The sequence below is a fragment of the Anopheles arabiensis genome, chromosome 3 (assembly GCF_016920715.1).
Source record: "Anopheles arabiensis isolate DONGOLA chromosome 3, AaraD3, whole genome shotgun sequence".
NCBI classification, from domain to species: Eukaryota; Metazoa; Arthropoda; class Insecta; order Diptera; family Culicidae; genus Anopheles; species Anopheles arabiensis.
In genome coordinates, this window is record NC_053518.1 from 83,632,397 (window position 1) to 83,704,485 (window position 72,089).

Consider the following 72,089-nt stretch of genomic DNA (forward strand, 5'->3'; position numbering starts at 1 on the left):
AGGAGGGAGTGAAAGCGTTAAATTAGCAGCCGAACAAATTAATAACCAAACGAGATTAATTGGTTTAATTTTCACCGCAATGCGATAGCGGCAGAATCATCACCGTTGCTCGTGCAGCCTAATGCCAACCGAAGGAAGGAAGCATCTCCAAAAAGGAGAGAGAGAGAGAGAGAGAGAGAGAGAAAAAAACGAGGCCAAGTGCTTATGGGAGACCCCATCCGACGCCACTTATTCCTCCAGTCGGAAGTGGTGCCCTCTATTCGAAACGAGATACGGACAGCGACGAAAAACTATTAGCCACCCAACGATACGCCCCAAAACCATCTTCACTCTTCGTAAATGTTGCTCGCTTCGCGGGGAAATAAGCACCCTCAAACCGCGGAAGTTACCAATTCGGTGCAATATTTGAGAATGACTGAAAATTGATAATTTGCCATTTCACCGTACGACCGTAAGCGCAAACAAACCCACCGAAGTCCGAGCAGAGCAGCGCTTATACGGGTTTCTCTCCCAAGAGCTCAAACATTCATCAAACGCTCCAAACAACGCTTCCCAATTTATTTTTACACGTTTGCTTAGCTTCGGAATCGATTTTTGGGGCGAACAGCGTCTCAAGAAATCTAGCGCGCATCATCGTGTGTTGTTTTATTGGAAAATTGGCACTGCCGGGTGTTTGAAGTCAGGTGCATCATCGCCACCATCATGATTCGACGAATCGTCCCGAAAGAGGATCGTCCCAAGGAAAGGTGGACCGTTTGCGTGCCCGGTCGGTGGTTCGCTAGGATTTCCTAGATTCGCCTTCCGCCACGCTACCTTCGAAAGGACCGCTACCGAAAACGTGACTGAACCGCATAATTTTGGAAGCAAATATTTGAGCACGTTCCTGCCTCTTCGAAGCGGTTCGATCTCCCACTGGGAGTGGGGTGTGTTCGGTGCTTCGGAAGTAAAGGCAGTAAAGCAGGGCAGTACGAGAAGGGTACGACGATGTGACGATTTCGGAAGCGGAAGAAACACTTCGAAGCACATCAAAGTTTACGGGATTTTTGGTGGAAAAGTGAATGCAAAAGTGGGTTAGTTAAATTTTACACCAACTCTATTAGATGTGCAGCGGAATGTGCGATGCCTTATTATTGGGTGTACCCATCCGTACGTATTCGATCGATCCCTTTCGTTTGAAGTTGAAGCCACACTGGACGGGTGGAATGGGCGACTCCTCACCGACGGGATTCCGTTAAGTGCCGCACAATGGGAAGAGCGCTGGATGAGTCCGCTGTTCGTGACTGGTGGATGAAATCTTGCGCCCCTGAGGGCAGCATATGTGAGCATGAAGCCATCCACTCGGCACCTAACTAACGGGTACCGCCCGTGCCCATTCGTACTTGTGTGTGTGTGTGTGTGTGTGTCGAAATTATCCGAAAAGAAGAGCCCTCAGTAACGGCGCTTCTTGGCACGCTGCGATCGGAATCGTCGAAATGGCAGTTAAATAAAATTGTGCACAGTGCAACACGCAGCAGGATGGTGTGATGTGATGAATGCAACTAAGGGAAAGGGGAGGGTAGGGTGGATACTTTCCCTTCCACCATGAGTGGTGCATTGAGCGAGTGCGGTGCCCATCGCGATGCTGTTCCATTCAATGCCGATAAACCGTTACGCAGCAGGGTATTCGAGCGCCTGTTGGGTGTTGTTGTCGGATGGCATGAAAGGTGGCCCTCGTTGCTTTATTATTATTTTTATTGCACCGATGAGTGATTTACAAATTATGCGTTCCGGTGTGGGGAGACACACATTGAGGGTTAGAAATTAGAAATTATAGAGAGGTTTAGATTTATGTGATCAAGTATAATTCATGTACCATTAGCTTATTGATTATTGAGAAGATCCTCTTTCATGCCAACAAGTGGATAAATTAATCTTTAGAGCGAAACTAAGGAACTCAGAGGATTAAATTGGAGTTGAATCCCTCGAAGCTTTCAATTAAATATTAACAATTATCACACAAATTTGAATACGACTACAATTAACGTAAATCAATACAATTAGTTGTATGACAAAAATCTTTCAAATAAGAAACATATTGGCAAAGGGACCATATTGACAGGTAATGGAAAAATTATAAAATAGATAAAAAGGACAGTAATAAAGCTAGGTGAAACACAACTATATGATTCATCAAAACTGTAAACGTTAATATGACTTATTCTAAAATATTAACGTTAATCAAGAGAAAATAACAAATCACCATAAATAATAGAAAAGAGATGATTAAACAAACAAGTTAAATTTGGTAAACTGTAGAATGAAGAAAGAAAATAAAAGAAAAGAAACAAAGAATAAAGAGACCATGATAAGGTCTAAATGAAAAAGAAATGTAAACTAAAGTATGACCACTCAAAGTACACAAAAATAGTATTGCGATGCATCCAAATATTTCTCTTATTCTCTTAATTTACTTACTTATCCGGCGCTACAACCGCTTTGCGATCTTGGATTAAGAATGAATTATCAGAAAGTTTGAAGAATATTTCCCAATATACATTGATCTATATGAACTCATACGAAATATAACACTATTCAATAGAAATAAGCAAAATGAAAACCAAAAACATTATAAGAATCTTACTGGTATAAGCGAAATGTCACTAGTAAACCGAAAACTCATGAAATGTGACATCGGTTAATGTTTCCTTGTTGGCGTGTCTGTACTTGTCACGTCAATTTATCTTCCATGAGCGAAAACAATCTACAACACCCAAAAAATTTCGTTTCTTATTTTACACCTTTCAAAACACAGAGCATCAACAGAAAACGGCAGCAATTGCATTGAAAGCTAAATAAGAAACTAGAGCCAATGTCTTCCGACAGTCGTACGCTGGTAAAAGGTGTGCATAATTCATCGCACTGAAAACAAGCACACAACTACAGATGCAAGAATGCACACACCAAATAAAAAAAACAACGCTGTCACATGATTGACTGCACCAAGTTGCACCCAGCGCACTTCCTACCATACATTTGACAGCGTTTGCGCTGTGCAAGGAACAAAGAAAGGTGGGCTTCATTTCTAACACCTTTTGCCAGGTACCAGCACGAGCGTACCCGAGCATCGACACATAAATTATGCATGCAATGATGATGATATTGTGCACGGTTACACCACCAAACTGCAAAAGGAAGGAGCTTACGGAACTACAACGTTACCTTTCGGTGCTTCCACTGTGTGCCGTACTGTAACTCTGTTAGCGGCGCGGTTATGATGTGCTCGCAGAAACTTCAAACGTTTATCTCGCGCTCGGGGCTTGAGAGTGAAGAAATCTTTAAGGGCTTGAACTTTATTTTCCACCAAGAAGTTCCTGCGAACTTCCCGCAGAAGCTTTGCTCAATCCTTTCCCGCTACAAATCTTCGCGCAAAACGGTGTTTGAAGAGCGTTTGTGTGTGTCTGCGTGGTGAGTATGTGCCGGTAATGCCCGAAGAAAGGAAGAAAATTCATTAGGAAGTTGAAAATTGCCACACCGAAAGGCGGGAACTGCTCTTTGCCAAAGCTTAATGTCTAACGTTGTTGCTAAAATTATGACTCTCAGCCCAAATCCACACTCTGCGCGAACGCACACAAGATGAATGCTCCGATGCCCATCCGGTTCCTGCGGACCTTCGAAAGTGGGACGAGTTGATGACCCTGTGCAGGCCACAGTACTGCTACGGGACGCCGGTAAAAGGCTGGCTGTCCGTGAGGCAGGTCGTCAACACACGATGCCCTTTTTTCCCATCGTCCAATATGCTTCAACATGGGCTTACAAAGGGTCTCCGGACGAGTCGCTCCGGACGAGGGCGGAAATCGGGCAAGCATCGGACGGGGAAATTCATTCGCACATTGTGTTCGGCCCGAAATGGGCACACGGAACGAACTTCGAGAGAGAGAGAGGAAAAGGCTATGGCTATCGATGGTTAGGCATCATCGGGTGCGGTGTCTAACGTTCCGCATTCCCCCCAGTCCGCTTACGAGGTCGGCGTCCTAACGAAATATGGTCAACCGGGCGAAGATAGGGGTACATATGTTCAATCATAAACCTTCACCATACGGTGGGAGCCTCACGGATGACCCGCACCGAGCCGCCCGAAGATGGTGTGCGCACAATTTTCCGCCCCATCGAGAAGCGGCCAGGCGTTCCCCCGATGGCACCAGCAAGGGTAGAAATAATTGAAAATGAAATAAAATACAATAACGAAAGTTATCGCCGTAACTACGAACCCATTGGGGCTGCCGAGATGATGCGTCCAATAAGTCGAAGGCTTAGGAGTTTGGGAGACAGGCAGAGCGACACAGATTTAGATATGCCAAATGGTTTAGGCGGTCGAAGGGTGGTGGTGAGCATTATGCTGTTTGTTGGCCATTTCTTTCTCCAGCACGCTGCGTGCAACCGAGGCCAAGGGCTGAAGCGTATGGTTTATGGTCGATTATTTCCGCATGCTGACCTCCTTTTCTTCGGCGTTGGAAGCATTTGCAAGATGCGAGTGATGAGAGTGAACACGCGGAAAAGGCTTTCACAAAGGCGAAGCCACCTTCACTTCCCATAAGGCGCGTAGCGTCGTCGTTGTCGTTGCCATCGTGCGGGCAACGTTTGGGTCACGTCGGTGATAATGTTTGTCTGTTTCGGGGGCAGGCGGTAGAGGAACGAGCACTAGTGTAGGGGTGGTGTAAGGGCTAGATTGCATCCACACACATGTGCGTGGTGGGGTACTGTAGCCGTTTTGCCCGGTGACCTCCATTAGCAGCGGAGAAGAATCCATACAAAAGAACGGTGGCTCTGACCTCGGTGCACAGTGGGAAATGAAGTAACTAGTATTCTTGAGCAAAGATCCAAAATTGAAAATAAAACATCTATATGTTAGCTGATGCATGACATAAAAAAGAAAAAAAAACAGTTACTAGCCTTTCTAATCAATTCTTTGGTTCTATCTTCGGTTTTTCAACCCGTAGCTGGTAAACGAAAAATCAAGCTAAACATTTTTACACCATATGTTGTTCAAGTTGAATATATGATTCAAACCGTTTCTTCAATAATGCTTTTTGACATGTGCATCTTATATCTATATGTTGTGCATTTAGATTGGAATTTTCTATAAAGATATTGAGAGCTAACTGAAAAACAGATTATCATTTAAAAAATGATCCAAAATATATTAAAACACTGTGAACAACACAAGTAGAGCCTCAATTCTTCAGAATTGAGGGATGCACGATACTAGCTAGTTTTTTCTCCAATACTAGATATCTAGCTATATATTCCATATGAGTGGAGTTTTCATGCACGCTTGTCGACTGAAATCATATCACAAATCAACTCCATACAAAACTACACACCAAACTCAGATCTTCCAATGTACTAAATGCTTCAACATCTATATTAAATACACCTTGCAGTAATTCATGAACTTTGATCTTGTGACTTTCTTGCGGCTCCCAGTCATTTGTAAAAAGCATACGAATGGAATGGTTAGACTTATTGATTTGCCTAAATCAAATTTTCTGTGAATCATTATTTAAATCAAAACTCAATTCACTTATTTGTCCACATCGAACCCATGGTACCCATAGCACTGGGACACGAGCAAAAGGCTACAATTTCTCCCGTATTACCCTATCGCACCCGTTTCCGCACACTACCACCCGTAAAGTCCCCGATCCGTTAAAGGGGTAAAAACAAACGTAAAGTTTCAGGTAAATTGGACAATTTCACACCGACAGTTCCTAGTCGAGGAAGCGGGGGGAAGGTGACTTCAAAAAATCCTCCCTGAACCCTGAAACCACTTACTGCTAACGAACGTTAGTTTTGAAGCCTTCCGAGTCCTGCCAGCCGGCACCCTTTGCTTTGGGGGGAAACGCTAGCTACCATGCGATGAAGCCATTAGGCTTAATTAGTAGTTCCCGGGTGCCAGGTCTGCCTGTTTGGGGTGGGTAGGTGGTTGTTGGTGGTGACGTGTTTCAGAACCTTCTTCTTCAGCTAACCTGACCTCATTTTGCACACATAGACATGTAGACACACACATACATGCACCAAGACCCAGTGAAGGAATCAGTGAGGCACGTCAGATTTTTATCGGTGACTAATTTTTGAACAATATTGATGATATGTGCACAGGCATGTGAGTAATGATCGTTGCATGTTCGGTGCATATTTCTGACGGCATTCCAAGCCATTCATGTCGCCCTGTTCACCGCCCACCAGCGGCCTGTAGTTTCCATTGTGGCAAAGGTGATTTGTTCTGCCATTTGCAATGCCTAAAAGTCGATGAAATTGAACCGGAATGATGCACTGACACGAAGAAATGTGTTTTGTGGTGCAAGGACATAGTTCGAACCGATGTAATAAAGTCATATGCGAGGGGCAGGTAAGGAGGAGTATTATTGTGCAACGAATGTAGCCCATAGTATCAAAAGAGGGTTGGAATGTTAATCTTGATTTTCCAGCTTCTACCCGTAGCACAGGCACATTGACATCGGCACGTTCGGTTTCGCAACATTTTAGTCCTGACACACAAAGAAGCCTCATTTCTACGTACTTTGCACAATTCTTTAGCCAAATTTCGAACCAAAGTTCAAGTTCAAAACCGTTGTACGTTATGGCGCAATGAATGCCTCAATAATTCACCAAGTACGTGCGTTCTTTATAGAGAATATTTTGCTTCTTCGCCTAATGCCGTTCTTCCCATGGTAAGTTATTCCAATCTCAAGTCTGCTCAAGCGCATGGCACGGCACACACTGCTGGCACTGGTTGAAGACCTCTAAAAACAGACCTCTGAAGTGCTCGTAAATCTTTCACTGGACGTATATTTCCATCATCGACAAGTATGTGGGAAAATTGGAAACAATTTTACGGCCATATTAGTACGGCTAATGTATTTTGTAGCAGCCAGACGTCGACAAATTTGTTGAAACCACACACACACACGCGTACACACGATCGCTTCAAAAGCATCTCGCGTGGAAAAACTCACGCCCAATATTTATCATCACAAGCACCCGGGAGTAGATGTCGCGGTCGCTGCGAGTCGGTCGCAAACATCTTCACCCGCTAGTGGAGTTTTATTTTTAATTCAATCCAATGCTCGAACACCACTGGAAGCTGGTCCGGGGAGTAGTGTGTGCTGGCTGGTTTTGTGGTCTACATATCCCACCAGACCACAGACGAAGCACGCCTGTTGCACTCACGCACACACACACACACACACATAGTGATCGCACGTTTGCGTTTCTTCAACGCCGGGGCCTCGGTTCGGCGGCTTGACCCGCGAACACCCGTCCACAGACGGCGGGGCGGACAAATGAGCTCGCGAGATAAAATTAATGAACATAATCCGTTTAACATAACTGTTTTCCATCAGGGGCAGTTTGTGCGGTTTTGCCAGGGGAGTTGCGAGCGATTACCGAATCGGCTCGGTGGACCAGCTCGTCGCGAATGGGCGGTAGATGAATTGGATTTTTATGCTGCATCCTTTTCTAGCTGCGAAGTTTCGAGTGGGTCTGGATTGAAGCTCAAGCCAGCCGCTTGGGATGCGTGGTGGAGTAGTTCCAGATCGCACTGTGACCAGTGGAGCATCTCAATTGGGTGAGTGCAAAAGTTTTGTAGATGAAAAGGAAAGGTGTAGTTCGAAGCAGTAGAAAGGGGAATTATATGCTATGTTTCAAAGAAAAAATAGCAATTCACAGACATGTCTGAAGCTATATTGAATTTGAATAAGTGCAAAAAAAAAAAAAATTCTTCAAAATTTAGGTATTACGTTTTATTAAAAATTATCTAGATTTTTGGTTTTAAAAGGTTTTTACATGCCTCTGATATTAATTTAGGCACATATAACATTCCGTAAGTTTGATTGTCTTATTCTTCTAATTAAATTTCTCATTTAGAGCTTCATTATAAAGCTATGTTTGGATTAACTTGTCATACTTTAAATTTTTTACATAATTATTTGCAACTATTTCTATATATCATAGCTATCTTTCCTCTATTTCCGTAAAATGTTTGTAGGAATGTAAAATTGAAAAAAATGAGCAACAGGTGAAACTTTGTGTAGCATTTATTTAATGAAGAAATTGTGGTTTTAGTTGTAGAGTTGCCTGTATCTATCATAAACTGAGAATTTGATTCTGTTTTACTGGATTTACAGTATTTGTGTTACTTTTGTTAGAGTTATTTCTCTGATATTTAAACGCCTATCATCTTTTCTCAGCTCAGATAGCTTCACATAATTATGTTTTTCATCTCCATTATTTCAAATAGTTTGAGGTATTACTGATCCTTTTGCTCGGTCAAAAGTGATGCTATATGTAGCATTATCCACTGCTCTACAACAAAGAACTTTTCTTCACACCTTATCCATGCACATCTCTCCAACGCACAGTGCGGGACGCGCAACGCGCCGAGGTAATATGCGTTCATAAATAATAATAATAGCGATAAAGTAGCCCCCATCATAATCATAATCATCATCAAGCGGATCGAGTGCCCGCTCGCACACAGTTAAGGAGGTTTGTGCGGTTGTTCGGATTGTTGCGCTAACCTTCGTCAAAAACCGCCCGGTAATAGTACGCAGCGGGTAACGTTTGTCTACGATCCGTAACGATCGTGGGCCAACAGCGCCGAAGATTATAGACGCACTAAATTGAAGAGAGGTAAGGTGTGTGTGTGTGTGTGTGTGTGTGTGTGTGTGTGTGTGTGTGTGTGTGTGTGTGTGTGTGTGTGTGTGTGTGTGTGTGTGTGTGTGTGTGTGTGTGTGTGTGTGTGTGTGTGTGTGTGTGTGTGTGTGTGTGTGTGTGATGTTGTGAGTAGAAAAGGCAATTTGTACGAAAAAAAAAAAACAAATCGAGCCCAAAGAACACGTGCGCCGTCTCGTTACGGGAAGTAAGTAAGCTGAAGTGTCAAATTAGGGTATGTAAACCTAGCGCGGAAAAAAACTATGATTAGCCGCCACTTAAGCGGAGCTTTCACTTAACGCAAACTGATGCGCTGCTCACTTCAATTTCAATTTCTTATTCATCTCAGTTCACTGCTCTCTGGCTTGTAGTTTCGCTTGTTCATCAATTTTGAGTTAATTTCACAGCACCAATTGCCAAAGGACGATGCCAATTGCCAAAGGTCTTCCAATTTTTATTGGAATAGTTCGGCAAAGCCCTTCCCCATGAAACTGTCAACTCATTTGCTGACACGCTGTTTGTTTCCTGTTCGCTCAAGACACCACAATCCTCCGGCACGCTGTGTCCCCAAGGCAAACAGTGAGAAGCTTCTTCTGCTGCGGAAATGTTTATCTGATCAAGTGTCTTCCTCTCGAAAAGGAACGGCCACCAGGAGCCAGCCACGAACACACGAACGGTCCTTACGAAATGGATCACTTCCGACTCTGCTTGCTGAGTAACCGCGCCGTAAGTGCAGGTGATAAGAAGCGCCCGGACCGTTGTGCCGGAAGTGCAACTGTCCTTGCTCGGGCTAAATCCTCGCCGTGCGCCCTCCAGCAACTTCTTGGAAGGCGAAGGCGAAAATAAATAATCACACCAGAAAGACGCCAGAAACGAAATGTCGAGTCACTCTGTCCGGCCTGTCGAAAAATGGAAAACTGTACCAGTGATAAACGCTCCCACCTCCCACAACCCAAAGTGCCAGTGGAAGCTCGTGGTGGTGGGGTTTTGATGGACATAAATTCGGTTGATAATTTTGCCCTTCCCAGGGAGCGGCCAGAGCTGGGTTCCGTTTTTCGACGTCGTAAAGATAAAGAAAGCGCCTCCAAGAAGAGTCGTCAGCAGTGTGCAAAAGTGCCAAGACAGCAAAAAAATGAAAAAAGAAAAATTGAAAGCAAAAATAAGACATTTTAATTTATTTATTCATTACACTCTCTAGCTGGTATAAGTGTCTTTGCTCGCTGGCTTGTATTTACGACGGTAGGGATGGGGCTGAGGAGTGCACAGGGGATGAAAAGCTGATAAGCGACCTAGCTTACAGCGACAGAACACTCCAAGCTTCGAGCTGAACCTTAAAAGTAGATCTTGAAGCGCACAAGATGAATTACATCGTCCCTGCCAGGTCTGTTGGGCTGGTAATTTGGCATTAAAACTCACAGCTACTAGCGGATGTAACGTGTTTCTTTTTTCGGCTCGTCCTTCGAACACGAAAAGTCACTTTGGGTCACGAAACGAATGGACACAAAAAATTCAACTAAGGACGATCAGCTAATTGAAGAAAGTAAATCTCATCAACTATGCAACGACTCAGAAATGAGGAAGAGAACAACTTTAAAGTCCTACTTCGGATATCGAAGCGTGTGTGCGTGCTTTATTGGGCAAATCTCACATCTCACACAACCCTCGTACAAGATTGTATCGGGGCGTCCTAAACAAACATGCTTGGCTCTGATCGATCGGGAAGGATTAGGCGTTTGCGTGAGCTTTTTCCTGTCCTCTGCCGTGCGTTAAGGGTGGGCTTGTTTGCACTGTCCCGAAGGCTCAACTGTGTTAATGGAATTGATTTGTTGTGCGACAAACGCACACAATGTCCTTTCTTTAAACCGACGGACCTAGAACGGCATCGTCCCGAATGCCTCTTCTGGCGGGAGTAGTTTTTCCTATCCATTAGCGATTACATTTCCATCCCCTTCCGGCCGGTGTGTGTGTGTGTGTGTGTGTGTGTGTGCCTTAAAACTTGTTGAGTAGAGGCCCTGATACAAAAAAAGGAACTCCACCCAGGGCCCAACGGTGAAAGTTTGTTCTGCTTGCTTTGAGGCAGCCAGTTTTTTTGCATCACACAACCGGACGCATACTAAAAAGTTGTTAACAAACGGTTGATAGGAGGAAGGATGAAATTGAATAAATTTCAATTATAGTGGATTAATTTGCCGTGATTCGCTGCTTCGCGGCTAGACTGGCTAGCGGAGCAAAAACTATTCCCTTTTCGCCGCTCCGCATCCAGCAACGAACCCCTGGCTGGCGCCTTTGGAGTAGATGGAAATTAAACGTTACCATCAACCGGACGATCGACGCTTACCCGGACGCCGGGCACGATAATGTTAAAGTTTATGTGACTATACATTAAACAACACGCTCTTCTTACCATGCCGCTGCCCGGTTTTGCCACCGGGCTCTATCGGTATCGGTCCAATCTTTGGAATGCACTCGATGACTCTAACTCCCTCCGATCAAGCGAACGCGAGAAACTCTTATCCTCCCGCCGAGAATACAATGTCCCCTGGATTGCAACTCGCCGCATCCGCATCATAGCTTGCGTGCCCTACAAAGGTACAGAAAGACGGAAAAGTTTGCCGAAAGGATATAAAAATAAATTAAAAAGAGATTTTCCCGTTTTACCAGTGTGTTCCGAAAAACTTCCAACCCTGGACGGATCCCAGCCAGTTCAGCACACCGAATGATTGGAGCGGGTCGCTAGAGACGTACTCTGTCACCGTGTACTTCTGGGTGGGTTGAGTAGAATGTGGCGGGGATCGAAGTTTCGGACTCTGTTCAATTTAATTTTATCGCTTAACTAAACCAACCTTTCCCTATCCCGGAGGCATCCCAACGTATATCCTTTGTTGCGACGGGCTTTTAATGGTTCCCGGTGATGGTGTATTGAGTAGCTTTCTATGGTCCAAAGGAGGGAAAAAGTCGAGATAATTCTTTGCACCGTTTTTTTAATGGTTTTAATGTACATATCACACCCAAAACTGGGATTTTGTTGCCCTTCCGTTTTAGAAGTGAAGAAGAAGGACCACAAAAAAAAAAACTTTGAAAATGAAGTCCACCGAAAAATAGACAATGGAAACCATTTTCCCCAAACGCTAAGTGAAAGTGTCATTTTCGCGAGCTAATGAAAATGGAACCATTGCCGGATATGTATCCCGGATCTGATAAGCAATATCCGAGTTTCGCGCTAATGGATCGGAGAAGGTTTTGCGGGGCGAGAAAATTAATCCATTTGAAGAAGAAGAAGATGAGAAAAAAACGTTCCAATCCAACCAACAGTTGTCAGCGCGCTTTCGATTTGGCTGTTCGTTGTTTTAAATGGTATGCAATGGTCTTTTTGTCTCGCGTAGCTGCCACTTGCGACTCTGATTGATGGTCACCGGGAGAAGATACGGAGTAAAACGGACAGATTTTGGCTATAAATCAGTGCACCGTTCTTTTAGTGCACAGGAACGTCCGCTAGATGGTGGAAAGGTTTATTAGCTCCAAAAAGGCGTTATAATTCTACCCTCGATAGCCTCTTGGCACGATTACAACGCTGTAATTGAGCTTCTATTCTTCGGTTTCTTTACCATCGAGGGAATGAATTATTGAGCAGCCTGTGTGTAGTAATGAGTACCGCTTTATCGGATGATTTCTGCTCGATTTGCAACTTACAGGCCCGTGCGGAGGTTCTAATCGATATGCGTTTAATTTTGTGTTTAACAGGCAAACAGAAAACCCATCTCGGGGAAGAGAATGTCATCAGAGTGATCTGAAGAATGCAAGTCAGGGAGATTAGTTTATCTTTTCAGCAGTAGCCGTTTGGAGAAGGCGGCAAATTTATCATCCCAGCTAACTCTGGACAAGATTTGACTTATAGCACGCAAACCCCACCGGAGTAAGTTTTGCTGTTTACCGAACGCAAACATTTGTCTATGCTGCAAGGCCATTGTGCAGCAATCGGACGATCTTCGGGCGAAGAATGCATCTCACAAAACTGGGCGCACCATTTCGAAGCGGATGTGCAAAACAGCCCGCCCCTGTTTGCGACGCCTACGCCTACATCGGCCGGATGTACCACTGTGTTCCGTTCAACCAAGATACCGGGCAAGCGTCCCGGATGAGAAAAGATGCACTGGTGCATTGTACGCCTACACTCGTACCCTCGAATCAAGGCTGGACCTTGAGCCATGCACCAGGATTCCGGTTGTATCCGGTGAAAGGGTGATACCAACAGCAACCAGAGTCCCGGGCTGCCGAAGTTTGTTACGGAAATAATTTGAATGTTTGATGTAAGTTTAACCTCCCCCCCTCCCCTGCCTTGGTTGGTTGTCTTTACTCTCAACAGTCGCACGGACAGGAAACTGCTCTGCCTGGTTGCATCGTAGACACACAAAGGGAGACTAAAACCAAAGCCACGATAGAGACGGCTCCGGCTTCCGGACGAGCAACAAGGGGAAACATTTTATCGATGCACCAAACATTCCTGCAGTCAATTCGCCACCCATCCTCTCCTGACATTGTATGTATGTGTGTGTAATCTGTTACGGATTAGTTTCGGGATGTTTTAAACTTACTTGGTGCTGGGCGATTTGGAAAGGATGCGGTCAACGGCTGGTTCTTTCAATTGGTTACAACAGATAATGGGTACAACGTATTCTTGTTTTAAGTTTTTAACTGAATTTCACTTTTTGAATAGTTTATTTTCAATTTATTACAATAAGTCCTATTTATTATGTACATATTTACCGTACTAAACGCTTCTCTCTTGCTCTCCTGCTCTCTTTCTCTTGGTACAGATGCACTAGCTGCAATACATATAGGAGAAGAATCGAGTTCCGTTCCGTTCTCGCAAAACGGACTGTCACTCCATTCTTCCCACAAAACTGGCTCACTTCTTGGTTTTCCTTCCTTTCTTTTTTTTTCTTTCTTCCGTAATGTTTGACAATTTACATATCCCTGAATTAAATACGTACTACTCAACGTTTCCCCGTAACGCTTCCACCTCCCGTGCGCGCTCCGGCACACAACCCCGTTTGGGCTCCGATTTGTGGGCACCTAAAATGACTAGTGAGCTTGTGTGTTTAACCCCCTTTTTTTGGTCCTTCGAGCCGGATCGTTCTCTCCGAAAACGCAATCCGTTCGCATCGAAGCGACACTGAAAGCGGGTGGGTTGTGCGTGAGCCCGGAGCAGCGACACGGTAAGAAGAAAAGAGCACCTACCTACACAGCTACTATCAGACTAAAACGCTCCGCACCTTACCGTTATATATACATCGCTTCTTTTAAAATTCCCCCTTTTCCCCCTTCCCTGCAGCATAAAACTGCTAGTCAAAAACCCAGTCTTAGTATCACGTGCGCCATACGCCCGGTGTGGCAGCTGCTGCTCGCTGGATTCGCCTGTTATCACTGTTGTTCCTACCTACCGTGCCCAAACGCACCATCCCGCCACACAGCAGCCTCACAGTAACCTGACCGTGTTGAGAAAGATCACAAACAGCACCAGCCGCGACACGGCAACGGCGAGCGTCACCCCGCTCGCCAGACTGGCGGACGGGGCCGAGCTGCGGATGGATTTGCTCCGGGCCGCACCCTCGATCACGTTCCACCGGTCATCGTCGTCCTCCGGCGGCCGGTCCAGGCTGATGTCGCGCTCGGTCACGAACCGATTGACGCTGTAGCTGCTGCCACCGGCCATCGTGCCGTGGGCCGACGATGCACCGCCGCTAAAGCTGCATGTTGCCATCGGGCGCCAGATTTTCGTTAGGTTCGGTGCGTACGCATCCACGTTATCGGTGCCCTGTTAAGAGAGAGAGAGAGAGAGAGAGAGAGAGAGAGAGGAAAACCGCACGTTAGTAAAAGGATGTTCCACAGCTCAGGTTGGCCTGTAATCTCCTATCACGCTCACAAAGGTTGAAGTACAGAAACGAATCGGGAAACGGGGACAATGGAAGTGAAAACCTCAATATTTGCATAAAATTGATTTATAAAGTACGATGTAGCGGCTCTTCACGGGGATTCAGATCGAGTGGGAAAGTGTGACCGAAGGGGTAGTAAATTGAATGTTGGGAAAGTTTTACAACCGATTGATCCAAACCCAGTTCGAAAGACGGACCAGAAAGGGCCCAATTTGGGATATTCATTAGTTTCGGAAACTAACATCGTAACATGGAGGTCAATCCGATCTGCTTGACCAATATCGCCGCTTCGAGCTGCTGAGCTACCTACAAGGGTTCTAATTTATTCATCCATCACATTGAAACTTACCGGTATGGGCGTGTTGCGGGCGCTCCAGCACAGCGGCTTGAACGCACCCTTCCGCACGACGTACTGGAAGTCGTTGAAGTTCACGCGCCAATCGTACGTGAGCAGCCGTTCCTCCAGCGTCATGCCCGCAATTTCCGCCGGCGACGCGATCCGGATCGGGTTCGTACCGGCCGCCAGCTCGTTGATGCCGACCGCCCGCAGCACCGTCGGCAGGCTCGGTATCGAGTGGCAGGACGTCAGCTCCTTCTGGCGCGGGTAGTACAGGCTCAGCACCAGGCAGGTTTCGTCTCGCGACGAATAGCCGCCGAGCGCGATCTGCTTCCTGCCCGTACTGTCGTACGTACATTCCGCGATCAACCGATCGCCCGGCAGCGCCTTTACTGGCGTGTGTAGCCGGCGGTACTCCTGGTAGTTGGCGTCCACATTGCCGTCGTGCGCGATCGGTGTCAGCTCTTCCCGCGAGCGCACCTGGCGGAACCGGATCTGCCGGCCCATGCCGTTCGTTTGCATCATCACCGCAAAGATGTTGATGCCGGGCCGGGGAAACGCACGCTGCGTGCACTCCTCGATGCAGTGGCCCTCGGACAGGACCCGATCCTGGCCGGGCGGGATGATGTGCCGCCAGTTCGGCTGCATGCCGACGGACAGTACGCCGGCGTCGTGCTTGCGCAGCGTGGTCGTGTAGTAGAGCCGCAGGCCCGAGTTGTCGACGCGTGGCGTCAGGTCGACCGAGTTGCTCTGGAACCCGGTGTAGTGCGTTTCCATCATGTAGAAGCGGGCCTGGTACGAGTCGAGCGGGTAACCGGCCTCGAGCGGATAGGTGAAACCCTGCGAACAGTGGACGGGAGAAGAGCGGAGAAGAGACGAGCCCAATCAGTTACAATGTACGCTTGGGGGAAATTGGTTGGTGCCACACCTCGGCGAGTTGCTTAACGCGTCACACTACGGGACGCCTGCAGGCAACATCATGCTCGAGAGTGGTGCTTTCTAGGTATCTGTCCTTCAATCAGACGCGAGAAGACATGAAAGCTGTCTCTAGCTTGCGTAACCAAAAAACCCCGCGGGCGCTTCGGCAATCAATCGCTCGCGCGCTCAGCTCCAAAGCGGAGCAATTATTAACTGCTTAAGAGGTTTGATTGATTTTGTTGTATGTTTTTTGCTTCATTGTGTGTGTTGCTTCATTGCCCAGAAGGGGTTTTAAATTGTTTACGCTTTATCTGCTGCTCAAATAGGTATGATGAAATGTTTTCTTTGGAGGTTAGCGGAGAGTGAGTGAGTGATTCACAATTCCCTCAGTAGCACCTGGGTTTTGCTCGTTCACCACCACCGACATCAAAATGAGCAGTTTACACAAAAAATAACATTGAATTCTCTGTTTAACATCTCGCGTCGACAGTCAAACGCCGTTCCATAAATTCAATCGTTTGGCCTGACACTTACCTCCGAACCGCGGGACCACGCAGCGACGATCGAGTTGCACGTCAGCAGCTCCTTCTCCGCCTCCATGCACGAGCGGCCAAACTCGCGCGACATAATCTCCAGCTCCGGCGTCGAGCCCTGACACTCGTACAGCACGATGTGTCTCAGATGGGGAATGTTTGACCGTGACTCAATTACAGGTTCATACTGTGGAGTAAAACGAAGCGAAACCGCACATTAACTACCGAACGAGTTAATCCAACCAGAGAGAAGTGACTTCTACAAACACTTACCCGAATAACGTGATGCTTTCGCACGAACTGATCCAGCTTGAACATCGTACACCAGCGCAGATTATCGTCGGTCTGCGGTATCGGGACGTCCTTGTTCTTCAGCTCGATCGTGCGCGTCCGCGAGTCCAGCTCGATCGGCACCTGATTGACGCGCTGCGTCAGAAAGATCGGCACGGAGTCCTTGAACGCTTCGGTCGGGTCGGGCAGTGTGCCCATCGCCTGCGAACCATTCCTTGGCTCACTGTTGTGGTACATGTAGATGATACGAATGGTGTCATTCTGTTTGGATTGAAAGAGAAAGAGGGAGAGAAAGAAATAAAACCAGAGTCATTAATATTTCAGCTCAATTCAAAGTGCACCGGCAGAGTTACACGTTACAGAGTGGCGCCATCTGGTGACAAGAGTTCATCAAACCTTTTGCAACCCAAAAAGGCGCACCCGGCACAGCACACATTCGCAGCTCAATTATCGGCTTTATTCAGATGTAAATTTATTTAAATCCTCTACCTATACCATGGAAGGAAATCGTTTCCAGAGCACCCGGATTGCCTTCTAAGTGGGAAGGGTACACCCCGTGCTCCAATCAACCGAAACCCCAAAACCTCCGAAAAAAGGAGTTCTCAGGCATTCTGATGCGGAGGGCTACACTTTTTTTTGCGCTGTAAAAGCAAACACTGATGAGAATTTTATGATCCCATCCAACATCCCGACCGAGGTGATACCGATGTGGCAACATTTGAAATACTGTCCAACAAAGAAATCAAGCAAGCAAGTAGTAGTGGTTGGCGTTGGAGTTGATGCTGAATGATGCATTCGCGCCGTCCAAACCAACCCTGCGCTCGGGATGGAATGGACACGCGCGGGAGTGGCCCTTAAGCGATTTATAATTTGAATTTGCATTCATAACAGTGCGCACAATTTTTGCCATTTGCATAAATTCATCATCGTCTCGGCTGAGGTTGAGGTTTACCCCAGGAACTTCAGCAAACGAGCGAATGGTTGGGATTTGAAACAAAGGAACAACCTAACAGAACGCACACACAAAAAAAGTGATAAAGTTACACTCGATTTCTTTTCCTGCTTCAGCCTCTGGCGCCTTCGGGCGGAGTGTTTGAAGGAGTTTTGCTAACTTTTTTTTTTCGACGAAGGAGATTTATTCTCTCTGTGCCGTCAACAGGAAAAAGTAACAATCCCAGGCAATAATTCAACGTCATAAAGCGCAGGTGAAACTACATCAGCATAACAATTAGCCAGCTGTTGTGTGGCGGAATGCTCAATGATACACGTCTTGAAGTTTGCGTTTTGCTGTGAAAGAATCTTTCCAGCTGTGGAACTCCCCTTTTGGGGTACTCTTCCCAGCCGTCCTATAGATCTCCGAGGCGTGGCGGGAAGGCTAGCGACAAATTAATGCAAATTCCTGACCAATTCCAGGCGACATTCATCGGGTGTAGTAGCATTGGAGCTCATTCCGTGTGGGGAGCATTTTAACCGAGACCCCCGCTTCTTCTTCGTTACCAAACTTACCGTAATCGGCACATCTTGGGCCGTATCGCACGTATCGAGCTTCCGGCGGAACCGCAGCACCGTGTGGGTTGCATTCTCGTACCCGAGCAGCAGTACGTAGTCCTGCGACGAGTCTACGTGTGGTTCGCCGTTACTGTTCTGCTTAAAGTGTCGATCCTGTAAATAAAGCGGAAAGAGTGTAGAAGAAGGCCGTTAGTATATAGTGCTTTGCCTTAAGGAATTGCTTAATAAAGTATGGTTGAATAAATTAAACCCCAACCCGGACGACGTTGCTGTTGGTACGCTGGAGGTTTTTTTTTCGGACGTACGGGACGACGTATACATTATGAAAATCAAGCACCCCAACAAAAAACAACAGTGAGCAAAGCAAGGCTTTGTCAAACAGGTGGTCGTCCACTAACAGGGGTCCTCCCGAACTAGGTCTCGTGTCGCAACAGTGGAAATCGCAACAGTGCCGGGAACCGGTGGTGTTAATTATTTCACACCTTGATGCACAGACACATATACACACAAACACACAAAACCTTCGGGCGCGTATGTTTTTCGTCCCTTTTGGCCGGTTTGGAGTGATGGAGCCTCCCTCGAAGAGGAGCTAAGCGTCCCCTCGTGAAGAGGGTCACTTCGCACCTTAACGGATGGTTTGCAGCGTGGGAGATAATATATCTATTTCGCAAATAAGGCTTCCCGTGTTTTTGAATGTCTTAAGGTGAGAAGCATTTGTTGCTTCTCAAAATGAGTGTGAGCTGCTCATTAGCAACTTGGCTTGGTTGTAACGTTTGCATACAGTGACATCACGATGTGTCTTTTTCTGCTGTCCTCTTTTTACACATGATTTATTGGGCAAATAAAATGAAAAGCCGGTGCGCTTGTTTTGAAGAATCGCCCCACTTACGTCAGCTAATGCACGTTCCGTTTGTCTGTTTACTTCCCTTGCTCGCCCTATAACTCGATCAACTCAAAGATGGGAAGAAAAAAAAATACATGCACGCAAACGGGAACACCTTCGAATGAAGGCTTATCGTGCCGCCAGCAGGCGACAGCAGCAACATCACACCGGGATTAAAAAGTAATTAACTTGCCCCTAGACGCGACGGCCGTACGATCCTAGGGCAACATTCTTAGCACAGAACCAGAATTTGAAAGGCCTGGCGACATGGCAAACGGCGGCGACTGGCCGAAGCTAACCTGAATTTGAAAATCCTAAACATCTAAGCCACTGCCACAGGTCATGTCGTCAAGATGTCGGGACGGTAGGTGATAGTGAAATATTTTTCCACGTTCCGTTGCTCTCTATGCTTCACTTTTCTCTCTCTCTCTCTTTTCTCAATCCCCGGAAGTTCGGTGAGTGTGTGTTTTTAGAAACGAAGAAACAAGTTCACCCAAAAACAAATCCCCATACAGCGTCACCATTCAAGTTTTCTTAGCCAAACTATCCGATGACTTGTGGTGGCCATTCCCGCTATCAGCATGGGACAAGATTAATTGGCTTTTCGGCATACCAAGAAGGGCGTATGGAGGTGGTTTTTGGTGCAAAAATGTTAACACAAAATGTAGGCTAATTTCACTTCCTTCTCCGGTTGATGACGGTTTGCGAAGGAGAAACAAACACTGGGTACAAATTTGAAAAAAAGATATAGCGCCGCATCCCATCGGCAGCGGGACGGCGGTCCGATTTTTTGATTAATTAAAACTCACACACACACACGAACGCGGAAGGTGAAAAGATGCTGTTTCACCAAAGTTAACCATTGGCAAGCGATAATTACAGGACCGTTCCCCGATGCCGAAAGAAACGTTACGAACTGACCATGATCTCCCGGTAGGTAACCCTGTCATCAAACGTTGGCGCTAGTGAAAGTTCGCAAAACCTACATGGTGGTGCTGGAGGGACACTTACACACACACATGTGAAGAAGAAGGTGAAGAAAATAATTCAACTTTTGATTACAGGCCCGCGCGAAGCCTGACCAAAGACCCTGAAGACCCACAAAAATAAGCCAGCCCACTGTGTGGTAGGGTCACAGGGCGCGGGCACAGTTTTATGGCGCTCCACAGCGTGCAGAGCGGTGCGGACTGACCCAGAAAAGTAAAATTAATTCCCCCGTCGGTAGATTACTACTACCGACCGGCGCGCTCGTTTCGGCAGGCGGTGGAATCAATTTCTCTGCGATGCTCCCAGAAGATGTGCGATGCTCTTCTCGTTTGCTGCTGCCCATAAGTCTAAACTTCCGTTCCGAACGGAGGGTCTTCGCCTTCGGTTGGATGTAGCCCCGACGGTCAGAGGCCTCTTTCTAAGACCCATCTGCACCAGCCCGCTCCGACTTCCGGGTTTTATGTGCCTTTTTGATGGGGGCCCGAGCAACCCATCCCACTAGGGTTTTTCGGGGAAGAAGATTGTAGGTTTTGCAGCGGCTCGGGAACCCCGGTAACCACCATCACCGTGGGGAGTTGGGCTTTCGAGCACGAAGCAAACAATCGCCATTGATTGAAATCAATTTCCGCTCCATTTCTTCGCAAGTTTGCTTGCTGACCCGGCGAGCCGGCCGCTGCGTCGATCGATGACGGAAGATGACGGAGAGTGCTGGGGTGTTCGAATTGGGCAAGTTATCGGAGTGTCAAAGTGCGTTGCGGAAAGTGTCAAGTCACTGTGGCTCATGCTTCCGGTTTTGTTGTTTTGCGTCAGCAGAAACAAATCAAGGGGGGCTCCTAGTTGTGCGCAAATGCAATCCTCTGTGGGTTTTGGACAGTGACGGGACTGTTTTTCCAGCTCATACTTATGGTGGCGTGGTTCAAATCAATCATGTTGTTTAAAATTAGACGGAACACAGATTTCAGAATGTTGCGCCGTTATCTGTCTAGCCGCTCGATGGCATCTCGATGGCGAAGCATGGTTTACAACGAAGATATCAGGAAGGAACCGAAAAAGGTTGGAATTTTGTAAAAAGGACACCGACAGACATTTGGAATCGGGAAGAGCAGAAAGGAGGAAATCCATTTTTTCCTTCTCTCTCTCCCTAAGCTCTGAGTTATCGTAAACGACAACCGCAGCAGGGTTAATTGAGCGTAAATCTTTAGAAGGAATCCTAAAACCGTCACCCGCGATAAATGCATACCGTCGGGGCCGTGAGTCACCGCGTGCAGTTAGTTGCCGTGCTCGAATCGAAGAACACAAAGTGCACCCGCTCGTTCTCACGTTGCACCGACGAATGGCACTTGGAAAAAAAAGTTCGATCTTTCAGCTTCAAAGCAATCGCTTCCTTTCGTGGTTGTGGTTTCTGTTGTTTCCCTATTACCCAGAAAACCTCAAAATCGCTACAAATATTTCCATTTTATGTTCACCCTGACTTTACAGAAATTCAGATTATTCGTGTAACGTTGCTGGACTGGACTGTACAAAAGCGAACGAAGCAACGAACGAGAAGAGCTCAAAGCAAAGGGCCCGATCGTCTACTGCACACCGAGGCCAGCCCAAGAAGTAATGTTAATTAAAAGCAATTATTCTTCTTCTCGTCAACGCCAAACGGGCGGCGCGGCTACGTACATGTGTGTACTGCGGGTGCACTCGGCCTTACGGGGTGCGCATCTTACGCATATCTTCGTTGCCTGCCTTGCGGTACTACCATTATAATGGGGGCGCAGCCCGGCAGCTTGTGAAGATCGCTTGAGGGATTTTAGTTGTAGTTTTTGCTCTCCTTCACATTTTCCCTTCACACAAACACAACTCAACCAACAGGTATTTGTGTCTTGTGTGTCTTGTGTACCGAGAGCTACAATAGCCCTCTTTTTTATTGTGGTATTGTGACCAAGGCGCAGCGTCGTAGCTCTTCTTGCGAAGATTTGTCTTCGTGGATGGCGAGATGCAAAGTGAATTAAATGTAATGTGAGTAATTTCTAGTAGCAAAAACGAGCACACCGACTCCACAAATTGGCGAAAGTGTGTACAGCAGCGAGTAGGGTAGATGACGCTGCACAAAGTTTGCTGGCGCCAATCGCTTCAAAACCCCTACCTATAAGGTCTAGACGAGCGCGCGCGCCCCAAGCTGAGTTTGCTGGTACTACCAGCAATATGAACTAATTAATAAAAATTACAAAACTACCAAAGTTACTGTGTAACATCGAAGAAACAGCGCGCGCAAAGAAAAAACTCACTTTCTTTATTGCCAAATGTTAGCCCTGTTATTGGTCTTACAAATGAGGGCTCAACCCCTTGCCACTCCGGGTGCCAAACCGGTGCCGAACAGATAAACCAAAGTCTCGGTATCATTGCCCACACAGCGTCATCATCATTATGGAACTGGAAGGGAGCTGAGCTGATATTATACCCCTGCTTTCCACCAACATATGGCGCAGGCAGGATGTCGAACTCCACACGATAGCCCGAGAGACGACGACGCAGAAGGTTATGATTATTATGACCATACACCCCATGCACCGGGGCTGTGTCGATTGAACCGGGAGCAAACATGTTGGGAAGGCGAAGCAGCACACACACAAAAAACACGGTTCTTATAATGCAGAATATCAAGCAGCTTCTGGTAGGTTATTTTTCTTGCTTAACTACAGCCCCACTCACACACACACACAGACAGTCCCTTTCCCATCATAACTGGTAGCATGGCAGCGGTAGCACCAGTAGCAGCATCAGACGTACTCTTCGCGCCAGAAAAACTTTGCCTGTTTCGCTTCATTCCAATGGATCTCGTCCCGTCTTACGCCTTTACTTTTCATGGCCTGGTGCTCCATTCTGTTTCCTTCTGCCATAAACGCTCCCCCCCCCTTCTCTCTTTCTCACTAAACCGTATGTACCAAATTATTATGACGCTCCGAAACGTCCTCCACTCTGCTATTGCGCCTTTTTGTTTGTCGCCACCGTGGTGGTTGCTGCCGAAACTTGATCGGGATGTTATGATTACACATTCATTGCAAACAAAGCAAAGAGAAAGCGAAGAATATGGTTGACTGTGTGTGTATGTGTGTGTGTGTCCCAATCAATGTGTAACAAAATGAGAGGAGAAACCAGGAGCATTGTCCAGCATTGGCCGGTTTCGATCCTTTGGAGCAGATTGCAATATTGCGAACTGCGCGCACAATATGCTGTAACTTCATTTCGGTCCGTACTCATGACGGTTTTGGAATTGCAATTGGACTGTTTTTTTGTATTCACCCTCCGCAAAAATCTATCACTTGTTTGTGAAACTGAATACCCGCCGCTATTGCTAAGATGATCTATTGCTTGGAAGTTCATCGCAACTCGGAATAACAACCCGTCAGCAGTTTTTACTGCCACCCAGTAGCTCAGAAAAATGAAATCGGACAAATATCGGAGAGATTCTTAAACAGATGTTAGAACAGGAGAGGGAACACTGGAGGTGAGAGGCAAGCAACTGTCATAGAACCCAAGCCAGCCGTCTTCTCATGGATACCAACAGTACCTCGGACACTGGAAGCTTCTGAGCGGATCAAGAGTTCAAACTTTGACGGATCATCGGACATCGGGTTTAACCTGACCACGTGATGAGGCCCTCATCAAAAAGTAGACAAAGAGAAAAAAAAACTTGTTGCCCAAGTAATTTCTATTCCAAAATGACTTTACCAATTGAATTCCGGAGTGCCCGCTTAACATCCCTGCGCCACAAAACAAAAGGGGAGAAAATGATAGCGATGATGATGATGGTATCGTGTCATCTAGAAGGGCGACCTCAACTCAATCTAAATGCTAATGCTGTCTTTGCTTCTGTAACGCACTCACTTCACTCAACTTGGGGCAAGTTCGATTGAGCTGTTCCATCGCACCTGGGTGCGATATGTTCGCAGCTTTTCTGGGTCATTGCAGACAAACCCCGTTCCTGGGCATTGCGAAACTTGCTGCCCAGAGGCAAAGATGGCAGGGAATACAATTCCAGTTTCAGGATTTTCGGGCCACTCTTCACGACCAGCTTTGGCGCCCACCTGATTGAGTTGTTACTGGCGGCTAAGTAGCTCACCGTAATACCTTTTCCGAGTGAACGAGTTCTACGGGCAGAAAGTTTGGGCACGCATTAAAAGGTCCCGCTTGACCTCCACATAATCCCGGTAGCACTCTACCCCGGAAAGCTGCTCACTTCCACACGAGTGCGTTGCGATGCGGCATCGGGAGGGATATTAATGTGAAACCCAAGAGCCAGAACAGTCGAGGCCCGGAGAGTGATAAATCATTCAAATTAGTGACCGAAGCCATAATTTGCATTATGGACCCCAAAGCAGGCCCGCTCTGAATGTGGTCCGTGCAATAAAAGTCGTCCCAAAAGTCGAGAGTCGTGGGCTAAGGAAATTGGAATTTCCGAACCACTTCAGTATAACTCCGAAATGGAAAGCAAAACACACAAAAAAACGAAAACACCACGCTGTATGTTCAGGCGAAAAACTCCCTTAAAATCCGAAAGTTGAAGTTCCTCCTACCAATTAATGTTTTAGAGAGCATCGGCGTCGTCCTTTTTGCCTTTTTTTTCCTCCTTTTGCCATATCTTCTGCCTTGTGCGCTTCCCACACCGGGCTCGTTTGCATGTTCCCGGTGGAAACGGTGCTTTTGTGTTTGTGTGTATATGTGTGTCTGTGTATGTCTGATTGCTTTGTTATGACCAGATATGCGTGTGTTCTGAAGCCTCATCTTCACCACCCTCCAGTGCAAGCGATTCTTTTCTCTTTCTCTTCTTTCGTTGGGCTGCAGCAAGTTTAAGGCAGCAATCGCAAAACTTTGTGCTCACGAAAAACCACCAAAGTAGACGAGGAAGGGATATTGCGTTTACCCAAAATCTCCCCCGGAAATGGACCAAGCGGGGAGGGGAATGCGAATGAGCGGAAAAGGTAAGCAAATCATAAATCTCTATCATTGGGAAATGAGTATTTCTTTTCTCGGGAAGAATAACGAACCCATCCTTTGCTTTCCAGGGGGCTTTCGGGACCATCCCAAAACATTGTGACGTTTATGCGTGCCCCTTTTGTGTTGTTGCTGCTGCTGCTGGTAAGGAATTTCTAGCTTTAAAAGAGAATGAAATGGGAGGGCATTTCAAACCCATGTTCCACCCATATTTTGTGCTTGAGAACTGCAACAGGCTATCAATCATGTTGTTTAAAATTAGACGGAACACAGATTTCAGAATGTTGCGCCGTTATCTGTCTAGCCGCTCGATGGCATCTCGATGGCGAAGCATGGTTTACAACGAAGATATCAGGAAGGAACCGAAAAAGGTTGGAATTTTGTAAAAAGGACACCGACAGACATTTGGAATCGGGAAGAGCAGAAAGGAGGAAATCCATTTTTTCCTTCTCTCTCTCCCTAAGCTCTGAGTTATCGTAAACGACAACCGCAGCAGGGTTAATTGAGCGTAAATCTTTAGAAGGAATCCTAAAACCGTCACCCGCGATAAATGCATACCGTCGGGGCCGTGAGTCACCGCGTGCAGTTAGTTGCCGTGCTCGAATCGAAGAACACAAAGTGCACCCGCTCGTTCTCACGTTGCACCGACGAATGGCACTTGGAAAAAAAGTTCGATCTTTCAGCTTCAAAGCAATCGCTTCCTTTCGTGGTTGTGGTTTCTGTTGTTTCCCTATTACCCAGAAAACCTCAAAATCGCTACAAATATTTCCATTTTATGTTCACCCTGACTTTACAGAAATTCAGATTATTCGTGTAACGTTGCTGGACTGGACTGTACAAAAGCGAACGAAGCAACGAACGAGAAGAGCTCAAAGCAAAGGGCCCGATCGTCTACTGCACACCGAGGCCAGCCCAAGAAGTAATGTTAATTAAAAGCAATTATTCTTCTTCTCGTCAACGCCAAACGGGCGGCGCGGCTACGTACATGTGTGTACTGCGGGTGCACTCGGCCTTACGGGGTGCGCATCTTACGCATATCTTCGTTGCCTGCCTTGCGGTACTACCATTATAATGGGGGCGCAGCCCGGCAGCTTGTGAAGATCGCTTGAGGGATTTTAGTTGTAGTTTTTGCTCTCCTTCACATTTTCCCTTCACACAAACACAACTCAACCAACAGGTATTTGTGTCTTGTGTGTCTTGTGTACCGAGAGCTACAATAGCCCTCTTTTTTATTGTGGTATTGTGACCAAGGCGCAGCGTCGTAGCTCTTCTTGCGAAGATTTGTCTTCGTGGATGGCGAGATGCAAAGTGAATTAAATGTAATGTGAGTAATTTCTAGTAGCAAAAACGAGCACACCGACTCCACAAATTGGCGAAAGTGTGTACAGCAGCGAGTAGGGTAGATGACGCTGCACAAAGTTTGCTGGCGCCAATCGCTTCAAAACCCCTACCTATAAGGTCTAGACGAGCGCGCGCGCCCCAAGCTGAGTTTGCTGGTACTACCAGCAATATGAACTAATTAATAAAAATTACAAAACTACCAAAGTTACTGTGTAACATCGAAGAAACAGCGCGCGCAAAGAAAAAACTCACTTTCTTTATTGCCAAATGTTAGCCCTGTTATTGGTCTTACAAATGAGGGCTCAACCCCTTGCCACTCCGGGTGCCAAACCGGTGCCGAACAGATAAACCAAAGTCTCGGTATCATTGCCCACACAGCGTCATCATCATTATGGAACTGGAAGGGAGCTGAGCTGATATTATACCCCTGCTTTCCACCAACATATGGCGCAGGCAGGATGTCGAACTCCACACGATAGCCCGAGAGACGACGACGCAGAAGGTTATGATTATTATGACCATACACCCCATGCACCGGGGCTGTGTCGATTGAACCGGGAGCAAACATGTTGGGAAGGCGAAGCAGCACACACACAAAAAACACGGTTCTTATAATGCAGAATATCAAGCAGCTTCTGGTAGGTTATTTTTCTTGCTTAACTACAGCCCCACTCACACACACACACAGACAGTCCCTTTCCCATCATAACTGGTAGCATGGCAGCGGTAGCACCAGTAGCAGCATCAGACGTACTCTTCGCGCCAGAAAAACTTTGCCTGTTTCGCTTCATTCCAATGGATCTCGTCCCGTCTTACGCCTTTACTTTTCATGGCCTGGTGCTCCATTCTGTTTCCTTCTGCCATAAACGCTCCCCCCCCTTCTCTTTCTCACTAAACCGTATGTACCAAATTATTATGACGCTCCGAAACGTCCTCCACTCTGCTATTGCGCCTTTTTGTTTGTCGCCACCGTGGTGGTTGCTGCCGAAACTTGATCGGGATGTTATGATTACACATTCATTGCAAACAAAGCAAAGAGAAAGCGAAGAATATGGTTGACTGTGTGTGTATGTGTGTGTGTGTCCCAATCAATGTGTAACAAAATGAGAGGAGAAACCAGGAGCATTGTCCAGCATTGGCCGGTTTCGATCCTTTGGAGCAGATTGCAATATTGCGAACTGCGCGCACAATATGCTGTAACTTCATTTCGGTCCGTACTCATGACGGTTTTGGAATTGCAATTGGACTGTTTTTTTGTATTCACCCTCCGCAAAAATCTATCACTTGTTTGTGAAACTGAATCCCCGCCGCTATTGCTAAGATGATCTATTGCTTGGAAGTTCATCGCAACTCGGAATAACAACCCGTCAGCAGTTTTTACTGCCACCCAGTAGCTCAGAAAAATGAAATCGGACAAATATCGGAGAGATTCTTAAACAGATGTTAGAACAGGAGAGGGAACACTGGAGGTGAGAGGCAAGCAACTGTCATAGAACCCAAGCCAGCCGTCTTCTCATGGATACCAACAGTACCTCGGACACTGGAAGCTTCTGAGCGGATCAAGAGTTCAAACTTTGACGGATCATCGGACATCGGGTTTAACCTGACCACGTGATGAGGCCCTCATCAAAAAGTAGACAAAGAGAAAAAAAAACTTGTTGCCCAAGTAATTTCTATTCCAAAATGACTTTACCAATTGAATTCCGGAGTGCCCGCTTAACATCCCTGCGCCACAAAACAAAAGGGGAGAAAATGATAGCGATGATGATGATGGTATCGTGTCATCTAGAAGGGCGACCTCAACTCAATCTAAATGCTAATGCTGTCTTTGCTTCTGTAACGCACTCACTTCACTCAACTTGGGGCAAGTTCGATTGAGCTGTTCCATCGCACCTGGGTGCGATATGTTCGCAGCTTTTCTGGGTCATTGCAGACAAACCCCGTTCCTGGGCATTGCGAAACTTGCTGCCCAGAGGCAAAGATGGCAGGGAATACAATTCCAGTTTCAGGATTTTCGGGCCACTCTTCACGACCAGCTTTGGCGCCCACCTGATTGAGTTGTTACTGGCGGCTAAGTAGCTCACCGTAATACCTTTTCCGAGTGAACGAGTTCTACGGGCAGAAAGTTTGGGCACGCATTAAAAGGTCCCGCTTGACCTCCACATAATCCCGGTAGCACTCTACCCCGGAAAGCTGCTCACTTCCACACGAGTGCGTTGCGATGCGGCATCGGGAGGGATATTAATGTGAAACCCAAGAGCCAGAACAGTCGAGGCCCGGAGAGTGATAAATCATTCAAATTAGTGACCGAAGCCATAATTTGCATTATGGACCCCAAAGCAGGCCCGCTCTGAATGTGGTCCGTGCAATAAAAGTCGTCCCAAAAGTCGAGAGTCGTGGGCTAAGGAAATTGGAATTTCCGAACCACTTCAGTATAACTCCGAAATGGAAAGCAAAACACACAAAAAAACGAAAACACCACGCTGTATGTTCAGGCGAAAAACTCCCTTAAAATCCGAAAGTTGAAGTTCCTCCTACCAATTAATGTTTTAGAGAGCATCGGCGTCGTCCTTTTTGCCTTTTTTTTCCTCCTTTTGCCATATCTTCTGCCTTGTGCGCTTCCCACACCGGGCTCGTTTGCATGTTCCCGGTGGAAACGGTGCTTTTGTGTTTGTGTGTATATGTGTGTCTGTGTATGTCTGATTGCTTTGTTATGACCAGATATGCGTGTGTTCTGAAGCCTCATCTTCACCACCCTCCAGTGCAAGCGATTCTTTTCTCTTTCTCTTCTTTCGTTGGGCTGCAGCAAGTTTAAGGCAGCAATCGCAAAACTTTGTGCTCACGAAAAACCACCAAAGTAGACGAGGAAGGGATATTGCGTTTACCCAAAATCTCCCCCGGAAATGGACCAAGCGGGGAGGGGAATGCGAATGAGCGGAAAAGGTAAGCAAATCATAAATCTCTATCATTGGGAAATGAGTATTTCTTTTCTCGGGAAGAATAACGAACCCATCCTTTGCTTTCCAGGGGGCTTTCGGGACCATCCCAAAACATTGTGACGTTTATGCGTGCCCCTTTTGTGTTGTTGCTGCTGCTGCTGGTAAGGAATTTCTAGCTTTAAAAGAGAATGAAATGGGAGGGCATTTCAAACCCATGTTCCACCCATATTTTGTGCTTGAGAACTGCAACAGGCTGAACCTGGACTGGAGTAGCGGAGCGCGTCGCTGGGTAAGGGGGCTCAAGGGAGAACTAACGTCATCAGCAATGGCCAGACAGAATGGCCATTAGAAAGAAGTCCACGTATCCACTGCTCAATATAAAGTGCCTTGCTCTCTGCAAGGCAATAGAGAGCGAGAAAGGTAGTGAAAAGAATTCTGCTGATTTAGCCCCTGGGAACTCTCTGGGATGTGTGAATGTGTGTGTGGTGTGCTGTGTCTCTGCTGGCTTGTTGGTCAAGCGAGCACGTCCCGCCCCGGGGAATTGTCCAATATCTGAGGCGTCAATCACCTTTTTTGCACTCGTCAATTCCCCGGCCCCTCCCAAGGCTGGTGGAGCGGACATTCATATTCCAGGATAATGGCATCATGAAGATGTGAACATTTTAACGCATCGCAGGAGTAACTCTTACCAGGATGGAGTCTCCTGTTGGACACACACAACAACAACAAAAAATGCTTCCATTCCAAAAGGATCCTGCACAAACCACAACTGAAGCTGCGAAAGGGAGGGTTCGCATTTGCATATTACATTTATCAGCCAACCCGGTAGCGAGTAGCCGTAAGGTATTGCGCCTTGTACAGCTACACCGGCGTCTGGTTGGCTTGATATAGACCGCTCCTCCCAGGATGCTCCGGATAGTGTCCTGCTTCGTTGTTGCTCAGGACACAGCTGCCCGTGAAGCAACGCAGACCCAAGCGTTCACGAAAAGCACCAGACGCCAGAACTGTCCAGATGATAAAGCGAAATGCCGGAAAGCATGCCCAGCTCTTGTCGGGGTGGTTTTCCTGTGGTTTTGACCGAACGCTCTATGGTAGTAGTGCGCTAGAGCGCTAAAGATTTGTTTATCCTAGCGTTTCTCTCTCCCCGTGAAACGCTCCTCTCGGTTATACGTTCGGAAAGGATATTAAATTGTTTTTAAAACGTGTAAAGCAGGTGTCGTCCTGCAGGGTGGAAAGAACGCGTCGATGCAACTGGAGCCGTTCCCATCGAAACGGGGTCTATGTAATGTGATTGTTATGACCGGTACGAACCAGTTGGCTCTGTCGGTTGCGTGCAGCTTTGATGCGTTTCAATTGCATCAAACCGAAAGGCTTCTTTTAATCTGGAAAGCTTGGCCCACCTCTCGGCTCGAAACGGTAGAACATGAAGCGCAAAGCTGCTCATATTAATTTCACCTCGTTCTGCAGAACAAGCGGAACGCAGCCGTTTTCGTCTGTAGTCGTGTACAGTAGGCAACGCTCGTTCCAAGTGCAGTTGGAACGATATAAATCGTTGCTCATCGGTCTTGTAGTTTCGGGCTCCAGACACTGTGGTCCGGTCGGTTTTGCGCTATGTCTTTTGAAGGATTACCACGCAAACATTGCAACACACAGACCAGCTGGGGCACACTTCATTCGTGTGCAGGAATTTCTGGGGTTACAACAATGGCTATTGGTGCTTCTGCTGGATTGGAGCACATTAATCAAGCCATTTTTTGTTGTTGGCAGCGCTGTATGTAGATTGCAGAATATTCGTTCCCATTTTGGAGCTTCTTCAAGGCGATGTGAAATGAAAAGATGCACCCTCAGACACACACAGTCGACTGCCGTTCTCAAATCAAAACAAATTGATTTTAATCAACTCAACTGATACTCCCTTCAGCTTCAATTACATCGTCATAACTTACGCACGAAACGTGGACTGAAAACTCTTCACCAACAGCAAACAAAAAACTGCTGCTAACCTTCCCGAAAACTAGACCCAACTCATCAAGGGAAGTAAGAAAGATGCTGTGTGTCTTCAGCCGTAACGAAGTGAAACGAACCGCAACCGCATCGGAGACGAGTTCGAGTTGCCTTCAAAACACGGTTCAAACATTCGGGGAGCTTAGAAACGTAGAAACAACAGGCTACTAATATGATATCATTTTTATGTCCCTAGATCCCGAACCGAAAGGAGGGCAAAAGATGGACAGCATCAAACGCCCCGAGGTTTTCATCAAACGAGTTCTCGCAAGGTTCGTCTCCCAGCCTCTTAACTCTTGCCTCTTCCTACCCCATATGTTACTCAGAAAGATGGTTCGATTCCCCCAAAAAAAGAAGAAAAATATATAACAAAAAACTTCTCCAACCGGGGGGCCTCGTGTGCTCCAAAAACCGAATGATTGCCACCAATCAAGACACTTTATCTACCATCTACGGGGCATTTGGCGGGTAGTAGTTCCCTCGCTTGAGCGGGTGCGTGACGACAGCGTGCCTTGGAGATGCGTTTTGGGGGAGAAAGAAGAAAATTGATTCAAATCACCGCGCCGCCTCGCGCCTCACCAAGCACGGAAACACGGAAACAATCAGTAGATGTGTTGGCCTCGACGGCTGACGTCACCGGCTAGCACACACTGTGCTAAGGACCCGAAACGTTCCCGATCGGTTGTACCAGATAGCAATGCGTGGACCCGTGTGGACATTCAATTCCACCATTTTAAATCATCACTAACGAGCACCAACAAACACACGCACACACTTACTACGCTGTGAAGGAAAAGTTTCACACCACGAACGAGCAGGAGGAGAAGGAACAAGAACATGAGGGCTTTAGGTTTGCGCCACCCAAAAAGCAGGTGAGTGTGTATGTTAGGTAATTTATGCAGCCACAAAACACTGTCTCACTATGTCCGAAATTCTGTCAGATGGGGGGATGGAAATCATACGCACCAGGTTGCTATCTTCCTCTCTTTCATGTACATCAGCAGGGAAACAGTTTTCCACGCCCAAGCACAAAAAAAAAAACAGCTTGCTTACTTTTCTTTCCCTTACAAACCAAAAGCACCAGGGAAGCCATTTTGAGTTGTGTATTCACGCTGCTTTCCTGCTTTGGCAGCCGGTCGGATGCGATAAGTAAGGGAATTTGCATAACCAACGTTCCAAGTTAAAACAACATTTTCACCACATTTTTGGGGCATGTGTAATGGAAGTGCGTTAAGCTTACAATTCGATTGTGTAAGCTGTTGAGGTTTTTGTTTTGTTTTAGCTGGGAGGATTAAATGCCCGCAGAAAGCGCAATGGCGTCCTGTATTCGCTTCATTCTGGAACGTTTGTTCCACGCTAGTTCAATTAGCAGAGGCAGTTGGAATGAAAAGAAAAGAAATGACACCTATGGCTGGAAAAAGAGGGCTTTTTCTTAATAGAAACACATAAACATTTGGGTGATCATACAATTTTTCGAGCGAAATAAATCATGAAAACATAAATTCACTATCAAGGAACGACAAGGCAAGAAGATACGTCATGATCCTTGTTCAAGATATATTTAATAAAAACTAGAATAATGTAACTTCACAAACGATAGCTAGGGAAAAAAAAACTTTATCACACACTCAATAAACAACTTGTTTTGTCTGTGTGTCATCAACAGCCATGCCTTCGTCTGATGCTCTCATTAGCTCTCCGCCATATCGAGCGGCATAGCGACAACAACGAAAAAAAAAACGCACACAATCGCGTCGACAAACGCTTTCGATCAAGCGGATCTTATCTGATGCACTTTTTCGCCGTCACTGTTTGTGCTGTTCCGTATAGTTTTATTTTTTTCTGTGGTTGCCTCACGTCCCTCTAGCACAGCCACCCACTAATTATGAATCCTCGGTGGAGCGACATACCGATGGTTATCGCAAAAAAATAAGCCGAGCGATGCTGCGCTGACGAGGGGAAAGAAACTTGTTCCCCGATGCTATTTTCTCGTCTGTCTTGGCTAAGTTTCCTTCCTGCTTCATATTTTAATTCTTGCTCCCCTGCCCCCGGCTGGTAAGTCCCGCCGTGCCAGCTTGTCGGAATGGAGTGTGTATTTGCTTATCAGTGACCCAAGATCAGTGTGCACTGAATTTCTTTCCCCGACAACGGGAAGAGACACACAGCACGGAGAACAAGATCACAAGGAAAGGAATTATCCTCGAGCTGGTGGAGCAGCAGCAGCAGCAGAAAGCCGCCAGTCCTCTTAACGCAGTTTAAAAAGTGGGAAAATTTATCGTCACTCATTAATAACATTAATTAAATTATTAGCAGGACGCAGCAGCAGCCGCAAAAAAAAACCACTCCAAAACGTAGGGAGCAGTAGTACCAACAAAACCTGAGCGCCCCCTTTCTTCCGGGCGCGGGCAGAGTAGTATAATAGAAACATAAGATTTTATGAATGCATTCATTCTGCGGTTTCAGGTCAATCTGAGTGTGTGGAATTGTGTTTCAACATTACAAAAAGGAAGACGCTGCTGCTCTTATTAACGTTTCGCGTCCGTAGACGTCCATCTTGCTTTGATCGTGCTCGATGATAAGATGGCTAAAAACAATCTCCCGCGAAGAGCCACAAAAAAACCAAACAAACCAACTCGCTTTGTTTATTCATGTAGCAGACACGCATTCAAATAAAGTCTCTGTCTCTCTTGCCGTCTGTCCGTGGTTTCAGCCAACTCGCAGCCAACTCCCACACCCTACTTAATGCTTAATCCGTTCCGAGCCGCCAATCCGCTTCATTTGTATGATTTATGGGATTGCCTCAGTCCGGGGCATCGGCAGACAATCTGATCACTCAACCGCCATTACCGTTGGTGATGATGATCGTTGGTGCGCATACAAAAAGGGCTGCGAGTCAATCCGTCACCGGAGATGTTCATCGATCGCGACGACAACGCTTTAACACGCATTATTAAACATCGCGATCATGGGGTGATCACTCCTCTAAATATCTACTACGAATAATATTCCCCCCTCAGATACTGCCGCGTAGGCGAAACAATCGAATCGTCTCTCGCGCTATGTCTTACCTGGAAGTGAACCTGCCCATTCTCGACCCAGCCGATGATAATGTCCGCACCGTAGATGGTACCGTCGGTGGAGAACCCGAGCCCGACGTACCCGGACGTGCGGGCCTGCACCTCGAACGTGATGTCCTGCTGGCTGAGGCTCCACAGTAGCCGATAGTTCTCGTCCAGGTCGACTGCATGGTCCCAGTGGGCGGCGGCGGCGACCGCCGACAGGAAGCCCACGACCACGAGCAGCACTTTGGTTGGGTAGCAGCACATCGTTGTGCTATCACACACTGTTTACTGAAGAACACTTTGGGGGTTTTGGGTATTATTAAACCGTTTGCTCCTTGCGAGCAGTTTGAGATGATAAATTTTCGTTGTTAGACACTTTCTCTCTTTGGAGGGCTTTTCGCTCACTGAACACTGAGGGAGTTAAGTTTCCACACATTGAAGACACTAGATGGTAATTCTGGAATGTGGAGAAATTGAAGAGAAAATATTACGTTAGAAATTCGTTCCATAAAAATATCGAAGAAAATAAATAAATGATTTTAAATCTTTCAGACGACTGCGTTCACCAACCAAGGAAGTGAAAGAGAGAAAAAGGGCTATTAAGTAAAGCAATTTCCCCATCTCAATCCCGAACTAGATTAAATCAATAAATAAAACCCAATCCCTTTCCCAGCCAGGTGTCCGGATATTATACAGGTCCACCCGGTCCAATCTCATCCTTTCGCCCCTGCTGATAATGCCCAAACGCATCCATTACGCACAAGCTCACACCCGTCAGCAGATCGATTATCATGATCGTGCGTGAGTGTGTGAAAAGAAGACCCCTCCGCAAAGGAAATAAACGTTCGACTCCACAATATCCTGAAAGCAGGTGAGTTTGCGCGAAAATACAATTTTCCCGAAACGAAACGCGTAACGGATTTCCTCGAGGTTCCGCGGCAGCATTTGAATTGCTAATATGATGGCGGTTTGGGGGAAGATTTTGCCGCGTTTCTGCCGAATTCAATATTCGTGCAGGGTTTTTGCGGTTTTTTTCCTTTTTCTTCTAAGAAATATGCATTCCAGGCCATTACGGAAAATTTAATACAAACCACAGCCTCTTCTTCCATTACATCATCTCGTAAAGTATCTTCCCTTGAAGGGAAGGAGCAGAAGGGAAATACCACCAAGCAAGATGGCACGCATGTGCGAATATTTCAACACAAACCGTAACGTGTGGTATGTTACCTGGAAGGCATTTCCCACCTAGGAGCGATTAATGCAGCGATTGCGATAACGACTCTAATGATCAGGCACCAGGCACTAGAAAGTGTGTCAGCAAAAAAGAACTTAAGGTGCGGGATGGCAGGCAGTCTGTCAAGCGCAAAACCGAAAGGCCCCGAATTGAATTCCACAAGAATTGGAAATTGAATCTTGGAAACGATCCCCCGGTTATCGCAAAGAAAGGAAATTAGAAACACTCTCTGGGCCCGTTTCGCTACGGTTTGCTGATTTTTATTTGAACCTTGTCGATGATCGTCTCATTTAGATATGAACGAATGCGATGGAGAGCGTCCTCGCTGAATTATGTTATTTCGTATGGGTGGTTTAAATTAAAAAAAAAACTTCCAATAGAAAATCCCAATGAGTTTGAGTTTTTTTAACTCCATTTCATTTAATCTTCCAACAAAGAAAGAAAGCTGCATCTTTTCCTGGAAGAATCTATAGACCAAACAATACCTTATCCACAACAAACATCATCATCATCATCAGCGGCAGGGCAGATCGTGTTTCTTGATTATGATCCACACACACAAAAAACACACGGCCCATGGAACCTTCTCTCCCCGATTGACCACCGATTGCGAGAGAACGACCCCTAGAAACCCTCCCAAAAAAACTGGATTTTTGACCTGAAAAGGTGTGCGTGCCTTGAAGATCTACCGTTCAGGAAATATGAAACGCTCTGGGTCGGCCTGAAAGGCCCCGAAACTTTGAAAACCGGACTGAAGGGAGAGTCCTGCAAGAGGTAGACGTGGTTTTGTCTTACTACCTGGAATTGCTTACAATATATAAGTTTGATGGTGCAGCCCAAAACTGCATCCGCAATTACAGACATAGAGCATTTGCTTTTACCAAAAACAACAACATCATCCTTTTCGCTTTCACGGAAATACACGAACTCCCAGCAGATGAGGCAAAGATTGCCTGGTTTTGCGTGTTTTTCGCCAAACAGTCCCTCCCTCTTTTAGAAGTGGAAACAAGCAAGAATGCCCAAAGCCCAAGACTCAACAACTCATAAACTAGCAAACATTAATAAAAATCCCTTCCTTCGTGTTCATGTTCTTCCTTTCGCTGTATCTAATAAAGCCCGAGGTTGTTGTAGAGTTGCCAGGTTCTTGCCTCTCTTCCTGTTTGTTATGACAATCGAGAAGGTAACATAACAACGCTGATGGAATGCAGCCATGTCTTTGCAATAAAATGCAAACATGTTTGAATGAAGTTTTACCTCTACCCTCCCCGTTCTGTGCACGGCAAAAGGTGAACCGTATGTTGGTATTAGCAACACACAAACGGTGTAATGCATCCCATCCATCAATGCAGCCCAAAAGGCCGTTCTGACCGATGGAATGTCACACCTTTGGCTAGCACTGGCAGATATTGGAAATTGCATCTGCGAAAAAAAAAAGAGAAGGGATGTGACATTTTCCTGCCTGTGACGAAGACAACCTTTTTTGCCTTGTCAAAATATGTTTTTGTGGAAAGTTATTACAAACACATGACGGGAGGGGTACGTCGGAGCGCAAATCGTTTGGGAGGAGACAACACCGTATGGGGATTATTGTGAATGGTTGTTGTTTTTTTCCTTCTTTGGGTCGTCTGGCTTTTCGATGCCGAAGGTAAATGGGAATGGGCCTAATCCTTTGCTGGAATAACAAACTGTGCTTTTATGAAAACAAAGGAGATATTGGTTATGTTTTGGTGTTCGTGCTAAACACATTCCTCTAGAGGATAATGTTAGAGCAAAAGGTACTTCTAGTAAATTAAATTCCATTTCAAGGAATTTATCTAGCATCAAACTAGTTGGCGTAAAACATACAAGTTCGAAACATTCCTTCACAGTCTCGATTCCCAACCAGGGTTAATAAATTATCCATCCACAAGAGAGAGAGAGGAGCTGGGAGCGTAGGTTTACGTATATTATGGTACGTATTAATGAATCGAATCAGCTTCTCGCGCCATTCGATCGTAAACAATCAAGCAGAAGGTTCAAATTTCAGTGTCGGAACCCGGGGGCTTCGTTTTAAGGAAGGAAAAAAAATGTTTTCATTTGTACCTCTCGTACGAGGGTTTCGAGATGATTTATCGCGACTGTGGAAGGAGGATCACAGTAACAGGAGCAGCCCTTTTTTTGAAAATGAATTGTTTAATTACGATTAAAGGAAAACCTTTCCAGCGACTAAAGCTTACAGGGAGTGTGTCTAGAGCACCGAGAGGGACTCGTTGCAGCCGGGTTAGAGCATCATCTTCCATCCCGGCGGGTAATTATTTATCGTCCCTTTTAATAACTGCATTTATACATCTCTCCCCAGCCTAAAAGCGTGAAACCATTTCTCTTTGCGTCCTTAAACCCGAGGAAGAAGGTTTTGAGAAATAGTCGAACCGATTACGAAATTATCGTATTAAAGATGGACACTGGAATGGCTTGGGCACAACAGCAACAACATCAACAACAATAAAAAATCCGATCAAGCCACCCTTCTTTCCTACGCCGGAATGTGTCATCACAGAATGGACGTGGGCTTTGGTTTGTTACGACCATATTCTATCAATAATTATCACCCTTATCCCCGGCGCGTCTTCGTCCACGCATGTCAGAGAATAAACATAAAACCCCGGCTAATAGAGACGCATTTCGATCGACGGTTTCTGATCGGCTCGATGTGAGTCATGTGGGCCGTGGTACGGTAATGGCGGTGAGATATTGGTGTACCTTCCAAGTCAACGGCTAGCGTGTCCAAGAGAGCCCAAGCAAAGTAGAGAAAAACGCTTTGAAACAACACACACACACGCGCGTCTGGGTTGGATTTGTTGCGTCCATCTCTGGGATGGCTTAGAATATTTGGAAATAGGAATAGGCATTCGAGATTCTGAAGAATCGGTTTGCTCGCTAACACAACGGCAACCTGAACATACAGTTTGCGTGGGAAGGCGCGGGACGGATGCGATGTGCTTTTTCCTCTTTTCTTCGTCATTTCCTTTTGGGACGTGCTTCGCTTGGAAGATCTTTTTTTTTTCATTCTTCTTGGTTAATGTTCTTTAGGCACACATTTGGAAGGCCCAAAAACGTAACCACACGGTTACGGATGCGACCGGCGGCCAGCTTCCAGATGAGAAGCTGAAACAGTACGTGCACACAATCACACACGCACACACTGGCACGTACAGGAAGCACAAGAAAAAACGTGGTGAAACTCAATCCACTCCAAGCTCCCTTTCTGTGCGTTCGTCTCGATACGTGTTTCTTCGTGTTGCTCTAAGCTCGCTAGAACACATGAGCGGTTTATAAACCGCAGGCAGCGCCTGCAAGTGGCACCAGACCCAACCGGGCCGAGCTCTCGGTCTCTCGCTCCTCTCCACATAAGCCGCTTCACGTCCGAATGCCGCGACGCATAAAATGTGGTATTAAATGACGCCAGGTTCGGTCCGGGCGAAGGCGAGGAATTCGTAAATCCGTGGCCCGGCGCACAGACTCCACGGACTCTAATTTGTGCTCCAGAAAAGAAGCCCTGAGTCCAGACAGGCATGCAGGATAATGTTTCACGTCGCCGATAACAAAAAAAAGAGATCGGCGGCACAGAAAGAAAATAATATTCTCCACCGCGTGCTGCCAAATATGGAAAATGCGAGTTGAAATGTTGTAGGTAAATATTTGGAGCTGTTGATGCGTATAGAGACAGACAGACAGAGAGAGCGAGAGAGACCGGCGATTGTATGGCTGTCCGGTCCCGGAAGCTGCACATCCAAATAGCGCCCGCAGAATCTGGCTAAAAAGATCGAGCACGATCGTAGATGGCCATCTTTTTCGAAGCTCGCCGCCATTTACCATCGCGCACCGGGCTTCCGTTTCGGAGGTCGTTCAGACAAAAAAGATCGTGAAAAAGAGAGGTTTGGTGTTAGGTTACGATCGCGCCTCGAACAGGTCGGCGCGGTTGTTTTGGCGCGTCTTTATTCAATTAAATCATTTTGCACGCAACTTGACAGCTGCACGCTTGGAATGGTGTGAAATCGAACACCGTTTTAAGGCACACATCGCATCCACAAGGATCACAAACTCATCCAAGCGAGGTACGCAACACGGCTACCGGGAGCGATGGGTCGTAACTTTTCGGCACGATCTCTTGCATTGCACCATCTGATGTACGATCGAACACACCGAAAGCTTGGGTGAGATTGATTTATATTGCCAGCTGGAGCAGCATTTTTTTTTCGCTTATGCTTGTTTGTCCATCTTCTACTGTGTACGCCGATTGATGCTTCTGCCCGTCTGCCCGAGCGGCTCAAAGATCCAATCTGCCGAAACTACGAAAAACAAACACTGGGTGGGCAAACGCACCGAAAACAGATCGGAGACCCTCGTGTGTGTATGTTTTTTCGAACAATTTTTCGGACCACGGCACGATTAGGTTTTTATTGGAAGGGATTGCTGGGTTTTACAATCGGGTCCGTGTGTGCGGTAGGGCCCAATTCCTGGAAGGACCTCATCAGAGGCCTTTTGAGGTGAAACAGGCTTTATAAAGGTAAGACTTTTATGTTGATCTTACTGTTTGCAAAATATCAAAAGATCACGCAGGCATCACGAGTTCACACATTGCGATTGGATGAGGATGATCGATACCCGCACGGTCGAAGACGCACAGGAAACGATGCCATAAGTATAAAAAAGGACATGTTCGTAGAAGGAAGCGCACTAGATCATCCGTGGAAGCTCAAGAAAACACAACAGCGAACAACGCTAGAACACAGCAATTTGTGTAATGGTTTCAGCTTACACAAAAAGCCACTAATAGGGCAGCCAGTTGCAGTTGCCACTTGACATCGACCAGCCGTGGCTTCAGGTTATTCGACACCGCCTTCTCCAGCAGCGGAAGTGCGTGATTTAGAGCACTTTCGTGGGATATCACCGTGCGTGGCAGGGAGGGAGCATTTTTTTCACTGGAAAACAGAAGCACTAAACACCACACCACCATATGGTGCATCGTGTGCCGAATGCAGCCGGGAAGATGCACCCAGATGCAGTCAAAACACGGCCCTACGCAGCACTGAAACACTCAGGAAGATCGAAGATCGTGTAAATATTTACCACAGCCAGCCAGCTCGATTTGAGTGATCACAGCACGATCGTAAAAACGCACTTCTTATGGCGTGTGGTACTGTCAGGCTGGCAGACCGCGCACACCAGCCTCCAGGCTCCTGGTCAGGCCACATCCACAGGAATTGGGGAACCGGCATTTGTTCTTTTGCCGCCCGCGTGTATGAGTGATGGACCAATTTGAACGTCCGAATCGAACCGTGTGTCGATCTCACGCGGCGTCGCCGTTGTCGTACCCGGGCCTAGAATTAATTAGCCCTCTATTCTACCCGCGCTATTACCCTCGGCTCGGCAGGATGTGTCGGCGAGTTGCGCAAGTGTTGCGAGCGGAAAACGGTTGTCTCGCGTCCAAAATCTGTCAACCTTCAACCAAACACCATCAGCGACAACGGTGACGACAACGGCCATTCGGGAATGGTCGGAATGGACAACCACGGAGCACCACGCGAAAGGTCTATTTTTAATAATCCAAACGTCTGACGGGTTTTGACTAGCTTCAATAGTTTGCGGAGAAGGTAGAGCGGTGGAAAAATTTATGTCCCGACAGCTGACCGGCTCATGGTCAGAAGAAGAAGAAAAAAAAACTGATCACAAATTAGCGTTTGTGCGTGCGTTCACGGTGGACGATCGGTTTTGTAATAAATATTATTAACCCCGCGGTCACCACAGCTCACAGTTGGGAATGTTCTCGTAGTGGTGGTGGTGGTGGTAATGATTGGCTGGAATTTATGGTGACATTAAACTCCCTGGTGCGGGCACCAAGAGCAACGCAACAGCTCCGGAAGATGGTTTGGGCATTGGGCAAGGGTGAGCTTCAATCACGATTTCCATAAATTTCACATCCACATACGGCTGCCAGCCAAAAGGGAATGGGCCAACTGTTGCGTGGCCCAAGACGCAGCCGAAAGAATAAAGCACCTTCACACACACACACACTCGCAGACACTAGCACGAAAGAAAAAGAAGTGCGTGATGAGTCTAATTTTCTCCATGAATCATACATTCACAATGCTCGCTCCCATGCATTTCTGGCACGTAGATCGACTCGCCACTTCACTCAGAACTAAAAAAAAAGCGATGGAGTATAGTGGTCTTGCCGCTGTATGGTTCTTTGAGCTGCTTTCAAATATTCAAAAATGCGCACTTATACTCGGATGTGCCTTCCAGCTCACGAATAGAAGAATGAAAAACAAAAAAACGAACAACAACCATCAATTGAGACTTCCTCCCTCTCTCAATCTCTCTGCCCACACCGGTCTAGCATTCCACGGATGTGGCATATTCTACACATGCTCACGTACGAGACGCATAACACAACGAGCAGTTGCACAGTCGAGGCTCTGGGAAACACTTCAGCAAACGCCCGGTGAAAAGCCCTACGTTCCGGGGATCATCATAAACTGCGGGGTCTTTATCTCGTTGGGTACTCTCCCACTCTCCCCTTTCGAATGGGTTTCCGGGTTGGGTAGGAGTTTGGAAGTAAACGAACCAAATAAAATGCCCGCTTTTTTTACCAAACAGCTCTGGGTCAACTCGCTATCGTGCTGAGCGGGAGCGGAACATTCCCGGTGACTATTGTCCCATTTTATAGCACCACCACCACAAAGTTGATTGTTTTGGCGTTTTTTTTATTATTCACTCCCCACCAACCACAAAATTACTTCCATGTCCCAGTTTAGCTGCCTGGATGTTCTAGTTTTGTCGTGGCTGCCATCCCCCCCAAATCACCCCGTGTACAGGTGACTCACGCGCCACAAGTGTGATTAATCGTTCCGGACAAACGCGCTCTAACACGACGCCAAATGAAGCAACACGGTCATTCCCTTCACATTGCCACACGTTATCAGTTTGCTGTGGTGAGCACACAGCACACCAGAGGATCTAAGACGGTACCCACCAGGCGACGACCCGCTGTCAACACTTCGCGATCGATCATCGCGCGCACGTACCGCTGTCGACCGACACTTACTTCGCAATTATTCGCAGCCTCGCATCGCATGCGGACCCGTTGATCACACACACCCGTTGGTGGACGACGCCATCTTCCTGCCGGACGTCATCGCATCCGGGGGCAATATGGTGGTGGGATGGTGGGGGTTTGTTGCTGCACTCGATTCTTCGCACGGCTACTTGGCTCGTTAGTTAAGCTAGCACCGTTGCTCGCATCAATCACTGACAAGCATTGACATTTGAACGTTGAACTGCCTTTAAACTCACACACACACACACACACTTAAGCACACTGCACGTACGCACTCATTTGGGTGGGGGGGTTAAAGATTTTTGAAAAGCAAATTTCCTGGTCACGGCACCAGCGGTTTTGGAAGGCACTTGAGAGGGTTGTTTCTTTTAGCAGCACCACTACCACTACTCTTCGGGTTATTTCTTCCACCCTTTCGCTCCGTTGCGGTTTTACGGGTTTCCGGACGTAATAAATACGACTCACCGACAACGGCTCGGCTTTTTTTTTCTCTTTCCTCGACCTCTTTACCACTTGCGCACACAGACACGCTTTACCACATCACAGGGCACACACAGCCAGGGAAGGAAAGCTTCCACAACCCCGGTGAAATAATGCACTTACGTAAAAGAACAAAAAAAAAATAGCGAGCAACCTCCTCACACGGTACGGTAATATGCACATGCACAACCCGGAGAGAGGGTTAAAAGCCGTTAAACCGTAGAATGCGCTTCGATTTTTGCGCGCTCCACAGACACTCGCTCTAGCACACTCTATCTCACACAAGCACACACACACACACAAGTTTTCACTGTTGTTGATGTGTGTCGTTTTGAATGGAATAAAAAAAAAATAAACACACTTTTCACTGCTGGAACGTTTTGTTTTTCTCCAAGCTAACCCTTATTGTACACTGAAATTCCCCAAAAACTTTCGAAGCAACCCGGGGGTAGTTATTTGCCGAACGCGACGAAACACAAGCGCGGGCACGACACGACGCACACACTGGCAAAGCGGACTGTTCTGTACGCTCTGCGTTTTGGATGGGGTGGGTTCCGATCACGGCACGGCGAGCAACGGACGACGCACACCCTTCTCGTTTGACGCTTCGATGCGGAATGAACCCTCTGCGGCGGGTGTGACGGTAACCGTGCGCGATGGTCGAACAACGTGCATGAACGGTTGCCCGCATAGGGGTGGGGATGGCTGCGAATGAATGAACAGCAGAAAGAGAGAATGAGAAAATGAGCGAGAGATGTAGCGATCGTGACATTGGAAGAGAATGAATGGGTATGATGAATAAGTGAAGAAATTCCAAGCATTTTGCGCATGGTTCTAGGTTGCTGTTAGAGACTTTTGCATTTTATAGGCAATTAATGCAATCAACGAGCTAAAACTTTAATTTTTAATAATTTTATTCAATAATCAATTGAGCAAGCTTGTATTTGGAACAAAAATTACTATAATAAATGAAATAATTCAACTAAAAACGAACACATTTCTAATGCCTACAACATGTTTTCATTGGCGACCAAACATTGTTTTCATTGGCGTCTAACCCCTCCTAATTGCAATTTCTTCTTGTAAGCGTCACAAAATTACTCGTAGTGACTCGTAGTTCTCGAAGCTAAAATGAATACCTTTCAAATGAATCTCCTTCGAAAACCGAACCAACGAAAAACAAAAATGGGAAAGGGACCCACGTTCTTGTTGCATCGCATCACAGTAAGCAGAGAAAAAAAGTGGTGGGAGAATGATTCCGTTCATTCTCACTGGCTTAGCTCAAGTCTGTTGCGTACCCCCTCCACCAATTCTTTTCCGTCGCCGAGTGAACGATTCATCCAAACTGGCTTAAGCTATGCGTGACGTTTATGCCCTCTCTACCGGATTTTTTCTTTGCAAAGCTACGAAGAAGCCATGCAACATATGTCGGGCGCCGTTTGTTTCGATGAACTCTCCTCTCAGCAGAGCGTGAATGTTGGAAAGAGAGTTTGAGTTGGAAGAGTGAGAGAAGGCTACGAAAGCCCTTAAGGAATGAAGCGCCAAGCGTTCACGCATGGCTGACGAACCGGTGCGCTGCGGTGCGTGAAGCGAGACCTCAGTTCAGCGACCAATTCTCGTTGCGCGTTCCTCTGCTGGTTGGTTCGCAGTAGGAGTAGCAGCAAAAAAGAAAAAAAACTTCCAAACTAAACTCCATTCCCCGAGTGCGATTTTGGCAGTTTCTCTAGCTCTTTAACAACTACCTGGAGACGCACTTTTTTTCTTCTTTTTTCGAATGCTTAAACTCATGCGATTTTAACGATTCAAGCGTACACGCGCGTGTGTACCCGAAGCCGGCGGTTCTATTGTCGATTTCGCATCAACGCACCACCATCAGTTGTCCAGCGGTAGTTAAAAAGGCACTTAAAAAACGAGCTGTCTCGGAACTAAGCCCAAACGAATGTGACTCGTCGACTGTGCCACGAAAAAAAAAAAAAAAACGATCAAGATCAGATGATCCACCCAAATGGGGGGGAAATCCTTCCCTTGCGACCAAACATGGAGGAGCTCCAATTAGAAACAAAAGGTGCCCTCCGTTGGCTGTCATTTTGTGTGTTTGTGTTTGTCAGTGTGTAGACGGGAAGGTTTTTGCTTAACGGCGCTCTTACAGCGGGGGTGGTCAATTTGTTAAACCAATCCGAACGCTTCTGGTTTTGCTGTCCGCCCGGCTGCTTTGCGCGGGGGTGTGAAAAGGTGTCAAATTCGCGTGGGAGCTAAGGTTTACGAATCGCAAAACAGCCGCAGTTTCGCATATAAATGTCAAATTTGACGTGCCATTGTTGTTGGCAGGGTGAGAGAAATGATTTTATTTGCGGTTTGAAAAAAGAAATTGAATATTATTAACGCAAAATGTTAAAAATATGCAATATCTACAAGGAACCAATCGTTGTAACAAAAAGTTCAAATTTTTTAGTTTCATAACAAATAAAATTAGCACATTGAAACAAAAAAATAGGACACAGGAAGGGTTTGCTAGCCCAAACACAACATTCAAGCAAGAAAAATGCTGACCTCATGGCCCTCGGTGCGTTAGAAGGTTGAAAGGTGAAGCACGCGTTTCATGCGTTTCCTACATTTCCCATCAGCAGCGTACGGCAAGTTCAGTCAACCTTTCGAAGGTTCGATCAATTCGCAGCCTTCTCCCACACTTCGGCGCGCGGTCATCTCCAGACCTAATCATGGATGGGGAATAAATTTAAAGCAATAAATTTCATTAGAAACAAATCAAAATTAACGAAGCGCTCGCCTCGTACCGGACGGGGCCGATTTTCGGATTTTTAGTTTGGAATTGGTTTCTTCCCCGTTTGCGTCCATTGCGTACACTGGATGTTATGAGCGTGCTTTCCCAGCGTGAAGAAGCGACCAGAGCGTGTAGGAGTCGTCCTCGTTGCACTTGACCCCGGGAAGAAAAGCATCGGTACGCACGGTATTCTTTAACACCCAGCGACATCGAATCGACATTCGAGGAGAATAAATCATTGTTACACCGTTAGGAAAATGAAATTACAATCGTCTGTACTGGTGTACACAGACACAGCCATAGCACAAAAGAATTACTTTACCCCAGTGGTCGGCAATGTATGAATGGCGAGTGTTATACGGTTGTTAAGTGTTGTGGATTGTGATTCTTGAACAACTTATTGGAAGTATTTAGTAAAATTCAAGTTTTCGCTGCAATAGTCCTTAAAACTATTCTAGGAAGACAAATGATTGTAAGTGTCTATTATGTAAATGACATATTATGACATATTATAATTTCAAACGATTATACGATCATTTTTTTTTTGAAATTTCTATAATCTAAGGAGCTATTTTTTATGTAGGGAATTCAAAGATCTCGTTTATTAATCGCTTCAAATTATTTTTAATTTATAAAAATTTTATAATTTTAAATCATCTGCAATTCTGAACAATCATTCAACTGATGATACATTATTTTATCATTTGTCAAACAATGTTAGTTGTATCATTCCCATTCCCATACACACTATTAAGGACAATAAATTTGTGTAAATAAGTCAACGAAAGTCTTAATTAAGTGATTTTTCACATGCAGGTGATGATTTCTAATGAAAGTTTTAAATCTAAATTGTTCTAGACATATGATTTTTCAGAATTGTATGAGGCAAGATGTACCTTTTAGTAAGACTTTTTTAAAATGCTTTAGCCCCATTTTGTACTGTTACTCATTCTATGTATCAAAACTGCCTCTTTTCTCTTGCCAGTTTGTCGATCCCTGTGCTCTACCCCATTACTTCGTGTAGTGATTCTACGAAAAATCTATTTCCCTCCCTGACGCACTCCCAAACGGGGGAAAACGGGTACCCGCAGGCTATAGCGTACAGCAAGTTCGCCCTCTCTGCACACGCCACGGCACGGCAAAAAGTGTCCGTGAGGTGTATGTGCCGGCCGGGAAGTCAGTTTATTTAAATTATACGACCACCGTTGACACTTTGACCGGCATACTAGAGAGAGAGAGAGAGAGCGAGTGGAAAGAGAGTGGAGTGAAGGAACCGGTGAGCTGACCAGTTGCCGACCAGCAAGAACCCCTAATCTGCGTGTGAGTGCAATTGGTTTCGAAGTGCGCGCTATCGGGTTTAGACGTCGCAGCACGAAAAACCCGGTTATCCGAGCGTCATGTGTGGCTTCCACACTTTTTTCTTCCACTCAGGTCCTAAGCTGTTGGAAGTACAAAAAGAAAGACATACATACACTCACTGTGCCGGCACAACCGGAATATTCGCTCTCCGAATAAACGTCCAGCGGGGGAATGAATTATGGACCCAATGGTGGTGAACACGTACGACACACACACACCTCACCGCGGCGAAGGTGACGATGGCTTCCCGCCGTTGGTCCAGGTGACGGCGAAACGTACGACTGCCCTACCCGGCCGAGCGCACTTGGAAAGAATTAAGATATGCACGCCACGAATCTGCGTGCTGCAGAGATACCGATTAGACGGACAGCCAGCGACACTACCGTCGTGCTACCTTTAACCCGTCCGGTTATTATGGATGTATGCGTCGTACTGCTTTTCCAGGAAACCCGGCCGGACACCATTCTGGATCTCTAATCTCCTCCACCATAGCAGCTGCAGTTCTTTGCTCTCAATATCAGCTGAAGAAACTCCAACTCCAACTCCAGCTCCAAAATCCGAAAATCCGACAAACCACATGTAATTGCAACTGAGCGTTATCTTCTCCACACTATCTAATTCACACTGTTTGAGCCGCCGGAGTGGCAGCGTCTTTGTCTAGTTTCTTCTCCTTTGCATTAAAAGCTTACCACAAAACCCGGTGAGAAATGGCTGAACTGTGTGTGAGTGTCTGTCATAAAAAAGACGTGAATAAAACCCATGCCCAGCCACCAGAAGGGCAACCTGGAGTGCTTTTAATGGGCAAAAGTTTTAAAGACAAAGCCACCAGAGGTTCCCATTCCCCGGGTCTCGGGCTCCCGTACCACAAACAACATAATTCCAAGGTTGAGAGGTCCAGGTGAGCTTCAAAGTAGGATGAGTTAGTTACCCATTTCGGGAGGATGGACTTGTCAACCAGACACAGAATCCGACCGGTGGGATGGACCGAACCTTAAAGCCTTAATTTACTGTCTGTCCCGCGGGCTACCGGGTTTCGTGTGTCTGTGTGTGTGTGTTTGTATTGCGGAATTAGACTTTTAGGTCTCCCGGAGGTCACCTTTCGGGGGCTTTTTTTACGATCTGCACTTAACGACGAAGGCGTGCAACCGGCGCGGCAACTCCCGGGCACACACACTCTCTTTCTATTGCTCGTATATCATCGTCACCAAACAAGGAAAGAAAGTGAGGACCGAAAAATGATGATGATCAACTGCTGCTGGTCGTAGCTAAAACTACTGGCTGTTTGTGTGTGTATTCGTGTATGTCTCTCTGTACCGAAGGTTAAATTCCTATTGCAAAGTGTGCGAAAACGGCGCCATCTACATACGGACGGCGTGCGTCAGCGCGTGTGTGCAGAAATAGCACCCGATGTAAGAGTTAACAAAGTATCGCAATAAAACGTGAACAGAGAGAGTGTGTGTGTGCCTAACCAATTTTCCCTATAATGCACACACACACTCACGTATACGCAACGAATAACGTAAACGCCGAAGTTAATTTAATCAAGTAAAACCCTTCGTTAATCAACTCCGGTGCCCCGGCCCGGTTCCGTTTTTGGCCGCATGCCATCTCATCGTGACGTTGGCAGTCAACGTGCACAGTTCGGGATCGCATTTGGGGTCTCGGCCTACACCTCGAAGTCACCGATGCGGGGCTGGACGGACTTTCACGACGTCATGTGCCGGTGGCGCACCAATGCCAAGCTCCGCACCGACCAACCAGCCGACCCATTATCGATGAGCTTTCCGTTTTTCCCAACACCGACACACAAGCAGCACTGCGAACGAGCAGGCACATGTGAATGAGGTCAATCGAGGTACGGTGTAAAAAGAAGGAACTGACCATCTCATGCCACAGCGCAGAATTTCGCATCATGGAGGTGGCCACGCAGGTACGCAGAGAGGATTACGCCACGCGTACGTGGCGGGTCTTCGGTCTTGCAAATCGTTGACACGTTGTGGCGGACTACACTACACGGCGGGAGGTAATAAAATTCCCGAGTTCCCCGGCACAGGAAACAAACAGCACATGCACACACGCACACTCAGGTGGTTCACTCACTTGCTGGCTTTTGTGAAAAGGGGTTTTTTTGCGCAAAACTGCAATATGAGGTGGCTAACAACGCGCTCACTCTCGGTCCGGCAGCGTAATATGTGAACGCCAATAAATCCGTCCCGGTAGCAGCGGCTTTTCCCATCTACCAACGGGGCCTAGCTTGAACCCGGAAGGGTGGCGGGTTTCCCATTGACAGGTTGCATTGTAAAGCTGACCATTTCCGGTTACAAACTGTTTACCGTTATCGTGTTGGGAGTTAGTTTTGCAAAGGTTGGTAAAATAGGCGCTAGCGAGGCGGGCGCTCGTGTTAGAGATGTGGTTTGGTGGTTTTGTTTGAACGGTTAGTTTAGGGTTCGACGCTTATTAGTGCAATTATTTGCATTGGTTGTAATGCGATGGGAAAAGGTGTGTTTTGTGAAGGTGCATAAAGGGGTTATTTATGGGGCTGGCTCATTTAATTTTCTCGTTTATTTTTCTGACAAAATACTCTTCATAAAATATATGATTTTTAGAGTTTGTTCACGTTTTTTATGCTTTTTTATTGTAAAATTGTTTATTCATGTAATGATTTTTGGTAGATATGGTTGTGTTACCCTTTATTAATAAACAATGTGTAACAAAACTATAAAATAATGTCTACAAAAGCCTTCTGAAAACAAAACATGAAACAAAGTTAGGAAAAAATTTAGCATAAAAATAAGAAACAAATAGAACCAAACTTGAAAATAAGAAAAATGTTGTTGTACGTTCATACATGTTGGTTAGATTATTAAAATCGAACAAATATAATAAAAAGCCATAAATACAACGGTAATATTGAAAAATTAAATATTAAGGCGTAGGGAGAAAATATGTTCCAATTAAACCTTAACAAATGGTTGGAACATATTTTCTCCTTACGCCACAAATGAAACAATTATTCTCCGAAAAGACATTTAATCAAAATCATCATTCAATAAAACATATAACATGTAAGTAAATAAATGAATAAGTAAATGTATTCATGGAAAGGGGTGAGTACTAAAGAGCTTTTCATACGCAATAAAGTCAAAGCTTCTCAGTCATTTAAACCATAAATCTTTTTCTTTACATGTCTATATCCTATTAACAAACCTAATATAACTTTCACTTATACTAATCAGAAACTTACTTCCTTATCTTTGTATTAACACGCAACAAATGCACAATTCCACCAAGTCAACCAACACACAAAAACAGCATCCAGTAAAACACAATTAAACTTTATCTTGTCGCATCAAGATATCACGACAAACAAAACAAAAGAAGCAGTTGTGTGTTGTAGACTCCTTCAGTCTAAAGATGGAATGACAAAAACCGGCTTAAATCATCAGCTATCAATAAATAGCAACGCACACTTCCTTGCCAATAACACACAAAAACACGCATCGTCAACATCGTACCGATTCCTAAAACCATGCTAAAACTAATGTCATTTAAGCACGAAACTTGCTTACCATTCCTTGATACCAAACATGCTCATCTCATAGAAAAAGAGTACGAACGTTAAAAAAAAAACAATCTCCTGAAGAAATTAAAATTTGCTCCATCAACTAGACGCAAAAGATAGCTCGAAAGTTTGGCTTCCGTTTGGCGAAAACTGCTGTTTCGGAGCTTAAGCTCGAGCCGCCGCACTGCTCGCATCCCTCAACCTTAACGATTCCAATGCCATCGATCTTTACGACTCTTTTTGGGAACAGAAGAAGAAGAAGAAAGAGAATTTCTGCATCGCAGCTTCGCTGTGCACAGTGCACAAGTTGCTGGGGGGAAAGTTTGTTTCACACTGCAAACTAGAAGCAGCTTTTTACTGCTGCTGAAAGTTAACGTTACAATGTTTTACCTTCCCGATCGTTTCGCTTTTCTTGTCTTGCTACAGAAATGGGAGGATATATTTACGTCTTATCATTTTGACTGAAGCTCTTTTCGTTTCACACACACACCCACACACCTCCCCCTCAAATCCCAGCTTTATCTTCAAATTTGGGAAGCAACCTCCCAACGCAATGGCTTCCTTTGTACTTAGCTTAGGTAGAACGGAGGAAGATTTATCCCACGCGTCTGTTACTATAAATCGTCGTAGCTCCAGGCACTGCAAAACTGGGAAAACTTTTGCCCTGTCTGCAAGAACTTTTCTCCGTCGCACGCCCGCAAACCCTCGCAGCGGATGCGTTTACCTCGTCGGTTTTTGCCTATTTTTATCGTCAACTTTCGTTTCGTTTGTTTTTTTTTCGTTCATTTTCTCTGCGTTTTTGTGTGTTTTTCGTATAGCAATGGTCCTACGGGAGAGTTTCTTTTCGCTCTGTTTTCGCTACTCTGCCTTACACAAAATGTTCAAAGATTTATAGCCGAAATCAATTTTCGTTTTACCTTTTTGTTGTTGTTGTTGCTCAGTTTCGTTTTACACTTTCTTTCTCGCCGTCGCTTGCTTGCCTGGTCCTTCGAGCCGGACGTCCGGAAGTGTCCCGGGCCTTTCGTCCCCGCTGTGAAAGGTAGATGATAGTGCAACCGTATGCAGTTTACACTGTAAAATGGCTTCTCTTATCAGGCAACAACAACAGCAGCAACAACAAAACCTAAGATAAAAAGTGGCGCTCCGGTCCTCCCTCTGCTTGACCGTTTGATTTGGAACAACTTTTTTTTTGGGCAAGAAATACAACGAGGATGCAAAACTGGGAAGGCAAATTCGACACGCAACGAAAGTTTCCATCCGCCTTCTGGTGCAAGCAAAAGCACTTAAGGATCTCGAGCGGCCTCTCGACCGCCCGCTGACGCTGTTGTCAAAACCGCGTCGCACTGTTTGGACAGCGGCCGAAAGCAACCGGAACGGCTTAAAAGTAAGCAGACTGTAGACCGGATCAATGCGGCGTGCATACATTAAGGGGCAAATTGAGGCAACATATTGAAATAATCGTTTGAATTGGAGGAAATGTATAATTGAAACAAAACTGACGAATAAATTAAGCCATTTAACCAAGCTACATCCCCTTATCGATACAGCAAAACATCAAACGATTTATATCATGCGAAAGATCGTGAAAAATATGAAAAGGGGACATTGCCTATTAGTCGTCGCATCCTTCTGGAAAGGATTTAGAGAAAGCAAACGAGAGCAAAAAGAAATAATCCGATCCGAGAAAAAGCAAAGGATATAGAGACAGACACCAGGTTGCGTATTTTCCACGTCATATCGTGTGTTGTTGTTATTCTGTTGCTGTCAATTCCTGAACGGAATCGGTAATCCTCTCGAACTCCTCGGAAAGACATCATAAATAAACTTGCCTAATGAAAAACCCTTCACATTCGGTGTAGAAAATGCAACCCCTTTCCCGAAAGTAGCTCTTCAGGAGAGAAAAAATGGGAAAAAGGGCTGTGGTCGATTTTTGTTTTTCCCCGTTTGAACATCAAAAGGAATCATCCTCCCCGAGCAAAAAAAAAAAAAAAAACAGAGGGCTTAGGACATCCCGTTAAGGATGCAAGCACCGAAAAACCTCTTCCAATTGAGGGGAGGTCGTAACTGGGCAAAGTAGAAGAAAAAACCATAAAACCTAAACCATCGGCCGTAAAGCTTTACATCTGCAGGCCCGAGAATCGAAACGAGTGCTATCTGTCGAGTTTTATCTCTTAATTTCTTGTTGAAAACGAGGAACGGTAGCACCTAAGTTAGAGAGATGGAGCGAGACAAAACAGAGCTCACAGCCTAAGAAATTGCCGATTGGACACGATCACTCTCGTGTGAGAACTATCGAATTCGTTGCGGGATTCTGGGCCGCCGGTTTCTTATTGCTTCTTCTCTCTGCCCTTGCCCGGGCGTTTTGACTTACGGAACCTTTGGGTTTCGATGATTGCTTGCCATTATATTCCGGCTGAGAAGGGGGTGCCCGTTCCGTTTTGGTTCGACAATCGATCGAGCTCGGGAAGGGAGCAGAGGGAGCCGAAACGAAGCAAGGTTGCCCAAGACGCACCAAACATTAACCTTTTCCCGATCGCCATAAATAACGATTTGGCCACGGGTACGTGACGCACACCGTTTTTTTTATTTTTTTTTATTTTTTTAGTTTGAAAAGTCACTTTTTAGAAGAAGATTCCAAACGCAGCACAGACAACAAAAAATCTCCACCTCACGAAGATACGCCCAAAAACTAGTGAAGTCTTAACATATTCAAACGACCTACCCAGAAGCCCTGTGTGTGAGTAAAGGTTTCCTCCCTTTGGACCACATCGCAACAAGGTGTAGTTTTTCTTGCCGTAGATTCCGATTTTGTTTCGTTAAAACTTCGATTTTATTTTATTCCCGTTTTCCGGAAGAAGGGTGTACTTGGGGGTGCTTCTCTCGCTTTTTTTGTACGGAGGAACCACATCAGAACCACATCGAATTTGAAGTGGAGCAAGAACTCGCTGACGCGGTGCTGCAATGGGCACGATGAGAAATGATCGGAACCGGGGAGGAAGGAGAGAAACCTACATATCGTTACCGATTAGTTTTAACGATATGTTTCGACTGCTTCGCTTTCACGCTCGATTCGAGCCGGGAGGAATAAATATTTATGTTTCACGTCGATTACGCGCCCGGCACCGGCACCGGTATGGCTCAGGGTAAGGATGGTTGTTCAGTGGCGGTGTATTTCGGACATTTCGATTTTCGGGCAGCGACGGGACGATCCCGGTTTCTCGATGCGCGCGAGGTGGACGAAATCAACAACTGTAGCGGAAGAAATTTGTTTAATTTGGAAAATTAATCGCTAATCAAGCGAAAAGGAATCGAACGGAGGAGCTGGATTAGACGTAAGAAGTAAACCTGTGGCGACGAGTTTTAGCACAGGCGGAGGTTCTTGTAGCGACGAGCATTTAAATAAAAATAAATTCAATTAAGTAAAAGTTACTTTTAAACAAAGATGAAGAACATTAAATAACTTCAAACATTTTTGTAATTCTTCCTTTTTTAGTCCTTTTGTAAATTCTTTCGCTTTTTGAATTTGCGTTATGATAATTTCAATCAAACGTTCACCAAGTAGTAAATTGGTAGCATTTGATTTGATTTTTTCATGTAATGGATAACAACAAGTAAGACTTACTGCCGTTTAGAACACTGTGAATTCTGCTTAATATTCTGAAGTCCTAAATCTGTGCCACAAATTATTTCAAACAATTCATTATTATTATTTCAAACAATTAATATTGCATTTTTTTAATGATGATAAAGCAAAGATGTTTCGTAGGCATTCGTAGACAGTATTAACAAATTTCCTCTGAAGAGTCTGTTTAAAAGTCACTTCCTGAAGCTGTAATGTTATTAATCCTCAAAACCTTTAGAAATGTCGGTCCGTGAGTCTTTTGACCGACCAAATATTCCAATTATTCTCCTGTAACTGTCACCCAGGAAATGCAATCACGCAGAATGCAATCTCACATAAACCAAGACGAGTATCAACACCGTAGCAAACTATGCGGGCAGCGAGCGATTATTAAAGACAGTTCAAAATTCATTACCGTACTTTTTAAGTTCCCATCTGACCCGCCTCGCGAAGACCAGCACGATGCAATTGCAGCACAATTTCACCTCAGCGCACCGCGGAGTTTGACGTATTGGTGGCGATGGTGCGCTCGCAAGCCCGACATTCCATTCCCAAAGTACTTTGCCCGAAGAATCCTTCAGCATCAAAGTTCGCCGACGGTAGCGCGAGCTCACGGTTCATCGGTCGGTTACGAAATTACAGCGGCAAAACTTCACGGGCTCGCGGACCATTGAACTCGCGAGAAGCACAAAGCAAGAGGCAAGAGCGAGCGCTTATCGCAAGACGCGCACCGCGAACCCAAACCCGCAGAAGCCGCAATTCGCGAAGGACAGTTTTCATGTGATTCAACCTGGCGATAGAGGTACCACTGCCCGTTGATAGAGCAGCAAAAATGTACGCACTGAATCGGATATCTCCCGTGCGGGCAGGCACGCAGATCTTGCCGCAGAGCGCAAGGCACACCGCAGATTCCGTGCGGATAAGCGTGCGCACGGTCGCGTCCGCGTACGTTGACAAACGAAATGTGCAATGAGAAGATAATTGGTCACATGACCTCATCGCAGTCCGCACATCCGAAGCACGCATTCGGGTCGGTACACTGGCGGGTGACAGATTGCCCGTGGCCAGATTGGATTGGTGGAAGCCTGTAAGCTGACGGACCTTAACTCGTGCACTACGGAGGCACGGGACGGGCACACTAAGCTCGTTAGAAGGACGGATAATTACACCCAATCGCGGCTTCTTATTTGACTGGTACGTTTGCGGCGTGTATTCTTACGAAAGGATAGGCTGTGTAGATGCAAAGGAGCACCACGACAGAAGGCTCGCTGGCTGTCGTAGCACGGGATGAGCACGTTGGGTTTGAGGAGAAAATGTGACATAAATCCTTTATGGTGCTGCCTCCGTGCGCGGTACGCTTCATAAAAAGCCACGTCTGCTTCACGAAGCATAATCATAAAGTTGTTTACGGGTTAAACTTTTCCCTTTGAAACAATGTTTTCGTGCGTCGAACTTTGGTGGTGTAAAACTTCCCTTCTTTCTTGCCTCTGCCTCTATGAGCGGCATTATGCATGATGCGAAGCTTCCGAAAAGTGTTGTTTTATCCTTGGCAAATGGTAATGTTGCAATGGTTGTCGTCGGTGGGTGTTAGAACAGTAATTTTTAACAGCCTCTTCTGCATGTGTGTGAGAGAAGGTGGTCACATCAACCAAATCTCCCAAAAAACCTCCCCTCTGTTGATCGTGCATCGTAGAGCGGTCCTAAGCATCGCCCAGCATCGTCAATCAAGCGTCATAAATTCGACACTCGAAGTACTACAGCTTTATAGCGTCGGTAAGTCGGGCTGTCTTAATTTATGTCGCCCTTGTTTGTTGGCTTGTAAAACTTGATAACATGCAACACTGCTTCCGCCGGGTGCACAGTGGGTTTGTTACGTTGCAAACATTGAACACACTAGAAGGACACGCTTTTTAAGCAAATTTTAATGTTAATAACAAAAAACCCTATTTTATTGGATCATTTTACAAAGTTCAATGAAATCAAATCAAGTTCAAAATCTGTCATCAGTTGAAATAATTGGCGTTCCTATATTTAGGTGATAAAATCAATGATTAAAGCTTCATAGTTGAGAAAATACTTAAAAATTAAAATATCTAAAATTAAGCTTTTGAACTGTTACATCAATTATCAACATTTTGGTAACTTCTTTGAAACTAAACAAATGTAAAAAAAAACATTAAAATTGACAAAATAGGTAGAATTATAATACAATTATTCAGCAATGCCCTGTGTAATGCCGAAAATGATTGTTAACAATTATTTAAACAATATAAAGTTCAATATTTTCATCCTTTTTTTTTAAATAAAACATTTGTAAATTTAATCTCAAAAGTTATGTCGTATTGTAGAAAAAGTTTAATAAAACAAAATTTTGGTGGCCAAACCTGACAATAAACAATGCCTGCACAATACTTGTAAACCAGAATAACGGGTCGTTTGATAAAAAACAGAAGATGTTTCAATTTTAATAAGAACAATGCCAATTCATACAACAATCAATGCATCAGCAATGCCAATTGAAAAGAATTCATATGGTCTTAAAAGAGAATTTCTTTTGTTAAATTAATAATTAACTCAAATTTACCTCTTATTTTGCTTATCCACTGTGCAATAGAGTTGTTTGCAAGGAGAGAAAATTATTTATACCGCTTTTTGCCGAAGCTCTCCAACAAACAGCTCCAATAAAAGCGTACCCCGTGTGTGCTTCTTCAAACCACTTGGTTCTGACTTACGTTTCGAAAGCTCCCACGGGATCTCCACAATCAAAAAAGACCCACCACAGACCAGCGCGCACACACGGTAAGCTGGCGACTACCCTGCCAAGTGATATAATAATTGCCCAATAATCCGTCCCATTTATGTTCGCATTCATCGCTAACTACTCGAGAGAAGTCTCACCCCTCGCCGGATACCGTTTCGGCACCGGCGTTTGCAGCAATACAGCGCAAGAAATATCTACCGAAAACAAAAATATAATCGGCAGCCAGTAGTAGTTCGTTTTTTTTTGCCCCGTTTCAAGCACACACACACACACACACACACACATATAAACACATTCTGAAAAAGATCTCCCAAGATCCCCGGCTGGAGAACCTTTGCGACAGTCGCGCAAGCAGAAGGGAAATTCAATTACTCCGTTAAATTTATTGCTTTATTTTGCAATTTCCGATCCTCGGGTTTGAGGAGGACTCACTCTCTCGCTCTCCCTCTCTCTCGGCATCTCTCCCATTCCCTGCCCTAGCCCAAAGTGAGGTGTGTTTATTCAAATGCCTTTAAAATTCAATATAAATTTAAATTTCTTACTTACTTTCAACCCAGCGCGAGTGAGCGAGTATCTGCATCGAAATTCCAACCCGCGTTGCAAGTTGCGCTTCACTGAAGCTCGGGTGGCTCGGGTTTTGTGGTTTCGGATCCCCTAGCGCACACTGCACGCAGCCACACTCACACACACACCTGTCAAGATGTGCATCTCAGGCGCGTTTTGCACTCGCGGGGCGGCCGCGAAAAGCAAGTTGACGACAAAGTGCATACCTTCCGTATGCAGATCTGCTGCCGCAGCACGGCGAGTGTAAGCGCCTTTTGCCGCTTCTTTCGTACGCTTCTCGCATTTTTTTTTGTTCGGCTGTTGTTGGCTGATGTAAGCGGCGGCACGAGCTGGTAAAAACGGTGAATGTGGAAATATGCAGATGCAGGGGGAGCAGTTGCAAGATGCTGGAAAAGCGGCGGTGCCGAGAGTGAATCGTTGATAAAGCTTCCAAACCAGTTTGTCGATGCCGAGCGGCGCTTCTTCATACATGCACAGACTCGGTGTGGCATCGTCTCTTTTTTCCGATCGTATTACTTCCGTGATTTCCGTCCTCGGTCCCACTGCACCTAGACCACCTACTCTGGGTTTCTGTAAGAGCTTTACCACATGCGGCAGCTTTTCGAGTTCAAGAATTGCATTCCACCTCGGCTGAAGGAGGACCTTTTTTTCCTTTTCGCCTCGCAAGAAGTTCCCTTTTTCTCCCAACCCAACCCGTCAGCAAGGCGGCCTTTTGCTGCAGGTAGCTTCATCACCAGGCCGTTTTTAGCTATTAGGTGTACATAAATGAGCGGAATGATTGCATCCATTATCGTGCAGCGCGCATCGCAGCCAAATCTCTTCCCGGCAAGGCTCGGCATCGTCTCGGTTCGATGCAATATAACCCCACCGGCCGCCCCGGGTAGGATAATCTAGACGGAGGGAAATAAATTATAGCACCCGCATGGATGTGCCACAGGGGGAGGCAGGATGTGCTGGGTTGAGTTTCGATCGCGATAAATGTTGTGTGCGAATCGAAGCATAGGTGATTGTTTTATAAGCAAGCGCTGATGGTGGTATTTTTGCTTCCTTTCTCCGCAGATTATTGTAATGTTTTGCCTTGGTGAACGGGCTTTTCTCAAAGGGGGACCAGATTTAATTGTAATGAGTTGTTGTGTGGCTAATTGCGAAAGAGTTTAAACGTTACCAGTCAGGATTATTTACCTCCTATGCGATTTAATTTCTTGAATTTTCCTCAAAAAAATACTAAAACATTGTTGAAAAATCATAATAGCAAAAATCAGGATCTATGTTTCGTCTGCTTCATACTGAGTTTTTTTAGATTTTGAACGCACTTCTTTCTTATTTTGTGTTATTCTGAAGGAAAAGAATGCTCAACAGTGGATGTACTTTGGAGAAATTTTGGAGCGTCAATGAAACCTGTGTAAGATGGAAGATCTTTCATCTATAGTCCCTCACTCAGTTAGAAAGCTCAATAAGATATCTAGTGTTGCAATTCCAATAAGAGACATTGGTCAGATTATTGTTTGTTTTGAGCCTTTTTTAAATTCCAATACAGAATCTATCATTTCAAATTCAAATGCTTAAAGATGAATAAAAACTCAAAGCTTTGTCGCTTTATTATTTTCGTGAATAATGGGGTTTATCATACTTACTGGCAGCACGACTGGCTAGCAGTTTGAGTCCTATCGGTTAATTTATGTGAATTTTTTAATTATCATTTCCATTATTTAAAAGCGAATCCGATTCGTTTGAATTATTGCCCGACTCCTAACAGCACAATTATGCACGAAAACAGCTTAATATTTTCATATTTCAACGCAAAACAAACAAAGAACTCCAACAAATATATCCACCATTAATGCCCGTTGAACAACTTCACCCCACCAAACCCCAAAGCCTGACATTACAGCCCCCGCCAGCACCATCGTGCATTTCTTTCGCTCCAGACCCGTTATCGTAAATTAAACGCTAACAAGGTCCAACCACAAAAAACATTGCCAAACAAATGATTATTGGAGCCGCTCGCGCTCCAGATACCTGTCGCGCTTTGAAATGTCTCAAGATCATCTTGGGAGAAATCGCCAGGCCGAAAGAAAAAAACATAACCGTGGGGATGGAATACAAATTAATTGCTTGCGTTATCATTGATTATGCAACCGGCAAGGTGGAGTGTTTTGGTGGTGCTGCTGTTTCTTCTCCATGGCTGGCGTGTTTAGTTCGTACAGTGAATGGTTGCGCTGTGGGGACTAAAAACGAAGGAAACATTATGCACAGAGGGTGGTGGCGTGAGTACGCACTCGAGTCGGGAAGTATGGGAAGGTTCGCTGGGCCGAGCAGCCAAAAAAAAAAACCCCGACAAGTATAAATAAATTCAAAACCGACCATTCCGGCGTTGCTGGATGCAAATTAATGAAGCACAAAATGTGTTCTTTCACGTTCTTTGCGCAACTTGTTTGCTTTATTTTTGAATTGACCGGCGTACGCTCTCGGCCCAGCAAAGGGGAAGCGAGAGAAGGTAAAACGGCTGGGCAGACCACATCTTTCAAACAAACCCTGTCCACGAAGCTGTTGTGTTCTAATTTATCTTTCACCTCATGCCGGGCGCTGAACAGCTCCGATGCGTCCGATGCGCGAAAAGCAGCGGTGCCGAAATCTTTTGCGCTTGCTGGTCTCCAGCTGGTGGAAATTAAGAGCGGCTGCTGCCCAAGGGGTATCTTTTGTGAGGTGCGTTGCGAATGGCGCGCAACCGAGCTGCATTTGGGAAGAAGAAGAGCTATAGACAGTGGTCTGGAAGAATCGTTCGGTCGGCACGAGCGCTCAGAAAAAGAATAGAGAAAAAAGTGTACTCCTTGCTACATTTAATGTACTATATATCAGCTATTTCAAGATTTTTAAGATTAAGATTTTTTAAACGTTTGATGTCTAGTACCAATTAATTTGATAATAATTGCAAGCTTATGAAAACTAAGTAGTAGAATTACTATTAAGAATTTTAAAAAGTATTATTATATGTTCTTTGTTTTTGTCATTACACAGTTGATCATACGGTTTGTAAAAGATTGTTTTTTCTTTAATCGAAACTGACCTTCACAGTGAAAACCCTTTTATTTTTTTTACTGAATTCTTCTAGGCTTTTAAACTGTGAGCTCAGTCCCTCGTTCTCATGCAACTTCTTTCTTCATCAGCGTCAAATGTATCAACTGCTTCTAATAACACAAATCTGTACTCACGCGTGTCCAGGATGCAACAAACTCTTGAAGACAAGAGGAACATGAACAAATTATTACTCCACGAGCTTGTCTCCATAAATTGTACCGCCTAATAGACCGTCGGCCTCGCCGGGAATCATTCTCACCAAGAACCGTTGCAGGAACAACCCAAAAACCACACGACCCGACTGTCCATCGCGCGTCGATCTGAAATATTTTTCCACTCCGTAATTGCTTACCTTTCCATTTGCTTTTTTTTTGGCAACGCGGCTAAAGAATTAATTTAATTGGTCCCCCAAAAAGACACAGTGCGAGAAAAGTGCAGCTTTGCAGTGCGGAAGAGCCTCGGATGCGAAGGAATGTATCAGAGTTAAGGCAACTTCAAAGCTGTGGGACAGTGCAACAAAAGGTAACATAAAAACACGTATCCTCACGGGAGCGGAAAAAAGGATTCGAGCCTTTCGGAGGTTTGTTTTTTCTTTCTTAGGGACTAATTTATGTCATGACCCGTGAGCGTGTGCGTCTAAAAACGGATGCGTTCAAATGCGCTCTTAACGTTCTTTATTAGCCATTCCGAGGATACGCTTCTTTAAAGGTTGACAAACACTAGAAAGTAGGGTAAAAGTTATATCAGTCAGGCCTTGCCGAGAACTTTGTCGCGGGGTGAAAACACGGAAATGTCTGCAAGAATCGAACGAGATCGGGAGAGATAGTTTTTTATTTCTTTCTTCTTTCTTTTCGTTCGTGGTTTCGGATGGTAACTACAATCATAAATTTTCTTCCCGCAGGGGCATCGACGCTGCAAAGGTTGGAAAAAAAAGAAACACAACCAAACACGGAAGACCTCTGCCGGCCTGCCTACGTTCGCTCCCGACGCATGCCACTGCCTTTATGCCCCTAATCCAGTTTTCCCAGTGCCCGCATCGGAGCCAACAAACAAGCCCCTAAACATGTGTCTCCCATTTCAGCTTTCGGGCTAATTATTTCCATGTTTTGGTTGTTTTTCGTGTGATAATTTAAATGAAGACATTTCTATGGACCGTGTGGTGTTTGTTTCGGTTTGATTTCTTTCCCTGCTGCTGCTCGATCGTCCCCGGACTACGTACGGGCTGCCATGAGCAACCTTTGCCGTTCACCTTGCTCGCGGTGGTACGCGGGACCATTCTTTGTGCCACACTAATAAACCGTATGATAATGGTTGGTTGGCCCCGGGTTGGTGCTCGATTGTCCTCCGCATGCTACCAAGCGAAGGGTGAGAGAGAGGGAGAGCGAAGGAACGAGAGGCCAATTGTTCTAGGCCTTGATCGTTGTTTATTTTTGTATGATGCATCTCCAATGTAAAGAAACCACCGGGAAGAGGGAGCCGATGCAAAGAAGACCGTGGTGCAAGGCCGGATCCTCCATCTTTTCGCTTGCGCCTGTTTGTGTGCTCGCAGTTCCTCGCAGCTCCGCGACAATGCACCGCGAGATCCTGTACGAAACGACGACGACGACGACGCGACAACACTGTGAGCGTGGTTTCAGCGCAATCATAAATTGTGCTTCAGCGGACCTTTCGGTTTCGTGGTCGGTTGATTTACGACATCGCCGATTAATTGGATGGGAAAGGGCGATTGCAGTTGGGCCCCGAAAAAGACCTCCCCGTTCAGTGCTCTCAATGGATGCAATCGCTATTCAAATAATTGGATGTGACATAATCGGACGGTTCGGGCAGTGGGAGCGGACGGAACTCCACTAACTTTCCTGGGACCCCATATCTATCAAAATTATCTCCGTGCGGGTAAAATATTACCCCAGCGCAACTCCGTCAGTGGGCAATGTGCAGGTCGGGAATTAATAGCCTGCGCACAGCACACAGCAGCTAATGAAAACGGTCATTCTTTCAATGCGCTCCTTGACAGGACGATTTAGAAGCAGGACTGGATAATGCGGCCTGCTTGCGTGTGTCTTTTAAGATGATCAATGTACGGGGTCAATTATCTTCCTTTTTTTTGGTGCGTTTGGGAAGAACGAGAGCGCCGGGAAATAAAGTCATTAGAAGCATTATCATGGATTAGATTAATTGGGATTCGTGTACGTTATCGGCGTTGTTTGGTGGTTGATCACAGCAAACAAGATCTGTTCAGAAAGATTGTCATTTTGTCGTCTGCTGACAAATCACTCACTTCGCTGGAGGGACTTTTGTGTGTGTGCTTATCTCTCTCTCTCGCTCTCACACACAACTTCAGAAGTACCTTCGGATATTTGCTTTAACACGCAGTATTATACTTTGAAGGAGGCAAAGACCGGGCCCAGCTGGCGCCCCATAGTCCGTAACGCAAGATTACCCTTTTATCGACCGGTTCATAAACATAACCTCAACTGGGAAAGCTGTGTGTTCTTGCCATGCCGCCCGCGGGATCATTATGTGTGTAGTATCCTCCCCGTGATCATGTCGGCGCAGATGCCGAGGGAAAAAAGGGAAAACCCTTAGCCGGCTCGGTCCGTTGCTACCGCAATATTTATGACGGTTTTTGCATCGCACAAAACACCCGGCCTCCACCGGCCTCACCAGTTCTCTCGGCTGGGGCAGGCAATTTAATGGGCCACTTCGACGCGCAAATCTTCTTGCCGGGTATCGAGCAACGAGCACCGGGTACGGGCAACGCTGTCTCGCTGGTTTGGCCCAAAACGTGTCGTTTGCGGGCGCACGGAACGAAGTCTGCCTCGGAAGTCTGGAAATAACCTGCACGGTTCTGCTTCAAATTTTCTCTGTCACCGAACGGCAGGCCCCCTGTTCTTGGGTAGCGAAGCGCGGTAATAAAACTGTTTCCTCCTATAAATCATCCCACAAATCTTTGAAATCGGCAAATGTGCGTTCTCGGGCGGGGCTTGTTTTGCTCTCTGTTGCAAAGTACCGAAGTAATGAAAGAACCAGCGTTGCTTACTTAGCGATGGCTTAGAGGTGGCAGCGGCGAAGGTTGAAGGAAGAACGGTGTGCGTAATTTTCGGAGTTCACGAACCGACCCGCTAATTGGATGGAGCTGGTGGATGGTGCTCTGTGGGCCCTCCTGGAAACATGCAATATTTTGATCAGATTAATCAAGCACATCCAACGCAGGCTTTTTATTTTAATTTCCAGAAGGCGGGAAGTTGTAAGACATCCATCAGTGCAGCTCCTGTCATGAGGCGCGGGTGACTTTATGCGGAACTTTGGTGTAAGAACATCATCCAAGCACGTGATGACATCTTGATGACGGCTTGGTAAATAAATTTGCTTCCAGAGCCAGAGCTACACTGAAACATGCTCGCCAGCGGGCCAATTAACACGATCAATGGAACTCGGAACGCGGAGGCTGAAAGATGCTGTACACCGACAACGGGTAGACTTCCCAGTACATTACAGTAGTCACGCATTCGCACCAACCGCTGGATATATTCATCGAAACATCGAATTAATAATAATAACGTAATTATTCAATTATCTACCCTCAAAACCTAACCTCTGGGGCTTGATTGGAGGGATTGGAGGGAAGCAAAAGGGAGATGTTTCGCCTTCTCGGAGAGCCGATGGAGATCCATTAAGACCATCTCCTACAGCCTAGTTAGGGTGCATGACGCTGCAACATCTCCTCGCACGATGGTCATTCCACTGTTGGAATGTGAAGTCTTCTTGGAATGCTTATTCTTCTTGCTGGCGAAGGCGAAGGTGTTGCTGGGATTTATTTATTTATATTTACTTGCTATTTTCTGTGCGCCCAACTACTGATTACTTCTCACCCATTTCGATGGCTGACTCATGCCCGACGTTAGGCACCAGAAGTGAGGCGTACTTCGTCACAATCCCTCCATTGCGACACTTCGGCACGTTATATAAAGCTCCCAGGGAGCGGGTGAATTCCAAAGGCCCAACTAGTTCCTTTTTCATACGAAATGTTTTGTTTTGCTGTTTTTGCTAGTACATTGTGATTCCAAACAACCGACTTAAACGCAAATGTGATGAGAAGAAGCTCCCATAAACATTCTCACCAGTTCCAAAAACAAGCGAACCAAAACCAAACAAGCTAATCCCCTGGAGACCTCGAAAGGTAGCAAAAGTAGGATCTTAATAATTCCCCCTTAACCTACTCTTGCGTAGAATAAGATTTAAAAAAGCTGTTCCACAGCCTGTAAAGAATCAATTAAACGCCGATAAATATTCGTCATTACCTAACAACCAACCAACCCAAGCGAATGAAGATCCTCCCGGGGATGAAACGAACCGACCGAAGGGTGGGTTTTTGTTGGGTGTAATCTATGTGGTAGCAATTGGTAGCAAAACGATAATCCGGGTTAACGTTGCGTTTCAGCTGGGTTGCGTTGGTCTAGCAAGACCGCTCAGTTCCTGCAAGAACCTTTACATCCGTACAAACATTCCACACGGGGGAAAAAGAAGCGATCTACAGCGGACCCTGTCGGTCTAACCGCTAACCACCCCGAACAGTACCATTGAAGATCACATTATTGTCGGCAAAGTTCACGCTTCGCTAGGAGCCCGAGCTGCTGGTTGGGCTTAATTTTTTTTCAGTTTTTCAGCACAATTGAACCCTCGCGAAGGTGCGCGCAAGCACACACGTACGCTCGAGCCGGTGTTGAATACTCTTCTTTACTTCATACTGCTGAGTGCGTGGTGGCAGGCAGTCGGAATAGTTCAACGTACCCTTCCGCAGGGCGCAGAGAATCTGTGTTCCAAAAATTCCCGCTGGCAGGCCCGATCTCACCTGCCAGAAGAAGATGAGACGCGCAGCAGTACAGGGCCCCTACAGACGCCCAATGTTTATGATCGCTTGAGCTGCAATAAATTAAGCGGCTTACCTCGTTTGATTACAATGTGTTTCAATGCGGTAGTGAGCGCAAAGCCTTGCTGCTGCTGCTGCTGGTTCGCGTGGAGTCCATTTACCATTAAATTTGTACTTCCAGCAGCTTGGCGTGGTGTGGTTTAAGGTGGGATACGGTTATTTTCTTCTCTTCTTCACTTCTCGCTCGCTTTGTGCAACTGTTCCATCTTCTCGTGCATGAATTTCTTCGGCAGGGTTCTTTACTCGTGGCCGCTTGGTGCGTACTTAAATTCGCTTGCCGCTGTGTGGCTTCTGCTGCCGCCGCTGCCGCCGCTGCTGCTGCTGCTTTGTGGTGAGTCTAATCCTATCCCGGCGCAATCGCTTTCAATTAGGCAGTGTCTAAACTTTCCCTCCACAATGCCAGCACCTTTCAACTGCTCCAAACACACGACCTGAAGGGCGAGGCACTGCCGAAATGTTAATTCTTCTTTTCGAAGCCATAAAGCAGTTTTATTATCGCCCACCAGCACCACACAGCACGAACGGACGGACGGACCAGACCAGACATTTCTAGGCGGGCACCACCAAAGCCGGACAGACCAATTTCATAATTCTTTTGTTTCGGTGGGCTGGCGGCATCAACTTTTCGTGCGTTCGTTTGCCAAATGCTATTTTTAAATCGCTTTTTATTAGTTTGCAGCCGCTCAAGGTCAGTAGGATGAGGGTCGAGCCGCACCACGAATGATTCATCCCGCTGACTTTGAAATGGAATCTGCAGCATGTGTGCACCGCCGCCAGCACGATCCTTCGCACACAATGCGAACGCGGAACGTGCATTCACATACGCATTAGCACACAGCGCTGCAAAAGGGCCCGGTAATATGCAATCGATCGCTAAATGCCTTTCGAATTAATTTACTCCAGTACATTCCACGGTTTTGCCGTGTTTTGCTTTCGATTTGTTTTCCAATCGATAGGCGATTGTGTGTGTGTGTTTTTTTTCCTCTTTATTTTTCCTCTTTGTTTTTTCCTTTTCTTTCTCTCTTTCTCTCTCGCGTGCAGCACATCACATTGAGTGCACATTTTCTATCATTTCTGCCACTTTTTTCTCGTGCTGCGAGAGTGGACCTGAAGTGGGAGAATGGGCAAAGGCAAACCCGGGGAATGTGTGGCCCTTTTCTCCCGGTTGGTGCTTCCTGGCAGGCGGTGGTGGTGTTGTTGGTGCATCCGTTTGCACCGACCAATCGATTCGAGTGGGTTGGTGAGAGGATGCGCGTGTTAGAGATAGGGAAGAGGATAAACGAGCACATGTTTGGCTGATTGCCTACCGCTAAGCGGGAACGGTGGGAAAAAGTCATGATTTTGGATGGATAAAAAGGGGCCAGCTGCATTGGAAGACTTAAGGCGATGTTACTGTTTAGTTTCAATTGAGGCACGTTGTAAATTATAAAATTTGCTAAACAAACTTAGAGGCTTGATTGGTTTGAGGTGTTTAATTTTAATTTTAATAATTTTAATTGAATGATTGAGCTTTAGAACAAAGTGTAATCTGAAAATAAGTTCTTCAATTCTCAGCCTACATTGGATTTTGATTTCCCCACAAAAGATGTTTAAATCCCTTAAACCAGTAATAAACATCTGAAGTTATGAAAATTGTATAACATATTGAACTTTTTATGTTCTCTAAAAACTATTCCAAAACAGTATCTAATAACATCTTAAATTACAGAGCAAATGAAAGCAAATCAGTATGCACAAATAGTCTAAGCTCAATCAATTGATTGAATTATGTTAGTGAACCATTTAGCATTCAAATTACGATTGATGTTTTTAAAATGATATTCCAAATCGAATTTCTGACCAATTTCGTTCCCACTGTGGAGCTCACGCGCACCGCGCCAAAGCAAATCGCAAAATCGTACCCCGCACATTTGCCGTGCCAAGTTTGAAAGTGGCTTCCAAAGCCTCTGCTCTCGCTCACCCGTACGTTTCAGCGGACCCAAGCCCCAACAAACTGGAGCTCGTTATCGGGCCGCGCGCGAGGTTTCGCGATGATGATAGCAAATTGATTTAAATTTCATGTCCATACATACGTTTATTATCTTCGAGTGGATTAAACGAATGCGTTTAATCAATTAATACCCCGTTTGGGAGAAAGGCACGGTAAAAAAGTCAGCGGTCGGGAGGTGGGATGTACTGTACCCCTGCCGGCCGATAGCCAATCGACTGCCATAATCTGAACTCCCTGTGTTTTGCCCCTAAAACCCGGCCTGTGTGTGGTTATCGTTTGATGCGTGCGTTGTTAGTGTGTGGTTATGCTAGTGCGTATGTGTGTGTGTGGTCTGCATGATACCATTTTTCCACTTATCCTTTCCTACCGATCGAGCCTATCTTGTTATGTGTTGCTGTTGTTCTTCTGGTAAGTAAGTGCAATTTAGCGATTTGTATGTTGTTTTTTATCTTGAAATGTACGTATTACTCTACCGAAAACGCTAGAGCTGTCGGTTGCACAAATTAGTTCACGTGTTTCGCTCTCCTTCTTCTCTTCGTTCTCCTCCACCATCGAATAAATAAGGGGGGAATGAAGAAGCACTCTTATTGGTGCATCCTTCTCGAGGTCATGCTTCGAGCGGAAAAGGGCAGCCATGTTATTCCTTCCGAAAGGATTTTACAACCAGCCTGAACAACCTGCGATAAGCTCTATTCGATTGCATTCGATCAGCCCCTTGCTCAGCCTATGTGAAGGAAGAAACCCCCTTTTACCTCACACAAAACAATATGCCATATGTCCTCACGGTTGACTGCCCTTTCTTCCCACTCTACAAGTAGTAAATAGAATCTTGCAATAACTGCAGAAGCCGCCCGGGTAGAGATAACCCACCGTTGAGTCGTTCAAAGGTGGCTTAACCCGCTCTGCAGTCTATCCAGGGCCTATCCAGGTGCAACTTCACCGTCCCGTTGTCGTCATTTTTATCCTTAAAACCGCTGGCAATCATCGCACCGCCTTTTTGACCGTTCCGTTATAATTGGACCGAAATGTTTGTCCCTTGCGACGAGCTTTTCCCGCTCTGAAAATGAGAGGCGCTTGAGAAGCGAGCGAGGGGGAAGGATGGAAAAAAACTAACAAACTGCCATTCCCTGGGAACAACTACCGACAAGGCCCCGCGAGAGTATTTACGCGCTTTTGCGAAAACGAAAACGCGTTCGGCACTGGACAGTTAAGGTCTTTTGCCTTTTGTATCTTTTTTGTTTTCTTTCTTTGCTTCTCACTACACTTTTGCACTAAATGCCAACGCTCGAACGATTTCGAATATTTCCGTACCAGGAGTGTTGGGCCGGGGCCGTTATTGCGCCCAATGTCCGTCCGGCTAACCATACATAATTGACCCACAGCGCTCCCGCCCCATGCACCATGGTGCAGTGCCGCGTGTGTAATTTATCAGCTCTATCTCCGGTTTCGCGTGTGGTTTTTTTAAAGCGGAGACGGTCGCGCGATTACGAGATGGTGAAAATTGCGTCAAAATTGCCAAGCGTGAGCAGGGACAGAGGAGTTTTTTTTCTTTTTCTGCTTTAAATGATGCACTTTTGGTGTTTAGTGTTTGTGGATTTTTTAGTGTTGTTTTTAGATGGGTGGAAAGAGTGACATCCTTGGTGTAGCAGGTGATTGGAAGTTTTTCAAGTTCGTTGCTTTCAACAAGGCGTTGTTTTATGAGGTTAAATAATATACCCGTCGGTGTAAGCATGTGTGTTCGTTTACTACTTCCTCTGTTATTACTTTTTTGTTACTCTATTTCTTCACATCTTATTTTGGGCTTTATTTCAATGGTTTTGGTTTTTGAATTTTACATGTTCTGCAATAATTTGTTTTACTACTTCACAGCTTCAAATACTAAACCAAGCAGGCTGCTTATCTTTTATAACTATAATTATCGATTTGCTATGTTTATTTCAAAGGTGTTGAGCTTTTGACATGAAAATAATGTATTTCCGAATACTTATTATTTCAACAGCTCGTTATTCTTTGCCTTGGAATTAGTTTCGGATATAAATGGTCGAATTGCGTCGAATTTAATTTAAAAAATAATAGAGTTTTTTCATCATTCATGACAAGTGTTGATTGTGAATTCCTTTTTTGTTATTCGGGAGGAGCCGTACTGCTTAAATTGCAAATTCTTGTGGTTACTAAAAACAGTCAAGCTTCATTGTTTCCCATGTTCATGTTTCGTTTTATAGTTTTTATAGTTAAAATATAAAAAAAAACCAGTTTTTCATAAATTAAATGTAGAAAGGCAATCATTTTCCACAAGATCAACTACAGCCGTTGACGTCTGGCTTTAAACCATCAATATTTTACAGTATACATCACTTTATGCCTTAAAGGCATCATTGTTTGATTTTAACGCACCTATTTTGATCTGTAAACACAACTACTCTTTTTATTCCTATAGGAATTACGATTCATTTGCAATGCCGTTGAGTAGATTTATGACACCTGTTATTTTACATCTTAAAATACAATTTTTACAAAAAAAACCTTGTATTTCATTGTCTTTTTTGATAAAACTGATGAAATAAAAAAAATCACGACACTGTGTACACCTGAAAATACATTGCAAACCCTGCATCCGCTCGAGTGACTCAATCGTCATCCTTTTTTCATATAATTTGTATCAAATCTGAATTATTTGGTTCCTTGGCCGAAAATTTGCTGCTGGCGAAAATATTCCAGGACCGAAAGTGCTTATATTGCAGCTGGAAAACTAAAACATGTCTTCATAATACTAGCGATTTTTAGAACACGCGTTTATATGCCACACACTTTTGCAAAATTAGATGAAACTTCTCCTCATTTGATGTAAAAATATTAGAAAAATGTAATTTTTATGTAACAAACACTACAAGTGACTGCTTGAAAATGTTAAAGATTCAACAGTTCCTTTGCACCAAACATGAAACCGAGCAACATAAAATGAAATAAATCAAAATTAAACAACAACAAAAAAGGGTACCAAGACAGATAAAGATACATAATGTAGAAAACAAACTACTACTAAACTAAACAAAAAATGATAAACAAAAAGTGAAATAATAATGTAACAGTGTTGTTAAAAATAAAACAAACAATTCGAAAGAAGCTCTGCAATCAACTCTTCAATTAAGCAGACATACGAGACATACGACATACCACACTCCATGTAAAGCTTTAACAACTCTCAGCGCTTAAGTTAACCGTTTTTTGCCTCTACTCTTTTGCAACTGCAGCACTGCGCTCCCCATAATCCAACTTACATTTTGTCACCCCTTTCGACCAAGCGCGAGCTTTTCCCACTACCCATTGCGCCCGCAGAGAAAAGTTATCCCACCACCGGGCACACTCATCAGTGCGGGTGAGTTATTTCTGGGCGATTAAAATTGATTGCACATTCGAAGCACCAGCCAACTCACTGGCACACACACATGTTAGCTTACAAAGAGTTAGTGGAAGAGAGACAGACGGAGAGAAAAAGCCAAAGGGAATGGAACGCGCCGTTGCAAAAATCTTCGTCCATTGCTTCGTCCGGTCGAATGCCGATGCGTTTAAAATTCGAAAACTTTTCCACCTATCTTACCGTGCTAATCGCGGGATCGGGGCCGTGGAAGCGTAGCCCTGCGAGGGTAGGGTGGGAGATGGAGCAGATGGAGACAGCAAAATAGCAACACACAATCGGTCAACATCAAACGATTTTTCTCTTTTTATTGCACACATCTTCTTCTTCGCGTATGTGCGGGTTTCAGGTGAGCGGAGGGATTTTTTACTTCACTTTTCCGTTCGCTGCAACCTGCACAACACTAGATGACAGTTTTTCTTTTTTTTCCCCTTGCGGAGCTTGGTTTGCTTCTTCAAAGTGCAATTGCACCCAACACACACGTACACAAAGGGACCGAGCAATTGGAATGGCATTCCCGGTGGTACGCGAAATGATCGGCACGGGCATGATTTCATACCTTAATCGATCCGCCACGTTCGATTGGTGCGATTGGGGATGGAGTTGGTGCTGCAACCGAGCGCGAGTGCCTTTATCACTTTTTTTTATTGCAACCCGCTTCCTCCTTAATCTGCAACCGCTGCTGCACAGTGGAGAACTAATTTTACAGCCATTTTTGCATGAATCCGGCAGTCCGGTTATGACACCCTCTCCTATATGTCGCCGACACGACAACGGCCACCCACCCGACTTAACCCATCCGCCC

The 72,089-nt window shown here is 45.6% G+C and overlaps 1 protein-coding gene across 1 annotated transcript; it reads right to left on the reverse strand.

Moving 5' to 3' along the window:
- Positions 1 to 13,388: 13,388 nt before the first annotated feature.
- LOC120902334 (MOXD1 homolog 2-like) lies at positions 13,389 to 43,842 on the reverse strand. The gene is made up of 7 exons (XM_040311009.1): positions 42,733 to 43,842; positions 34,418 to 34,868; positions 18,210 to 18,365; positions 16,686 to 16,964; positions 16,414 to 16,599; positions 14,974 to 15,801; positions 13,389 to 14,506 (listed from the first exon to the last, which is right to left on the reverse strand). Exons 2-7 carry the CDS (start codon positions 34,673 to 34,675, stop codon positions 14,168 to 14,170), a joined length of 2,046 nt encoding a protein of 681 aa, XP_040166943.1. The 5' UTR covers positions 34,676 to 34,868; positions 42,733 to 43,842; the 3' UTR covers positions 13,389 to 14,167.
- Between the last annotated feature and the right edge of the window lie 28,247 nt (positions 43,843 to 72,089).

What these genes read in the sequence shown, in the direction of transcription:
- LOC120902334 (XM_040311009.1), bottom strand. Translation starts at nt 34,675, where the DNA reads ATGTGCTGCTACCCAACCAAAGTGCTGCTCGTGGTCGTGGGCTTCCTG. An exon ending in ATGGGCAGGTTCACTTCCAG is followed by an intron (nt 18,366 to 34,417) that starts GTAAGACATAGC and finishes CTTTATTTACAG; the next exon opens with GATCGACACTTTAAGCAGAA. An exon ending in CCCGCAACACGCCCATACCG is followed by an intron (nt 14,507 to 14,973) that starts GTAAGTTTCAAT and finishes CTCTCTTAACAG; the next exon opens with GGCACCGATAACGTGGATGC.